The 72,089-nt window shown below is 34.7% G+C and overlaps 3 protein-coding genes and 1 long non-coding RNA gene across 6 annotated transcripts in view; all 4 read right to left on the bottom strand.

The window, feature by feature from the left end:
- Positions 1 to 15,039: 15,039 nt before the first annotated feature.
- On the bottom strand, positions 15,040 to 16,872 carry LOC127874118 (uncharacterized). The gene is made up of 3 exons (XR_008046634.1): positions 16,331 to 16,872; positions 16,107 to 16,187; positions 15,040 to 15,917 (listed from the first exon to the last, which is right to left on the bottom strand). It is a non-coding gene; the product is annotated as an uncharacterized LOC127874118 (long non-coding RNA).
- Positions 16,873 to 18,141: 1,269 nt separating this feature from the next.
- Positions 18,142 to 20,978, bottom strand: LOC127875144 (uncharacterized). Of its 2 annotated transcripts, XR_008047307.1 has the most exons (5): positions 20,552 to 20,978; positions 20,322 to 20,408; positions 19,679 to 20,134; positions 18,521 to 18,732; positions 18,142 to 18,235 (listed from the first exon to the last, which is right to left on the bottom strand). XR_008047307.1 is itself a non-coding variant. In XM_052419982.1 (3 exons), the coding sequence occupies exons 1-3, from the start codon at positions 20,738 to 20,740 to the stop codon at positions 19,964 to 19,966; spliced, it is 447 nt and encodes a 148-aa protein (XP_052275942.1). In that variant the 5' UTR covers positions 20,741 to 20,978; the 3' UTR covers positions 19,581 to 19,963. The 2 variants fall into 2 exon arrangements, 1 of the variants encoding a protein (XP_052275942.1); XM_052419982.1 differs by lacking the exons at positions 18,142 to 18,235; positions 18,521 to 18,732 and having other exon boundaries at positions 19,581 to 20,134.
- Positions 20,979 to 34,759: 13,781 nt separating this feature from the next.
- LOC127870749 (uncharacterized) lies at positions 34,760 to 40,686 on the bottom strand. 2 transcript variants are annotated; one of them, XR_008044900.1, is made up of 4 exons: positions 39,038 to 40,686; positions 38,188 to 38,426; positions 36,934 to 37,056; positions 34,760 to 36,410 (listed from the first exon to the last, which is right to left on the bottom strand). XR_008044900.1 is itself a non-coding variant. In XM_052413198.1 (4 exons), exons 1-4 carry the CDS (start codon positions 39,185 to 39,187, stop codon positions 36,313 to 36,315), a joined length of 606 nt encoding a protein of 201 aa, XP_052269158.1. In that variant the 5' UTR covers positions 39,188 to 40,685; the 3' UTR covers positions 34,760 to 36,312. The 2 variants fall into 2 exon arrangements, 1 of the variants encoding a protein (XP_052269158.1); XM_052413198.1 differs by having other exon boundaries at positions 38,192 to 38,426; positions 39,038 to 40,685.
- Positions 40,687 to 64,799: 24,113 nt separating this feature from the next.
- Positions 64,800 to 72,089, bottom strand: part of LOC127872140 (troponin I-like) — a 13,327-nt gene continuing 6,037 nt past the window's right edge. The window contains exon 4 of the mRNA XM_052415466.1: positions 64,800 to 65,048. Within this exon, the coding sequence (XP_052271426.1) occupies positions 64,800 to 65,048 (249 nt within the window). The remainder of the gene's footprint in view (positions 65,049 to 72,089) is intronic.

Genomic DNA, 72,089 nt, shown 5'->3' with positions numbered 1-72,089 from the left:
GGCGTTATGTAAAAGTCACTAAGATGAAAACTGAAACAGCTACGCCTAAAAGCGCATGAGTGCTCTATACCTATGTTTATGTTAGCGTTGTTGACACCGTGTGAACTGCTCGGGTAATAGTAAAGCATAAACAGCAATGTTTATATACTTTTATTCCTCCATATACAAGATACGAAGATTGTTGTATATTTTGAATTTGTATATGGTGTCAAAAATCAAAAGTTTTGAACACGGAATTTTCATTATGAATTTATATTCTTGGTGAGATAGTCATTTGATATTAGAAAAAAAATATTCCTTTAATATGATGGTGACTGCAAATTTTCTTTATATTAAGTTATCATTACCATTTTCATCATACTTTCTATGCTTTCAGAACTTCCAAAAAGCATGTTGTTTTTATTTTGTCTTAGTTATTTCTATTAAATAATAAGGATGATAAAAAATGCACACAAAACTCGACCCGTGCGCTATGACACACACTTTATAAAGTTGAATGGCGTGTGTTCATTTCAAACTTGCGATTGATTTTCAAAAATGAATTGCGTGTTAAATTATGCAATAGCGAACATCTTCAGTGCCTTCAGCGCTTTGATTTATATCGGAAAAGACTCGGATAGCGCGACGTAAACTGACACCGCCATCTTTTCTACAGATTACCTCTATCAAAGATGAAGGCTAGAATCTTTAGCAAATTGTTTAATGGAATATGACGCAAAAATACAGAATAGTGAGAACATTGAGAGGCAGAAGATAACTAATAAGGATACATATGACTTTGGTGCATATGACTTTGGTGCAAGCAGAAACAAAGAGAACACTAGAAGAAAAACGCAATTTGATGTACGACAATTCCGCGAATGACTAATAGTCAAAGGCGAACCTACATATTTCGAACAAATGGAGCCGGCAGCCTTGGATATGTGCATGGCAAGATACTTCTTGAGTCTAAAAAATGCCAAAATGAACACAGACCTTGAGCCACGCACTGCAAAGTTGTTGTTTTTGTGTAATAATGAAACAAACGAAAAAAGACCCTGAGCCAGGGTATTCCACTTGAGCCACTTCAAAGGGTATTCAAGGAAATATAAAAAGACACCTAAGTGACATAGACTATGCTGTTGGTATTGTGTCTTAGCGATTCTGCGGGCTAAGGCTTAAGACTCGAAAGAAAAGGCACTGGGCATCAAAGCCATACGATCTAATCCAGAAGAGATCGATATTTTATACAAGAAAAGGCTCTTTGGTATGTACACTTGTTTGTGTAAACAGCTGATTTCTGTCAGCTGTGTTCACTGTTACCTAACAAAAAGGGAAGTCACTCTGATTTATGTATATTTCGTAGCCTCCACATGTCTTACCCGTATAAAATGTATCGTAATTGCGACGGTGTTGTGTGATTTCTACGCATTTAATGAAACATGATATATCATTTAAAATTTTGATAAAGACATACAAGAATTCAGTTTCAGTAGATTTCCGAAGCATTCGTCTTTTAATTAGCATCGAAGTTACTGTTCGTGTGTCGTATGAATAGACATCGTTGCAGGATATTATCAAAAGCGCTGAATGTGTTCCCTGTTGTATAATCTTAGACGAAACTCAGTTTTTAAAATTATGTCACAGCTTTTTATATCGCAAGTTTGAAATGAACACACCCCATTCAAATTTATAAAGAGTGTGTCTTAAAGCGCAGGTTGAGATGTGTTGTTTTTTTCAAATCATAAATTAATAGTTTTATATTTCCACAAGGACCAGCTGTTCAGGAAATGTCAGCTGCCGAATGGAGATGGAGCAGTTGACGGGACCTTTGTTCCCATGTTCAAACCTGCTGAGTCTGAAAAGGCCTATGTGTGCAGGAAAGTATTCCATGCCTGTAATGTGCAGGCTGTCGTTGACAACAAAATGAGGTAAATTTAAATATAGTTTTTTGATTCAATATCATAAAATAAGATATTAAAGAAGAGACATACCATAAATGGTTGAATTAAGGCGATATTATAGGCATCTAACAGTATATGCTATGTGTATAGGTGTCTATCGCAACCCTTGTTTATTTTTTGGTGTTTTCACTTCATATACACTAATATTTGTTAATGCAACAACAACATACTAAAACAATATCCCGGAAATAAAAGATAATGCATTTGAATATTAACCGTACTTTCGTTTTGACAACTGACGACAGAAATGATTCGATGTATGATGTCAGTCTAAAAGTGCTCCCACGGGTCAAAAAATGTCTTCGGGTCAGCGGGTCAAAATTTCAAAGTGCGGGTAATTTCGGTCGGGTATTAAACAGTTTTATAAAAAAAATGTAAACTACAATAAAACATGTATTTTCTTTAAAGTTGAACATGTCAGATACATTAAAACATAACCGGTGTAACAAACGACTAAATTACTGCACACAAAAAGTATTATTTTTGTAGAATTACCACATTCTTGACAGTAATAAATGAATGTATTATACATTGTGCTTGATAAAACCTCAAATACTATTAGCAAAAAAAATGAATAGAGCAGATAGAGAATATCAGATTCACGTGAATTGAGGTCTATCTTATTTCGGTAGGTAATAACCGAAGTTAGCATATTATGTTCTTTACATTAGGCACCCACATCAAGTCTAAAATGCAAAATTGTCTGCTTTAGAACAAATTTTTCATAAGTTTGATTACAATTATTTTGAAAAAAATGTTAACAACATGTATCAAACTGTAAACAACATCTAATATCACCATACCAAGACCGAATTAAGACGTCTTGATAGCATGGAACATGACTAGAGTCAAGAAAACTGGGGAAAGTAAACACTTTCTCAAACAGTTATAACTAAACTTCAACGTAAACAATTCTATACAATATAAAGAAGTGAAACTCCAGCTGCTGGAGCAGTATTGAATTTTTATTAAAAACAATTAGTTGGTCCTTTATTTAAGGCAAGTGACCGATTGCCCAAACAGTACAAAGCAGCACAATACAGCACAATACAAACCAACATAAACACAAAATATGAATAAAGCTGGGGTCACCACCTTGGAACGGTCAATGCAAAGCATTGGGGGTTTAAACCTGGTTATAGAGCGCTCAACCTCACACTTGGCCCAGCAATATTCATAATACATTTAAGTGTAAATAAAATTTAACGTCATAGCATTGTAACTCAAATTAAACAATAATAAAAGGGAATTAAAACGCATTCAATTTAATTACTATTTAATTACTCAATTGCATTGAAGATACAAGAGTAACAGAATTACAACTTTTTGACGAACGATCAAATAAAACTATTAACAATTTTCAACTACATTCCTTCTTTATAGAAAAGATTTGAGAATGTAGAATCATAGAGTTAATATCTCAGATAATCATCGCGCAAATACAGGAAGAAGCAGCAATAATGGGTGTAAAAATTCCATATTACATAGCTTGGTTGTTTTATTTGAATCAGATACACTCGAACAACGCTCAGAAAAGATGTCACCAAACAGTTTTGTCAGTGCAGATTTTTTTCCGAGGCTTGTTTGTTTCTCCACACCAGAGAGCTTCTGAGTGTTGTTGTTATCATCAGCATCTGCCTCATGATTTACTGGAAGAACGACTGCATCCTGGACAGATAGCTACACCACCTCGACACCTGACTCTGTGGACATGTATGCTCCTCACCCTGAAGAATCATAAAGATAATTATTTACAAAATTATGTTACTTAATTCAGTAAAATAAGCCGTTTAACATACAACCTAAATATGACTGTTTGGGTTTCAATCGTATCATGGCGGTCAGTTAACCTACTAACACTTTTTCTGTGTTAACTGCATAACTGGTTTACTAAGTAGTACTAATTGCATGTTTATACGTATGCGAGTTACTGACAGCTGCAATATTTTACTCCGAGTAAGAGATGTAAATGGCAGAATAAATAATTATATGAACCATCACCACGCAAGCTGAGTGGCCAGGCCGGTTAGCAAACCTGGGATTCTCATTGGAGGAAAAACCGAAACCAGGAGTTCTGTGCTTTGAACCACTTAAAACAAATTAATCTATATCTGATAATACTATTTTCCGTAATCATCAAAAGGAAATGATATTTATCAGACACGGTTTTTAAACGGAATGAACCGACATCACAATGGATAATAAATCTTGCATATGTTCAATTTAGACCATATTGGGAAGTTGTTCGTTAGTTTAAACATATTTTATTTCAAGAACAATCATATAATATACAAAGTATGCATACATAGTTACAATTGATTTACATGTTCTGAAAATGGATAAGAACGAAAGACCAAGTCTTGTATAGTTCTTCTCCGTACATATTGTTTGCAGGATTGTAACTTTACGATTCAGTGGGTGGTTATAATGTTTAGTAAACATACAATAAGACCTTTTAAACAAAAGAAGGAAACTTGTAATATAGAAGGAAAAATAAAAATAAAGGAAACATTTTGTAATACATTTATAAGAAGCGAAACAAGACATTAGGACCGGGATCGGACGAAGGAAGCTAATCAAACGTACCGATATAGTGTGGAACACAGATGTTTGAACAAATGCTTTTTGTTAGTTTTGATTGTATTTTAATTTGATGTTTTTGATGTGACAGATAACTAGGTATCAAAGCGTTTACTTTGCTTAATATACTCATGAACTGCATCAAAAATACGAGTGTTTTTCTCAAAGTCAATAATTTCATCTCCATACAATAATGTGTTAAGAGATGTAGGTGACAAAGGGGCAATTGTATTGATAAGAACTTCACGTTGTTGCCTGAAACGGTCGCATTCTAGAAAATAATGATATACGGTTTCGATAGATCCACAACTGCATAGGGGTGACTGAACAATATTGCACATATAAAGGTCTTGATTTAATGAACTACAACGAGTTCTGAGTCTAGTATGGAGCATTTGTTGGCGTCTTTCACCATAGTAGTACAGTGAATTAGATTTAACAGTATCGCTAGAAAGGAGCATTTTAAACGAGTGAAGAGAATCAGCATTACGTGTTTCTAGTGGGAGATTGTTCCATTCTGTTATTGCAGAGGGTACGAACGAGTTTGAGGTAGTGCGAGCTGTCACATTTCTAATGTTTGCTCCATTACGTAATGGATACGAGCTATTGCTTTGGACTGTGGCAGGAACTAAAGATATAAGGTACGCTGGTGAAAGGTTTTTAGTAATTTTGTACATGAGTATAAGTTTATGATTTCGGCGCCTTTCATTTAGTTTCTCCCACCCTACTTCTTTATATAGCTCGTTTATGGACACAAGTTTGGTACAGCCGGATACAATTCGCGCAGCTTCAGTTTGAATTTTTTCTAAATCGTCTTTTTCAAATTGGCAGCAATTATCAAATACAACATCTGAATATTCAAGTATGGGTCTTATAAATGAGCAGTATATGACTTCTAACGCTTTCCTGTCAATAGTATGTTTAAGTCGACGCATAATATTTATACGAGTCCATGCTTTGTCCTTTATATGTGCAATATGTTCGTGCCATGAGCAGTCATTAGTCAAGTGGAGTCCTAAGTGTTTATGAACACAAACTTCAGGGATAGTTACGTTTTGCATTGTAAGAGGTGGGTGAATTGGCTTGTTTAGTTTTCGAGATATGATGAGGGATTCTGATTTGGACGGATTAAATGTTACTAGCCATTGTTGTGCCCACGTATTTATTCGGTCAATATCAGCTTGCATTAAGGTTGCTGTTTGATCAGGAGAATTGACAATCATATACAGGCTTGTGTCGTCTGCAAAGAGATTAACACATGAGTGGATATTCGACACAATGTCATTTATGTATATTAAAAACATAAGCGGCCCAAGAATAGATCCTTGTGGGACATCGGCAGATATATATATGCGAATCTTGATTCAACCCCTGGAAGAACCACTTTCTGTTTTCTGTCAGACAGATAGTTTGATATCCATTTTAACAAGTATCCTCGTATGCCAGCGCAGTGAAGTTTGTGTAGAAGTCCCTTGTGCCAAACCTTGTCGAAAGCCTTACTTATATCAAAGAAGACAACTCTAACTTCGAGGCCATTGTCCAGGGCTTTACAAAATTTGTCATAGATGTAAGTTAATTGATTTACGGCAGAGTCCCCTGGGATGAAACCAGACTGGGATTGGTTGAGAAAGATTTTCCATGTAAAAAGTTAAAAATGTGCTTGTAGAGTATCCTCTCAAAAACCTTTTCAAGAGTATTTAACAGAGATATAGGTCGATAGTTAGATAGCAAAGATGGATCACCTTTTTTAAATACTGCACATACATTTGCTTTTTTCCAAATTTCTGGCATTTCACATTTGGTCAGACTAGCATTGAGAAGATCACAAATCGGGGTTTTCAATTGTTCCATACATGCGCGTAAAATTCGATTGTCAATTCCATCATGACCTGAGGCTTTCCCCAATTTCGAATTCTTAAAGGCGTCTAATACTTCATTTGGCGTTATAGTAATATAGTTTAATGTATGTACACACGGGTTATTACTTGATGGAAGTTCATGATTATTATCGTTAATATGTGATTGAGATGCAAAGTATTCATTAAGCATATTGGCCTTATCTGTTTCATCACTGATAAGATCGTTTGTTCTATCGTCACGTAGTGATAATATTGTTTTATGTTCTTGGGGAGAAATAAAATTTCGCAATAGTTTCCACCAATCTTTTGACTTGACATTAGATGATTTTAATTTGTTGCTAAGGTTTTCAAAATATTGTGTGTTGGCATCTCGGACGAGATAAACAACTTGATTACGAACAGTTCGAAAGTGTTCCCAATGAGTACAGGAGTTAGAAATTTTGGCTTTGTGATACAACCGTTTTCGTTTACGTATTGTTGACTTAATCACATGATTCATCCACGGGGCATCACCTGTTCTAATACAAACAATTTTATTCGGAATAGACTTTATAGCAGCATCATATATAGCGTGCGTGACATTTTGTGTATATATATTAATATCCTCATCTACTAGCTGTTCCCATTGTATGCCTGCGATTAATGTTCGCAATTTATCATAGTTACCTTGGTCATAACGCCATATATGTCTATTAAATGTTTTGCGCACTGGTTTATTGTGTTTAACTATACCAAAAACTGGACAGTGAAAACGTATGTTTTGGTTAAGAAACGGTTCGCCAGTACCAGATAAAATGATTGAAACGGGATTACTAACGAATATGAGGTCGATGACAGATGCTGAATGTTCTGTGAAATGCGTTGTGTCATTAATGATCTGTTTTAGATTGTTTTGGGAACATAGTCCGTCAATTTTTCGCCTTGAAAGTAACGCGTTTGCATTTAAATTAAAATCACCAGTAATAATGATATCCTGTATGCCAGTGTCAGCCGCTAATCCAAAAGAAGTTTCTATTAAGTTCATGTATGACGTATCGGAGTTTGGTGGGCGGTAGACTACTCCAAATAATATTTGTTTTTTATTGCATAATTTTATTTCAATCCATATACATTCAAGTCCGTTTGGTTCAAGATCATGTCTACGTGTGTATGAAAGTGTTTCATGTGAATATATTGCTACCCCACCGTGCGGATCAAGCGGTCTATCCTTTCGGATCGGTGAGTGATAACCATGGAAACATATATCACTCGAAGGCGTCGCACTACTGAGCCATGTTTCGGAAAACGCTATGACATCAAATGAATTCAAACTTGAGTAAAGAAGATCAGTTTTGTTTGCAATACTTTGTACGTTATAGTGGACAAATGAAAACATGTTTCGCGCGGAATTAACAAGACTACTCTCAGAAGAGCTCGAACTTGAGTAAGAAGTATTGCGTGTTTCTGACAATGTTGGGCCAGGGTTAGGATGTATGTCTCCGGCTCGTGATAAGATTATTTGTTAAAAGAGACCACATGACATCACGAAAAATATGCGAATCAATTTAGATGACAGCCTCTTATTGGTTTCCGAGTTAGTGCTTTTCACATACGAAAATGAATGATGTTCGATTAATGTAGCTTGGTTATTAGTCGATGTAATATTGTACTTCACCGATATTAACGATAAGATATCTACAAAAATACAAAGGACGAAACACACGTGTAACAACAAAGGGAATGCAGTTCGTATTCTATAGCATGACATGACAACGTTTATTGGATAAGGGTTATGTTTTTTCATTATGTAATTGAGCTAATGAGGATAAGAAAGGACTGAAACGTTGTCAAATTTACGGTTATAGTGCATGAGTATATTTTTACATGATAGCTGAGGTCACCTACTCTGTCACATATGAAATTTTGGGTAGGGTTTAGGATAAAGCAAAAAATGAGAGAGAGAGTTAATAAGATACACATTATAGTGTGTATATGGAAGCTAGGCATCGCCGAGCCAGGGATATGGTTTTAGAAAGAATTCGTGCAAGAATATAAATCTAAAGAATGTACAACTGTATATGTTAGGAAATAGATCTTAACAGAAATGCAGTTGTTCGTTAGCCAGCGGGGTAACAAGGCGTTTATTAATATTAAGTTAAGTTTTGGTCGAGATATTTTGTATTTATTTGGTGTGTGGTGGTAATTTAATAAGGTGTCTTACTGACAATATACATAATATTATTGAAGATGGCCAATTGTCGAGATAGCGGTTTACGACGTCTTTCGTTACGGTTATTTTCTACATTCCACAACACCTGTGAATAGTAGAATTACCTGAACAATACTGTGTATAACTTTGTGTATGAAAACAATGAAATGTTCCTAAAATAAAACAAGATAAACATCATGACAAAGTGGCCTCATGTCTTTTAATTTGTTAAAAACTTTTGCTGTTATTACTGATTTTGGGTCGTCTGTCGGCAACATTTACAATTTATTTGCGATGTTCCTAGGCAACATGTGTCAACCGTTCTGTACGAAACTTGGTCAGAATATTTGTTGCAATATTTTAATCCATTTACGTGGAATCTCAAACTAAAAACTTTATCATTATTAAAGAAAACTCTGAAAGTTAAATGTGTTGATACAGTCCTCATTATATATACACTATTTTAGACCCGAACTGCACCTGCATTAGGGAAAACTGATAATAGTTTGTGTTCCTTAATGTTAATTAAAACTCAATTTGCGTGATTGCGTCAAAATAGTATGACACACAACACATGTAAAAGACATTATCGGATGATAAAAAATAGACAACAAACTCAAATATAAATAAGTATCGGACCACATACAAAGAGGTCTATGCAAATCATTCGATGTTTAAAGCGGTTTTTTAGGAGCCACAAATGTTATAGTTGACTCTGAATTATTCACATACCATTTCAATCGAAATATCAACTAACAAAATAGCTACACGATTCAAATCCAATAAGCAATGAACGAGAATATGTTTCAATTGAATTGCCATAAAACCACTTCATGCAAACATTAAAAGCAGAAATAAAAAGTGAATGGCAACTTTCTGAGGCTAGATGAAATGTATCAACCATATCCCATTTTGATAAAAGAGTAGAGAACAGCAAATCTTATAGTTGACCCTGAATTATTCACATACCATTTCGATCTAAATATCAACTAACAAAATAGCTTGACAATTCAAATCCTATAGCAATGAAAGAGAATATATTTAAATGTAATTGGCATAAAACTATTTCATGTTAATATGAAGTACAGAAAGAAAAAGTGAATGGCAACTTTCTATGGCTAGTTTTAGTAGTAAATAGTATTGAACTATTAAGATCATCGTCATGGTTTGCTGACATAAGCAGCAATAATGGTTATAACAAGTTAAAACATAACTTGGTTGTGTGACTTTATTTTCACCTATATAAATAGAACATCCTAAATTGTTTCAAATGAAATAATCTCAAAGAATAACGAATAACGAGATTAACGGCGGGAGCAGCATTTAAAGCGGGTATATACGATCTTGTCAAATATTTATTAATTAATATAAAATGTGTAAAAAACTTATTATACATATATTTCAATATAAACTAAAATAAAAGTTGAGAAGAACATGTGTCGAACAATGCTGAATAAGCCAGATATTTAATTCTGAAATCGAAAAAGGCTGTACAGCCGAATTCGCCAGCATGTATATCATGCATGTACGATGTGAATCTAAATTTAGTTTAACGGTTCATTTGAAATTCCTGCAGCGATATCGATTCATACGACACACGAACACTTACTAAAAAGACGAATGCATCGGTTATTGTAGGAAAATACTTACGAATTATCTTCGTCACAATCGGCTCGGGGCGCTAATTTGTATTTGCTGTATTTTATGAAATTCGTCTTAAATGTATCATTTTTCTTGCATATTGTGTGTTATTATAACATATTTGTATCAATATTGTACAATTCAGCACATATAAAAATCGTATATACCCGCTTTAAAACAGGCTATTTTGCAATCTTGATGATCGATTGCATGATAAATCCGACCATGACATTATACAAAAATTAATCGTGTAATGACGTAATACAAAAATCAATCCGGTCATGACGTAATACAGTCCCGCGCTTTGCCATTGTATACACAACGGCCTTACTGACAATAAAGTAGTGACGTCACCATCTATGTATAGAATGGCGCTTTGCTTGACATCCGATGACGTCATACTTTTAAACGCAAATCTGTTTAAATAACATGCTTATGATTCACGCTAGGCGTGTCTTCAATTTATGTTAAGTATACACAGGGCCAAACAACCTTCTTCGCAAGGGGCCTCTTTTTCTTCACCTTAACCAAAAAGGCCCTTTCCCATACAAAAATTTCTTATAAATCATGCATTTTTCTCTAAATTTTCAATCTACCTCAGTAATTTTTATTCCCCAAAGTCAGAAAATTGTCTTTTTTCCCCGAAAAAAAGGCTGTGGCGCTTTCCCCAAAGTTGGTGTTTTGGCCCTGATACACCAGGTCCTCTAACAATCCAATTTTGCAGGCTAGTGTTAAGGGTGAAAACATACTTTCACATTTCGCGCGGGATTTGTTTCAACTAAGCAACGATTTAACCGGCACGTTGTATTTAAAAAATATCGTATGTGTTTTGCAAATAAAACTAATTAGCTTAATAATTTAGACATAAAGTACCTCGTTTTAAAGTAAATGATATTAGGTTAGATGTATAGCGAGCATGCTGTAGTATGTTACACAAACATACACATATGATATGCATGATTTGACACTCTGTGAACGTATCTTAGATTTTCCTTTTTAAATAATAATGAAATTGATATCGAAAATGCTTCTAGTCCGTTCAAAGACATGGTCGCCTGGGTAAGAATATTGTTCCTTGATTGCTGTTAGTGAGATTTGAGAAATAAATTTAAGTAACATTGTTCTTTTTTTTTATTAGTCTTTGTCGTAAAGTTTTATCTCATATCTTTGCTATGATCGAAAAGTATTCGGGTTGATTCATACAAATACCCGGAAAAAAGGTTTCTTATATGTATGTCCATTTCGGATAAACCGTCTAAAGGATCTCCAATGTATATTTACAACATTTTTATGCAAGATATCATTATAACGCACTGCTCGAACCGTTGAATCTGTAAGAAATAATCCGTAGCATTCCAAGAAATTCTTGTTTTTAAGAACTTTTTTGAGCAATATGTTTTAGTGAATTAGACTTTAAGTGAAATTATGGGCATTGTTCACTGTTGAATTAAGATGAAAAGAATTAACAGGTCAAAAGAGTTAGTTAAAATGTGGTTACTGACCAATTATCTGCAACTCATCTTGCTACCAGTTGTTTATAAAAGATAAATTTTATATTCAATATTCTTACGTGACTCACCCAGTCCTCTAAGCCGAAATGATCCGTAAAACAAAAGTGTGTCTTTGTGTCGTATGAACGAATCTGCACTAAAACTAAATTTAGGATCACATCGTACATGCATGATCAGTTGTCAAACGAAAGTACGGTTGCTATTCAAATGCATTATTTTTCTCTTTCCAGGATATTGTTTTAGTATGGTGATGCTGCATTAACAATTATAAGTGTATTTGAAGTGAAAACACCAAAAATAAAAAACGGTTGCGATAGACACCACAAACTGTTTAAGATGCCCATACTATCACTTTAATTGAGCTTTAAACAATTAACAGGTCAAAAGAGTTAATAACAGTTCTTTGTAAAAAATATATATGTTTTTTCGATATTTAACATGACTCCCAAGTCCTCTAAGCCGAGCGGAACTGTCTTTTAATTAGGATCGGAGTTAGTGTTCGTGTGTCGTATGAATAGATTAACAAAGCTGCATTAACAAAAATCAGTGTATATGAAGTGAAAACACCAAAAATAAACAACGGTTGAGATAGACACATATAAACATAGCATATAATGTTAGATGCGTCTAATGTAACTATAAGAATGTTTAAAGGTGTCTATCGCACCATTGTTTATTTTTGGTGTTTTCACTTCATATACACTTATCTTTGTTAATGAGGCATCATCAATATACTAAACAATATCGGAGCGGGGGTGAATTTTACGTCTATATCGTTATGTTCTTGTTGCGATGACTTGTATTGCGATTAATTCTTTTCCTATTAAAATTAAAATTTGCTTATTTGTCTGTTTTATTGACCTTGCTAATATGTGAGTTTCATTGACCTTGCGAATTCGTTTTTACTATTAAATTGACCTTCTTAGTTCGTCTGTTACGGGTCTCGGGTTTCACTGTGAATGTCGTACACTAACTTAACGCTCCGTCGCCGTGAAAGGCCAATACTTATTTGTCCAGTTCAGTTAAAGAAGAGAATCTGAAAGTAGTGGCAATTTCATCGAAGATATTAATATATTGAAAAAGTAAACAGACGTCGCATGGGTAAGAAAAAAATTGTATCAAAATATGCCGACCGGTTTCGCACTGCTCATCAGGGCATATACAATATACACAATAACGTCAAATTGTCAAAGTAATAACGTCAAATAACGTACTTATGTTCTTCCCAGGACGCGGACATGAGAGACTAGTGGGTAAAAAAACTAAAAACATCAATGTAAGCATTAAACACAATGAAATGATATGTATCCACAAAAATAATATTTATATTATATTTATGAGGAACTTTTATTTGTAAAAGTTTCAGAGTTCTTGCTAGTGATATATTGCAGGTGCAATACAATTTTTAGAGAAACTGTGTTTGTGAACTAAACACACTAAATCCATTTCCCAATCCAATCTCTGTGTCCAAGACGTCTTAAGCTGTTTACTTCATCAGCTTTTGAATTTGCTTTTTGTTGATCTCACTGTCAACGAAAGCTGGCGCATTTATCCAGATTTTTTGGCAGGCCTCAAGCTCTGCAAAGTCATACAAATACTTTCTGCTTGTTTTCTTGTAGACGATACATTCCAGCTTGCCAATGTCGTCATCTCTGACATCCTGCCTATATGCCTGAGGCGATGTATGCCAGAGTGAATCTCCTAAATAAAAGCGCCCTCTAGCTCCTCAGAAATCCTATGAACTGTTTCCCGCAGACTGATGTCTGCCAGAAAAAAGTCATGGAACCTGCCACAGGCTTCCAGGTGCAGCTTCTCCTTCTTCGCAAAGACTTTCTGCATTTCCTTCCGGGCCTCAATAAGTCTCTTGACAGCGTCCTCGTGCCTGGAGAGCAGCTGCTGCTTCTTTCGGCGCCACTCCTAGACAGACGCGTCGGGAAACGTTTTTGGACAAAGCTTGGCAGCTTTCCAGCCACACGATGTACAGTCATGTTTGTGTTTAGTGTTGTGTAGCCTGTCAGTTCACAGAACATCTGCATATCTGTAAATATCGCCATGTTTACAGTTTTATCTGACGGTCTTGGAATGAAAACCGCCTCCCGTGAGGAGGGTGCGAGCATGATGTCATAGAAATCAGGGTTGAGAAAGGAAAGAGATTGCCTGATGTGGGCTCAGCAATGCTTGCCAGGCAGTCAGGGGCAATAACTGTGTAAGCTTTCTTTGTAGCCATCTTAAATATCAAGTAAATTCTTGAAATTGAGCCTAAATAAAAAAACGAGAACGCTTAAAACATATCTTTCGCCTGTATTTACTTTTCAGTAAATCTCTAGTAGCTAGGTTAGCAAAAGAACACTTGTGTATTGATTTATTTAAGCCTCTGTTAAATTCATTGTAGGCACTGACCACGGTAACTGAAACCAATGTTATTAAATGATATTCAATGCTACAGCTTGAGATTGCCTACAAACGTAGTTACAAGTCATGAATATAATAAGTATGAATTACAAATATATACTCTAAGTATATTTATAAGAAATCGTTTATGGTCTTTACTTACATAATGCACTTCTTGCACAGCCCACATTTTTGTAGTGTCGTTCCCCTTTGCTGCTCCTTCCTTCCAAGACCCTCTGCTCGGACATCATGGTCCGAGCATCCTCCGAGACACCATGTTGTTTCTTCACATGGTCACCGGGCCGCGCAAATGTCGTTGTGATACCCTTCAACAGGCAGATGGGGCACTGCCTGGGAGTATGCACGGGCTTTCTCTAAAACAAAATGCGCTGATCGTAATGCTATTACTTAATAATGAAAGATATTGTTTAAATTATCAAAGTGTTTCGCTTAGCTCAAGGCACTTTTGTGTTTGAACATTGTTTTCGCTTAGCTCAAGGCACGTTTGTGTTTCAAAAGTGTTTTCGCTTAGCTCAAGGCAATATACAACAACAAGTGACTGTCTGTTATATTATAACAATTATTAATTATCTAAATGTTCGCACGTATGTGTTTTAAAAGTGTTTTGGCTTAGCTCAAGTCCATTTTTTTAATTCCAAAGTGTTTCGCTCAGCTCAAGGCACGTTTGTGTTTGAAAAGTGTTTTCGCTTAGCTCAAGGCAATATACAACAACAAGTGACTGTCTGTTATATTATTACAATCTGTGTAATAATGTTTTATTTTCAGACAAAAATCCTGGGTAGTAAATATTACCAGTACTAATCAATGATAATGTAAAGAAAGAAAACAAAAAATCAAGCATTTTCCTGGGTTGAACCAGTACTTACAATGTATACTAATTACTGTCTGTTATATTATTAAAAACTATTTAATAGTATTTTATTCTCAGACAAAAACAAAACAAAAATCATATAAATCAAAGACATAAAAGCATATAATAAAAACATTCACAAATAATCAAGTATTTTCCTGGGTAGAACCAGTACTTACAATGTATACTAATACATATTTATTTAAACAAACTTGAAACAAATGTATACATGTAAATACAAAGAACAGAAAATAAAAAGCAAACTAATAAACTATGTAGATTGAAAAAAAATTTACAAAATCATAATATCATGGTATACTTATACATAATCAAACAAGAAAAATGAAACATAAAAAAACACAAAACAAAAATTACAATAATAAACTATGGAGCGGCCGCCAGGCGAGCTGCTCTCGCCCGGGCAATGTTACGGACTTTTGCCCTAACCTGTTCAACACTCAACCGCCCCATTGAAGCAAAGCAGTACTCTTCCCGGACGACCTCGATAGCAATTGTTTTCCCCGAAAGGGCGGACGCGACAATTTCGTCAGCAAATGTCATGTTGATGGCGAGCTCCTCCGCCTTCGTGACTCTTTCCCTCCTCCGTCTTGGTGGTGGGACAGCCACCAAAGGGACCGGCTGCTCCACTTCAGAGTCCTCCGACGATGACTGAGGGACAGCCACCACAGGGACCGGCTGTGGCACATCAGAGTCCGACGATTCAAAGGGATAATAGTCCCCCGATGAGCCCGACGTGGAAGAGCTACCCGAAGAGGACGCGGGTGAAGACGACCTGGACGAAGAGGACGCGGGTGAAGACGACCTGGACGAAGAGGACACGTGTGTTACCCTGGACGATCTGGATGACTCGGAGGTCGACAACCTTAATGCAGGTTCGTCCTCAAACACGTCGTCCTCTTCGGTCTCGCTCCACTGTTGAAGAAGAATAAATTACGTGTATATTCAATATCATTTAATGACTTTTTTTTATCTATATATGAATATTTACCTTTGTATATATTGTTATTAAAATCGATATGCCGTCTGAGCAACAATTCTTTGTCAATATTGAAACCATTTAAGAAGTATCATACAAGTATTTAAATCAGACAATTGACTTACGATGTACACTCCCTGAGGGTTCGGACGAATCCCCTCTGCCTTCGCCCACTCCGTCCACTGCGCCCCCGTCGGCAATCACGACTGTAAAACAAATGAAACACGTGTATTATAAAAAATGTATATTTGTTTTATTTGTGTGTATATATACATAAACAATTCCGTTTTAATGTACATACAGAGTTAATAAATGTTATACAAATAATACAATGAGGAGCTTAACTTACTCCTGTGTCTGATATACATTCCCGTGATGTCGTCCCGGGTTGTGGCTCGGGTCCTTCCGCGACCGGCGGCTCTGGTACCGTCAGCATGTTAGGGCGTACGACATTAATGTCGTCAAGAGTACTGAATGACAGTACCAGAGGTCGATGGCATGTCGAGGTACTGTCGCACTGCAAGATTGAATACCTCATATGACTGGGTACTCACTGGGTTAGCCTTAGGCTGTCGGGTCTCCGGGTTCTGGTGCTCGGGTGACGCCGGCTGCTTTCTCTTTCTAGGCGACCGGTTCTGAAATAAAAGTATGCTCATTGTTATGCTGTTATGTAATAACAAAACATAATATAACAAGTGTTATAGGATTAGGTGGACGGACAGACCGATCGACGGACCGACATGTGCCAAACAATATACACCCTCTTTAATGTTATGTTTAACAAGGTATAATTGTAATAATTTGACGTTTGACGTCATAATATATGTAACGTTATTTTTATATATTGTTAGGTACATTAAAGGGAAGATTCAGTTGCTGAAAATGTGCTCATTTATTATGCGCTCGAATGAAGATCCGTGTCTTAATCTTGTTAAGACATTGTGATTCTTCGTAAATAAAAACAGTCAATTCGATTATTCTCAAGTGTATGCTGATTCAAGCAACAAGCTCTAAGGATGACGGAGACCGTTAAAAGTTTTAAATATTGCCTCTTTATTCTTAAAAGCATAAACTATTCTATAATACAATAATAGCTCTAGATCTATTCTGCTCAGATATTGACTAATAAATGAAGGACGTTTGGCGAACAGTTGCCCTGCTTTAAATTGCCGATATCATAAAATAGTGCTTATATTCTATGTAATACTCCAACAGTCGTTTTACTTACAATACCAGTAACGTTCATGTAACAAAAATGCTGTTCAATACTTTTAATTTGTGAAAAAAGTTATTTCTTTTAAGTAATCGTGTTTGTTTCTTACTGTTTGAAGGCTTTTTTAATTGACGAAAAGAGTTATTTGTTGTTAGCAACTGTTGCAAAAACTGAGCGGAGAACCTCCTTATATACCCTTGGGATGCTACAGATTTGGCTGAAGCCAATCATAATCGTGCAGCATCCTGCAGTATAGATGGAAGTAATGCGGCTGCATGTAAACAAGAATACAATTTTAATTATAACAAATCAATGTTTCATCATAAATATATCACTTCTTAAACACAGAAGGCAATAAGTTTGATGAATTGAAACATTACATAGCTTTAAATATGCATTTAAAACAATACAATATTAAATGCTGCCGCATGAAAACTTTAGTAATTCTTACGCAGTCAGCGTCTCAAATAGTTCCCTGCTAACTATTGTGTTTTAACAATAAATATGAATGAACAGTTGGCAAGTTATAATAACAATAATCTTTTTATACAAATAGAGGAGTGAATATTAGAATTTTACAGCCTATTCGAAAGTCAGATGCATGCAATAACACTCCACCATATTTCCTACGTATGACGACATCAATATACATTGCTGCAACGATTTTGACAGTGCAGGAATTTCAGTTATGTAGGATTATTCTCACAACAAACAACATATAATTGACTTAGTACAAGGTAAATACAAATGCAGTGCACTGTATAGACAAAATGCGAACAACACAACTAATGTGCACCCATTTTCGGATGAGGAATGCTACGTTAATGGAATGGAACATAGATATACGCCGGACAGTGATGAGGATAAGGATGTGTTTTTCTATCTTAATCATGTGATTTAATCAGATAAGAATCTTATGGTAATTATTTATTTTGACCTTCGTGAGCTTCCTTTTCACTGGTTCGGTTCTCACTGTTAATGTTGGCTCCGTCACCGTGAATGGCGAATACAAACTTGTTAAGTTCATCGAAAGACGAGAATCTGAAAGTAGTGACAATGTCATTTAAGTCGGTTTTAAGAAAACAATATAAAGAAGTGCAACACCATTTGCTCCAGCAGTATTGCAATCCTATTATACTTAGTCAATCTGTCCATATTTTAAATATTGGCGAAACTACCCATCATGAAGCAGGTTTTGTTGGGGTTGTGGGGGATGGGACCTTCCCATCCTACAAACGTAGTTACAAGTCATGAATATAATAAGTATGAATTACAAATATAAACTCTAAGTATATTTATAAGAAATCGTTTATGGTCTTTACTTACATAATGCACTTCTTGCACAGCCCACATCTATAGTAGTGTCGTTCCCCTTTGCTGTTCCTTCCTTCCAAGGCCCTCTGCTCGGACATCATGGTCCGAGCATCCTCCTTCGAGACACCATGTTGTCTCTTCACATGGTCACCGGGCCGCGCAAATGTCGTGATACCCTTCAACAGGCAGATGGGGCACTGCCTGGGAGTGTGCAAGGGCTTTCTCTGAAACAAAATGCGCTCATCGTCATGCTGTTACTTAATAATGAAAGATATTGTTTAAATTGTCAAAGTGTTTCGCTTAGCTCAAGTCACTTTTGTGTTTGAACATTGTTTTCGCTTAGCTCAAGGCACGTTTGTGTTTCAAAAGTGTTTTCGCTTAGCTCAAGGCAATATACAACAAGTGACTGTCTGTTATATTAAAACAATTATTAATTATCTAAATGTTCGCACGTATGTGTTTTAAAAGTGTTTTGGCTTAGCTCAAGTCCATTTTTTTATTCCAAAGTGTTTCGCTTAGCTCAAGGCACGTTTGTGTTTGAAAAGTGTTTTCGCTTAGCTCAAGGCAATATACAACAACAAGTGACTGTCTGTTATATTATAACAATCTTTGTAATAATGGTTTTTTTTCAGACAAAAATCCTGGGTAGTAAATATTACCAGTACTAATCAATGATAATGTAAAAAAAGAAAACAAAAAATCAAGCATTTTCCTGGGTTGAACCAGTACTTACAATGTATACTAATTACTGTCTGTTATATTATTAAAAACTATTTAATAATATTTTATTCTCAGACAAAAACAAAACAAAAATCATATAAATCAAAGACATAAAAGCATATAATAAAAACATTCACAAATAATCAAGTACTTTCCTGGGTAGAACCAGTACTTACAATGTATACTAATACATATTTATTTAAACAAACTTGAAACAAATGTATACATGTAAATACAACGAACAGAAAATAAAAAGCAAACTAATAAACAATGTAGATTGAAAAAAAAAATTACAAAATCATAATATCATGGTATACTTATACATAATCAATCAAACAAGAAAAATGAAACATAAAAAAAACACAAAACAAAAATTACAATAATAAACTATGGAGCGGCCGCCAGGCGAGCTGCTCTCGCCCGGGCAATGTTACGGACTTTTGCCCTAACCTGTTCAACACTCAACCGCCCCATTGAAGCAAAGCAGTACTCTTCCCGGACGACCTCGATAGCAATTGTTTTCCCCGAAAGGGCGGACGCGACAATTTCGTCAGCAAATGTCATGTTGATGGCGAGCTCCTCCGCCTTCGTGACTCTTTCCCTCCTCCGTCTTGGTGGTTGGACAGCCACCAAAGGGACCGGCTGCTCCACTTCAGAGTCCTCCGACGATGACTGAGGGACAGCCACCACAGGGACCGGCTGTGGCACATCAGAGTCCGACGATTCAAAGGGATATTAGTCCCCCGATGAGCCCGACGTGGCAGAGCTACCCGAAGAGGACGCGGGTGAAGACGACCTGGACGAAGAGGACACGTGTGTTACCCTGGACGATCTGGATGACTCGGAGGTCGACAACCTTAATGCAGGTTCGTCCTCAAACACGTCGTCCTCTTCGGTCTCGCTCCACTGTTGAAGAAGAATAAATTACGTGTATATTCAATATCATTTAATGATTTTTTTATCTATATATCAATATTTACCTTTGTATATATTGTTATTAAAATCGATATGCCGTCTGAGCAACAATTCTTTGTCAATATTGAAACCATTTAAGAAGTATCATACAAGTATTTAAATCAGACAATTGACTTACGATGTACACTCCCTTAGGGTTCGGACGAATCCCCTCTGCCTTCGCCCACTCCGTCCACTGCGCCCCCGTCGGCAAAGCATACCACGACTGTAAAACAAATGAAACACGTGTATTAAAAAAAATGTATATTTGTTTTATTTGTGTGTATATATACATGAACAATTCCGTTTTAATGTACATACAGAGTTAATAAATGTTATACAAATAATACAATGAGGAGCTTAACTTACTCCTGTGTCTGATATACATTCCCGTGATGTCGTCCCGGGTTGTGGCTCGGGTCCTTCCGCGACCGGCGGCTCTGGTACCGTCAGCATGTTAGGGCGTACGACATTAATGTCGTCAAGAGTACTGGATGACAGTACGAGAGGTCGATGGCATGTCGAGGTACTGTCGCACTGCAATATTGAATACCTCATATGACTGGGTACTCACTGGGTTAGCCTTAGGCTGTCGGGTCTCCGGGTTCTGGTGCTCGGGTGACGCCGGCTGCTTTCTCTTTCTAGGCGACCGGTTCTGAAATAAAAGTATGCTCATTGTTATGCTGTTATGTAATAACAAAACATAATATAACAGGTGTTATAGGATAAGGTGGACGGACAGACCGATCGACGGACCGACATGTGCAAAACAATATACACCCTCTTTAATGTTATGTTTAACAAGTTTTTATTGTAATAATTTGACGTTTGACGTCATAATATACGTAACGTTATTTTTATATATTGTTAGGTATCTTACAGGGAAGATTCAGTTGCTGAAAATGTGCTCATCTTTATGCGCTCGAATGTAGATCCGTGTCTTAATCTTGTTAAGACATTGTGATTCTTCGTAAATAAAAACAGTCAATTCGATTATTCTCAGTGTGTATGCTCATTCAAGCAACAAGCTCTAAGGATGACGGAGTCCGTTAAAAGTTTTAAATATTGCCTCTTTATTCTTAAAAGCATAAAATATTCTATAATACAATAATAGCTCTAGATCTATTCTGCTCAGATATTGACTAATAAATGAAGGACGTTTGGCGAACAGTTGCCCTGCTTTAAATTGTCGATATCATAAAATAGTGCTTATATTCTATGTAATACTCCAACAGTCGTTTTACTTACAATACCAGTAAAGTTCATGAAACAAAAATGCTGTTCAATACTCTTAATTTGTAAAAAAAAGTTATTTCTTTTAAGTAATCGTGTTTGTTTCTTACTGTTTGAAGGCTTTTTGAATTGACGAAAAGAGTTATTTGTTGTTAGCAACTGTTGCAAAAACTGATCGGAGAACCTCCTTATATACCCTTGGGATGCTACAGATTTGGCTGAAGCCAATCATAATCGTGCAGCATCCTGCAGTATAGATGGAAGTAATGCGGCTGCATGTAAACAAGAATACAATTTTAATTATAACAAATCAATGTTTCATCATAAATATATCACTTCTTAAACACAGAAGGCAATAAGTTTGATGAATTGAAACATTACATAGCTTTAAATATGCATTTAAAACAATACAATATTAAATGCTGCCGCATGAAAACTTTAGTAATTTTTACGCAGTCAGCGTCTCAAACAACAGAACGTTTTTTTAAGATAAGTGGTACAGAAAATACACGTCGAATATCTTTTTAAAGGTATTTCTTGTTATATTTGATCGCGAATGTAACCCGCCTTCCAGTTTCGCCGAATGGGTCAAGTTCCCCACGGGTAATACTTCCCCGTACCCCCAACCTTTTTTTTCTTACCCAACATTTTTCGTACCCAATTTTTTTTTGTACCGAAATTATTTTTTTTACCCATTTTTTGGGGCGTAATTTTTGTGACCACAATTTTCGTACCCATTTTTGTTTCGTACCCAAAATTTTCGTACCCACATACACAAGTTTGGTGATGTAGATAAACAGTCATTCGAAAAACGTGCTTTCCGGAGATTTCCTGAAAATCGCGCAAAAATATAAGTGAATTTTTGTAGACAAATACCCTACGTTTGGATGGAACCAATCGTTATGATTGCTAATTTCTCTTTACCTGTTACGTTTTCAATTGCTACAAGTAACACTGATTTGAAATATGTATCGTAAAACTTGTCAAAGCTGTCAATAATTAAAATGTCGATAGCCCATAAAAGAAGCACAAGCTATTTTTACATCTGTATTGTAGTTAAACGCAAAAAACTATAAATTTGTAATCAATGCGGAGAATGTAGATACGTTAGGTGTTGATCACACATAATTATCTTTTAATTTCGTTTATTGTCTTTCATCCGGATCCGCTGCGTGGAGGCTGTATCATTTGCAACAACACTGACAAACAAAATGGGTAATACAATTGTTAACAATTAGCGCTAATAATAACTATTTTACCTAAACGAAGTCAACGCAGTCGATACAGCTGTACTTCACTCGCGTTTTAGAGCAATGTCACGTGTCAGTTAAATACACTGCGTAATCTACATACTTTTGTGTCAAAACCGGACTTATCTTGATTACGAAACAGACGGAGTATGTATGCGTTTATAACGTTTGATTTTAGGGTCTCATGCCTTTGGTAATTCAGTCTTTATAATTTGTTCAAATATGGGACATAATTGTTCGTTTAGCATCTTAAATTCGTCAATCGGCCGACTGACGGAATACACGAAAATTAATGCCTGACGATTAATAATGGTTTCACTGTATTTGAATCTCAACTTAGCCCATTTGACAATGTAAAATAAACCTATGGAAGCACAAATTAATCATGACATTTCACAGTAGCCACCCGAACGCAATGATTTCTTTGAGACTTTAACACTTGATGATGTTAAAAACACATTGAAATGTCCGAAAACAAAAATACTTTAACAAATACCCTAAATGATGTACTTAAATTTAGAAGATTTCTATCAACGAAGCAAGAAATAAAAAATATTCATGAAATTGCCCCAGACTTAATGGATGAATATGTTGCAAATTACATTCTGTCAGTCAAAAAGGGCGATGAAACGGAATATGAACCAACTACAATACGGAATATGATATCAAGCATTGAAAGACACTTAAACAGACATCCTACGGGTGAAACAAAGAAGCTTACAGAAAATGGGAAAAGGGAATAAACACAATTCTGCAAGTCCGGTTTTTGATAACGAAATAAGAATTTTGTTCGAAAAGGAGATATTAGTAGGGAAAACACCCAAATCACTGTTGAACACACTGTGGTTCAATAACTGCAACTTTCCTCGGACTGATAGGCACAAGAGGAAATTACAATTTAATGTATATATTATTAAATGAATATATATTTAAAAAGACTATTAACACTTAATTAAAAACATGCATTATCTATATAAAAAGATAATTTAATATGCAAGTTATCAAATGCAATATTTCTGCCGAGACTTGAACTTGGATCTCCATATCATGAAAAGAATGGTGTTCTTAATTGAACTACAGAAATTACTTTACAATATCATAACAATGCACATGTTAATCAACAATGCATATGATTATATATATGTTATACATGTTATTTAATTGTATTTTGTAATTGTATTTTGTAATTGAAATTGCTTACTATCTTTGTTATCACTTAAAACAAGCATTCAGTTTCACATATTGACATGTGTACATACCAGCACATTCTTGAAATCAATTAAAAAGTGAAACATGCACATTTATAAAAAATGGCTTGGTTTATTCAAATGTAAAATAAAAAGAAATTAACACAAATAATTATTCAAATTAATTAAAAAATGACAGGAACAATTTTGTAAACGATAATCATTTTGAATTATAATTAGCATGAAAAAACACAGAAGGGCAGGAATACTGAACCCTGTGTACATTATCGACTCAGGTCGGCGTTGCCATTTTATAGAGGCCCGTGAAGGGGTTTATCGTATCCACACTGAAATCAATTAAAATCTTAATACCACGGGGAATTGTTTTAACGTTGTATGCCAAGAAATACCATGGCAAGTATAGAATCCTGATATTCTGCTAAAAGCAGTAGAGGAGCTAAAGACGGAAAAACTGTTCGTCGAGTGGCGCTACAATATCGCATCCCCTATCAAACCTTAAGAGATAGAATCAGTGGACGTGTTGATCCTAACATTTCGTAAAAGAGACCATTTCACAAATGACGAGAAGTTAGGGTATGTGGAACATGAGGAAAACCACGCAAGGCTTGGCTATGGTTTAAGAAATACAGCCATGCCTAAGTTGGGTGGTGAATTGACGCACCACAAAGGAAAGCGCGATTCTGAGACCCCCCCCCCCCCCACAGCAACAGCTGGCTGTAAGGATTCCTTAAACGGCGGGAATCGAGGATCTCTACCCCAAAACCATCAGCGCTGGAGTCCAACAGGGCCAAATACTCAACTCCAGAGGCTGTTGAGCAGTTTTTCAACAGCCTAGAGGCAGCTATGGCGGAACACGGATTGCAAGAGAGGCCGATTTGCATATTTTACCTCGATAAAACCGGAATCTCTCCAGATCAATATCCATCGAATATCATCGCTCTCTCGCACGAAAAGACACATGCAGTCACACGCTCAGCAACAACAACGCTGATCGCGTGCGCCAGTGCGTCTGGAAATCATCTTCCGCCGTATTTAATATTTAAAGGTTGATAATAATACGTTTTACAAACGAATATGAAAATATTTTACAAACAATATCATCAACGCAAGTTCAATTTAAACTTCATAAAATCGTAATATAACAGTACCCAGTCAGTAGTTAGCCTAAGTAGTAAAGACATAAAAACACATGGGGATGCTTTCATTACTTCAGTGTTACAATCAATAAATATTATCAGCATTAACCAATTCAATAAGAACCGATAATTATGATAAATATCTTTATATGTTGGTATCTTTCATAACTGCAGGGAAGAGAACCAATAAAAATCTTGCAAAAGACCGGACGCAAGGTGCACAATTAAGAATGTCTTAAACAGAGTGGTTAACGACCTCGACATTAAAGGATTATCTGGAAAACCATTTCTTAGAGAACGTTTACAGGGGTGATGGCAATCAACCCGATATCGTATTACTTGACGGACACACGACGCACACGTCAACCGAAATGATGAAATGGGCCCGCGAGGGAAAATTGTATCTGATCTGCTTGCCAGTGTATACTTCTCATGTCCTTCAACCACTTGACGTAGGTGTGGTTGGCCCATTAAAACGATTCTACGACAGCAAATATGCTTCTACGGTGCCTCCAGAAAAGCCCATGCCATGCGGGTCATTCCGAGACTCGACATATCTTCAGAAGATACAAGCAGTACGAGCTGGCAGGCAGGCAGTTGAAGAATCTCCGGGCAAAAACAGAGGCGCAAACCCTATCACGGCGTGCAGATGCCAAAGGAAGATATCAGAAAAAACAAACCAAAACCTGGCTAAAAATTAATAACAAGCGCTGCATACATAGAAGAGGTTGAGATGTATGACGCGCGGAAAAAAAGCCAATGCTGTCAAATTTTAAAGCCACATGCGATGTAAAAGCCCGAGACTTTCCGCAAGTGGCATCCAAGAATCGCACTCCCAAATTATTAGTGAAGACGCCTCTGAGACCGAATGCGAAGCGGACGATTTCGAGAAATGTTGTGTGTGTGGAAAATATAGCCCAACAAATCTTGAAATGAGACCGCACATTATTATCGATAATTCGGGGCAGTGGGACGAGTGTGGGCATTGCATTATTCCATAAAACATTGGTGCTGAGAAGAGGAGACAGCTTCCTTTTCTCACACCGTTGTTAAACGTAAAATGTTTTGCATCGTTTATAAGTTATGAATTCGTTAATTAATTGTTTAATCGTTATTGCATTACGGAGCAGTAGTTGCTGGCAGTAGTGTATTTTGTGCAGTTATATCGTCAATATTATCGTCAATACCTCCTAGGTCATCATTTTTTGCTGCTTCCCGACCTTCAAGCGCTCGTCTGTTTATTCAGCATGAAAGAGCCCAGTGGAGTTCCCGGTTGTTAGAGATCCTGGCACCGTACGATTGCGACATCGAGTACCGGTCAGGGAATACACACACCCATTGCGATTCTCTTTCAAGACGTCCGAAACCAAAAGACTGCGAGTGTGAGGATGTCGATATGACTGAATCACTTAAGTGCGGGCCATGTCGAACATGCCGACGTAGGGCTGAGTTGATGGTGCCGGCTCAGAGCTGAACGTCATGGATGGCCCACAAAAGCAACGCTTTTACGCGAAGAGAAGGCAATTAACGGGTTGTTAAAGCTGTATCGAGAGACATGGCATCTGGAACTAAACGTTATCATTCTATTTTCAGAGCAGGAAATATTCGAAAGGGACCAAGCTTTACCGATGCTCTCATTGTCCGAATATGGGTAGGAAGGGTAGACTCTTAGGACACAAGCAACACATTCCGTAAGAAAGTCAACCGTATCACTGTACTTTGTGTGCATTCAGGTGCCAAGATAGGGCGACTCTCGACAAGCAAGTGACGAGATATGAGAGGCACGTTGCGGAGGAGAGACAGTTGGGCCCTGTCAACTACGGAGCGATTCTCCGGAAGTCGGAAAACCCGATTTTTATTACAGAGGTTAACCTTATACTTGCACAAACGACTCCGATACGGAGGACCCGTTTGAAGATCAGAGGGCAACAATCCAGAGGCTAAAGGGCTTCCGAGTTGACCACTTGTGGGAAACAGACAGTGGGCAATAAAGTGATTCAACTACTTTCCCATTAGTGACGGCTCTTCAAGGTCACCAGCTGTCGTATCCGGTACTGACGAGTCCGGCTAATGCGCCCTTTAAGTCTGTCTTTCAGCCGGTGCAAGTGCTTTCGCAAAATGCTCCGATACAAACGAGCCACGGCTCGTCAGCGAGTACGCCCATTTTTGACGAGACGCCGTTCATAGGGCTGACAGACGAATTTGAGAGGTTCTTGGAAGATCCGTTCCGAGGAACGAAGCGTAGGACTCCGTCAAGCGAGTTCACAGGGCCGCCTCCGCCAAACAATTGTAAAATTACATGCTTCAAATTAACCCAAACGGAGCAAAAGGAAGAGTTATGAAGTAGCTTGAATGAGGGTTTTAGGAAGCTGAGACAGGCGGTAAACGAGAACAAACAGGTTCTCATTGGCGCGCACCGTCTAATGAGGACACTGTTAGGTGAGCTGACGGCAATACAGAGGTTAGAACCGATCAACACAGACGATTGGCCTTACCGCACCTTGCACCGAGATAGCTGCCTAGTCGGTCCCACTGATGAACCTTGTTCGGGAACGCTTTTAAAAGAGTTATATTTGCGGTTCGATGTTAAAAGTTTTGACGCAGAGGCCCCTGCATTTCACCATGATGTAGGTCCATACGCGGCTACGCGCTCCACAAGTCCTGTTCGGATAAAACGCGAGTCACGTTGGATGATTGAAACGTGATGAGTCCATATGGTGTCCGGCCATAGAGTGGGCACCTTATGGATAGACGTGATGACCAGTGATGAGGGATGTCTAGCGGTTTTTTTATTTCAAGTTTGAAATTTGATTTGTTGCTGTTGACTGTTAATAAACCGTTTAAGATTATTATTGGTAAATGTGTGCCATAATACCTGGCAAACGGAGTTGCAATCAATTGACGAGGGGGTGTTGAAGTACATTACTGCCGTATTTTGACAGACTTGATTCCAATTGTAACTAAATAACAATCGTTAATGCTAAAATAATGGATGTGTCTTACCTTATTTTTGATAATGGTACTTCAAATCAGCATCAATTATAAGCAAGGTGCGTGTCGGGATTTGAGTGGATTAAACGTTTACAAACAACTTACCAACTTGTATTAAATGATAATATATTATATGTTGGAACTATTTCTAAAAATAAATTGATTGTTTCTCTTTGTAGTAAACGTCAAAAATGTAAACGTTCACACGGCATAAGGAAAATGGTAACATAAGGCGTAAATTTAAACGACTGCTTTCTTTAAATGACTGCTACAAATTATTACAAAATGAGGGTAAACATACATTACTAAGTGCACTTTGTTCTCTTTCTGTGTCTTCTTTTGCGCATATTGATAAGGAATGTAAACTTATTTTACTTCAATCCGACCCACTGTATGAATGGTCTTGTAATGTATTATTGAATCTTTCACTGACTACTATCTTAAACCTTTCATTGAAAGTGCACATAACAAAACAAGAACTCGTATAAAAATTGTAACAAAGGTCTTGATTTATTTCACCTTCCTTAAATATTCAATGATAAAATTGTGCGTCGGTCGATACCCCCTTATATCCGCAATACTGAATCATTACTTATTTGCTACAAATATAGTAAACCTGTTCGAAGTATCGTGTTTAATAATAATTCTATTTCCACAGATATTAATGTAATAAAAATACGTCGTACATCATGTGACTTTTCTAGTTCGAAATATGTATATAATCCCGTTGGACATCTGGGAATCTTAATTTCAGTCAAAATAAAAACCTAAGAAATTTACTACGCAGAGGCCCCTAGTATAGACTGCCTTTTCTTGTGAATTTTTATGACTGCATTAAGAAAATCCGAACATCCTTAAAGGGATTTTGTACTTAATAGTGCAGGAAGGAAAATGCTGAAATTACTGCACTCAATGAATGGAAAACCAAAGTATTATGTATGGCCATGAATAAGATACATTTTTATAATAAGTTGTTTCTAAAAGAAACAAAACACTTTGGCGACAAGTGTGATAAATGATTGAATGAAACAAAACGCAAAATCTTTTTAAATTCCTTATTTTCGTCTAGTTTTTTTTAACGTATACATAGATTAACATCTCACCTAGCATAACAATCTTACTTCATCAATCTGGATGAGAAATGAAAATGTTTTTCAAAAAAGCGTTTAAGGGCATTTAATTTTTTTTTCAAAACTTACCCAAAATAACCAAATACAGTTTCACTTTCAATTTCCAATAAATTTCATCTTGTCAAAAGGAACCTCCAAACCTGAAACAGTATCAACCAGGAAAATAAAAACTACTTTTTATTTACACAAAAAATATTCAATATGTCTTTTTGCGGCGATCCACTTCGTGACGTTGCGCCGTCGTTTACTTCAGACATATATTGCTCTGAAAACCACCAATCGAGCGCTAAAAACATGACTTAACACATTAAGGCGAATTTTTCGATTTTTATATGTGTAAAATTGAAATATATTGATAACATATGTTACAACAGCACAAAATAGGCAAGAATAATTATACATAATTAATTTGACGGTTTCTTACATCGATGTCCCATGCATATCAATTAAGATTATATCATCAGCTTCTGTTATGTATATCCAATATTAATTTCATTCTTCCCTATTTACTGAGCTTGAATGTACATCCATTGATAAAATTCAACAATAAATTCAGCGGTCAAAAGTTAAAGAGATATTATAGGTATCTAATAATTTATAGGTGTCTATCGCAACCGTTGTTTATTTTTGGTATTTTCACTTCATATACACTTATATTTGTTAGTCACTATAACGCTCAAAATCAACGAAAATTTCGTTAAATATTTCGTAAAATAAAGTTAAGCAATAGCCAAACTTTCAACGCTAGATGTGGTATGATTACATAGATTTTTGTAGATACAAAATGCTCTTTTTTTTAATTTCCCGCGAATATATCTATTCATACGACACACGAACACCATGTTAGTGTTCATGTGTCGTATGAATAGATATCGTTGCGCGAAATAAAAATGGAAAAACGACGAGCATTTTGTATCTATAAACTTCTAATTTACCAGACCACATCTGGCTGAAATTTCGGCAATTGCCACGGAACACTGATTTTTAATTGGTTTAGTTTATTTTACGAAATATTGTACAAAGTTTTCGTTGATTTTGAGTAGTAATGTTACTTTAATGCAGCATCAACATACTAAAACAATATCCCGGAAAGAGAAAAATAATGCATTTGAATATCAACCGTACATTCGTTTGACAACTGATCATGCATGTACGATGTGAACCTAAATTTAGTTTTAGTGCAGCTTCGCTCATACGACACAAAGACACAATTTTATTTTACGGATCATTTCGGCTTATAGGACTCACCAGTCAAGTAAAATTTCGAAAATAATATACATTTTTTATAAACAACTGGAAGCAAGATGTGTTGCAGATAATTGGTAAGTAACCATATTTTAACAAAGTTTTAACCCTTTTGACCTGTTAATTCTTTTCAGCTCAATTCAACAGTAAAAAATGCCCATTGTATCACTTCAAGTGGTTTTTATGTGCCATTGTTTTTCTGCAGGATTAATGCTGTAGATCCAGAGCGAACTCTCATCGAAACAAAAAGAAAGTGCATCGAAGTAAAAGTGCATATTTTTGGTTAAGTTAATATTATTGAATCATGTTTTGCTTTAATTGTTAACTTATTTACACACCAGCCATATTTTTATGCAATCAACTTGCAAAATTTGTCCATACAGTAAAGACAAATAACTAAATTATAGATGCGTAGTCATTCCTTTTAATTTCAACTTTCATCATTTTAAACTTTGGCTCAATATCTGCCTTGCATCATTTTGCTGTCAAACAAAAAAAATGCAATTTTCTTTTAAAATATAACTGAATTAAACTTTCCTTATCATCATTGAATATGAGTGATAATTAAGGGCACTAAGTCATTTAAACGTGAATTAAGAAGCAAACATTAGTTAATTTACCTACACATGTATTTTGACTCCTAATATTTCAAGCAAGCGATTTTCTTCCCAAATTGGGAAAAGTACCTGAACCATACCAATTGGGAAAAAATAGCGCGAAAAAAAACTGAAATTGGGAAAATTCGCTTCGTGAAATCACTCTATTGGGAATTATGGTTCTTTGTAATTGCTTGGTATCAATAGCACAAATCAACTCAAATATTGATTTTCATTCATTTTGGCTTGAAATGTTCAGTATCAGTGCTCATTTTAATTGTGAAATTGCAGATAATGCACTTTTGAACAAAACTTTCCTTTCTTTTGGGAAATTGTTAGAGTGTAATTGGGAATTTTATAGTTTTCTTTAAAGCCTCTATAACGCTCAAAATCGACGCAAATTTCGTAAAGTATTTCGCAAAATAAAGTTAACACCTAAACAATCAGTGTTCTTTATAGCAATAGCCACAATTTCAACGCTAGATATGGTATGATTACATGATTTCCTGCGAATACTAATATATCTATTGATACGACACACTAACACTAAAATGGTACCATGTTAAAACCATAATAAAAACGAGCATTTTGTATCCACAAACATCTATTTTACCAGACCACATCTGGCGTTGAAATTTCGACAATGGCCATAAGGAACAATGATTTTTATTAGCTTTATTTTACGACATATTATACGAAATTTTCGTTGATTTTGAGTAGTAATGTTACTTTAATTGGGTTAAGTACTTTTACGGGTACATTTGTACTTTTATATAAATAAGGGAAAAAAACGCATAGGGGAAACAGAACAACGGAAATCGCTAAATTATATTTTGAAAGCAAAATATACCCCTTTCTTAGTACATTTTGTGAAGCTTATTAAATAAGTTGAATAGGGTTTGTGATGTTTGGTTTTCGCCTCTCCACTTTCCTTTAGTTACTTGCCGCTACACTGCTTTGCGCGGTTGAGCCTCGTTCTCGTTTCGTTACATAGCATGGCGATTAGTCGACAATTTTCACTGTTGTATTTCGTTTATCGTGTTGTCTTGGCCTATTATGGTGTAAGTTTTGGTCGTTATCACTATTTTGTATAATTCCCTACATGTTTATAATAGTATATGTTGCTGTAATCACTCCTACTTAGTACAATCCCGTCATTTAGTTTGGGCGAATCATTCGCACCCTGTCATTGCTCGTTCCTAGCTTTATTAGAATTTCTTGTTTATTAAGATTGCTGTAGTTCAGATTTAATATAGAATGTTGTATACTTTTTCTATGTAACAGTATCTATTAATTATCTATTACTGTCTTCGTGAGCCTGTATATTTAATATTTTTCCGACACGATAAGCATTTATATGTTAATATGTCTAGTCATGAAGTGTTCACTAAGAGTTCAATTTTGATGTATTTCTCGGTCATAATAAGTATTCTGTCTAGTCACGTACAGTATTGTACATTTATTGTTTGATTTATTTCCAACATTTACCATCAAGTTGGAGCGTAAACAGAAGAAAATCTTTAATTAGAAATCGTCTTGTTCTTTTATCGCCCCAGCCCTGGTTAGCTATCTGGAGGCTTTCGTTTGCATAATCCAGAATAGGGTTGTAGAGTTTGACAAAGAAAAAAACACAAGACATGGCAAAAGAAAGACGTGCCATTGGTGGGGGACCAGCACCATCCAAACTAAATTCTTGGGAAGAAAAGGTACAATCAAAAGTAAATTTACAGTCATATGCATATTTGGTTGCATGAGTATTAAACTGTTTTCATGAGAGGTTTTATGTACAAATTATTAAAAAAATACTATGCTATATGCGTGTATTTGTTTTATAAATTGATCAATATATACACTATATATACACTTTAGTCAGAAGATACACCATAGCATAGCAAATTGCATTTAAATAGAAAAACACGCCATTGTTTTTCTAAATGAGATATGTAGTGAACAAGAAAAGTATTGGCAGAGTAAGAACATTGTTTCAGCATGAATAATATGATTATATCATGTACATTCATAGACTTCCTTTTGTTAAGTTCAAATTCAGACACTGACAGTTATCCCAAGCTGTTCGATGTTTGGTGTGAATGACCACGGAGACGTATTTCTTATGAACTTTTCTGTCATAAGCAATTTATTTATTATTCACATAACAGGAACCTACTCAATATTTACAAGATCATGTTATGTACAAGCTAAAACAATAAGTAACTCAAATTGCAGTACTTGGACATAATAGATATATAGCGCAGTTTATACTCATGGTTTACATTTTTGTATGGTATTAATTTGCAAGTACACATGTTTTGAACAAACTAACATGATAACATAGCATGCGTTCACTTAAAAAAAAACTTTAATGTGCAACCTTTTTTACTTTTTATGCGAGATTAACATACATTTACTTTTCCAGCTTTGCCATTTGAAGAGTCAAATTCAAACGATGCACCAGAGGATGCTGAACAATGTTTGAATGTTTTTATAAGCAATCAATTATTTAAATCGTAAAATATAATATAAAATGTACTTTGCAATATGTATAAAAAAAAATAAAGGACATCAACAAAGACATACCTTCATATTAAACAATTGCGGTTTTCTTATCAATTAAACTAGTAAAACATATACTGTATTGATATTTTTTACAAGGCACCTAAGAGAAAAATGAAGCGGTAGAAGTCTCGACTGGATATAGTCCTGTTGCAGTAGGTCCTGTTAACTGGGAAAAATAAAGGACCTCCTCTTTTTTTACAGGACCTACCAACTACATACTTATGAGTAGCGTTGTCATTTTTAAGAGAATCGCCGCTCGTGTAGAATTCTAGGCGCAAAGTGCACTTCATCGCCTTAGCTTCACTGTCATACGTCAGCCAATCCCTGCCCAACTTCCAACTTTCGCAAAATTTTCGTTCGGGCCTTTTTTCTTCATATTTTTTCCACTTCTCTTTCTGTTTTTCCGAAGAATCAGGTGTTGCCGATCGTTTTCCACCGGGCGTCTCTCCCTCGTAATATCATAGAAACATTTTTCAAACAGTTTTCAAACTCGGCGGTAGCGTTAATTGATTCTTGTTGCTAAGTCTCCGTGCGCATGTCAGAGAGGAATCTGGTCAAAACGGCCTAAACCGACCACGGCCTAGATAATTGATCACCAGCCTTTTTCACGCAGGGACATTGACAGTCAAGATCATGACATTGCGAATGAAGATGATCACAATTATTAATAACTATCTCGATTACGTCCATACACATTAATATTTGTATCATTTAATAATCAGATTTATAATTATCTTAATCAGCGACTAGGCCGTCGTGGATTTAGACCGTCCTGACGAGCATTCGTCATATGGTAACGGGCAAAAAAATGGACCAATCAGGTGCATCGCAAAATTCCGTAGAGTAGAGCGTTGGAACGGAAAGACGCGATCGCTATTTTTATACCGCGGAAAACTTTCAGAGCCGTAAATACATAAATAATCAACAATTTCGTTCTTTTTTTACCGGACAATCGGTCCTGTAAATTAGCCGACAGGCCGGACCGTACAAAATTTTACAGGAATAAAATATATATGTACCTTTTTGTTTGTGGCATTGAAACATCTCTTTATGTGTGGAATGTTTGTATCCCGGAAAAGTAACCTTTTGAAAAAAAAACACTTATGTTTTGGCACAAATAAATCTGACCCATTTATAGTACTTTCAAAATCACACATGGTATCAACAGTTATAGGTTAAATCAAGATATCATGAGTTGATATAATGGACCTGCGTTGTTTTTACCGGTATGATAAGTGTGTTTTTTAACAATGATCATAACATTCATATTACATTTATTTTAAGTGGGGAATTTAACACTTTTTAGTAGATCCAGCAATAATTGTTAATAAGTACATGTAATTCATTGTATGACGTATTTCAAATTTATTTTTTATACTGCTAGAATAAATGATATTTTAGAATAAATGATAGATATTTATATAACATGTATATGCTTTGCTGTACTGATATAATGCCATTTTAATTGTATTTATAGTCAGTATATATACCATATTATTATTATTCAAGAAATATAACATATATATAATAATCGATAATTATGCCAGTAAAAGTAGTACCATATTACTTCCACTCGGACTTGACCAAGAGTGAAAGAAGAGTTATTATTTACATCATATAACCTGTAAGTTAGCAACTATGGACATATTTATTTACAGCTGATGGAGAAAGATATGATCCAGAATATTGCAGAAGGGGAATTCGCAATTGTGTTTGCTCATCCTGAAACACTTCTTAACACAGTCAGTGGAAAAGACTTGCTGAGCAAAAGACAATTCATTGTTTATGTAAAATGGGTAGTGATAGATGAATGTCACATTGTAAAAGAATGGTAAGTAACTAAGTAAGATTCAAGATTTTATTAACAGCATTTTTAGAAGGCCAATTGCCCATAGTAACAGATTTTAATACATGCAATATGATAATAACATTAATAGACATATATACATTATTTTAACGAGCACTTGAAATTTTGATTAAGCAAGGTTACAAAAGTTTAAAATAATAATAACATAAGTAGTACAAGCGGTGTGCGAAATTCAAATTTTAAAGTAATATCCCAAATTCTTTTACACATGTATAGAAAAGTTGAATTTCTTACTAGCCCAACTATATACATTTTTAAATTCCCACTACCTCGAAAGGATTTTCACTAGCCAAAACCCTTCAAGCTAGTGCGAATTTCGCACACTGAGTACGTCATGTATCAATAAATAATTTACATCAGGAAATACATATTGACTGTAATTATATTTAAGAGGAGTACTCATACTTATCAGTATATAAATTAATGCATTAATTTTAACATACATTTACTCTTTAAACTAAATCTTATGAGGCGTAAACAAGAACTCACACAAAAATACTGTTTATACAGGATTTCACATGTATTCACATACAAAATCAAAAACAGCAGTAAGTGAAGTAGGGAATATGGGCCCCATAGAACAGTCAAGACATATATCCTCTTGATTTCATAAACAATTTATTAGCCTTTGTAGTTCAATGTAAGAACACTTCCCCCTGCTCTGTGGGAAGAAATCTGGGTTCAACTCCCAGCAAAAAGGATAAAATGCTTTTGCAGGACATTTGTTTAACATAAGTATATTTTGATCATTAATGTATTGATCATTTGTTCCAAGAATGGTTCTTATTGGTATTTTTTTCCCTTTCATTATTTATGCACACAAAAAAATAATTCAATAGCTAAATATTAACCGTTGTGATGTAGGTATACATGTTTAATTATATATATGTACACCATTTTATATGGATTCAGTCAACTTCATTTTTGCCTCAAATCAGCTTGGTAAGGATGATAGATGTGGGCTGGGAGCACTTTTTGAAGCCAGGAGAAGTCTTTAAGCTCGGCCAGTATTCTTCCTGGAGTAAAACAACATAATAAACAATAAATACAGTAGTCACAACTATTTTCTATACATAACAATTCTTGATATTTTGTATTACTTGTTTATCTAGCATTCTTCAGTGTACTACTTTAATGATTATACAGTAATAACAACAGATTTAAGGAAAAACATGCTTAAGCAGCTTAACAGAAGAAAATTGTACATGTTATGATATCCGGTGTTTCCGTTAACTTTGAAATCTGGAAGTCTCTGTACTTTTCACGTGGAAGTGTTGGATTTGGGAAGTTTTGAGACTTCCTGGGATGCAATTTTGAAAGTTTTTATGAACAAAACTGGGAGTAAATTACTCCCAAACTTCCTTTAACAAAAGCCCAGTCTACTCAATATAAAGACTATATGTTTTAAGAGTATTTTATTGAATTATAGTACCTGTACAAGAATTTTTTAGCTGATAGATAGATTCATGCTCAACCATAGACAATAAATAAAAAAACACTTCACACGTCATACCAGCACTCAAATAATTTGAATTTTACCTAACAATACACAGTGTTTGTCAAAGTGTCTCTGTGGTGACCATTGGGAAAGAACTTCTCTTGAAAAAGTTTTCCAAGTGATGGCATGGTGAAACAAGTGCTGAACGATCCTAGTTGTGCAATCTGAAATACAAATAGACATACACATGTTTTTGATTTACAACATTTTTGAACACCTTTAAATTGAGTGTTTTTTCCGTATAAATTTAATTTTCTGTGTTTGGCACTTCGTATTAAGTGAATCAGAATCATGATATTTTTTTAAAAAGAATAACTGTTGTATACATTCATTCATTTTACCTAATGAACAATGTTCTCCTGTACACATGTTTAATAGAGTGGAAAGCTTCTGATACCATCAATGTGAACAAAAAAGGCATTACTACTATTTACTCAGTATATTGTTAACATATCATAATATCAACAGTTTAGTGATTCTATTGTTAACCTCACTAATCAAACCAGACAAGAAGGGGTGTAACTTTAACCATTAGCTCAAACCTTACCAGAGGACAAAAATACCACAAAAATTTCCCTAAAGCTCTCGTCCTACAGGACGAGTGAAAAAAGCTGATGTTAAAATATGTATTTTCTGACGAGGAAGACTTGTTTTCATTAAATAAAATCATTTTCTTAAATCATATCTATTCCGAAAGTAGATCGCGAATGAACCGGAAATTGTTATTGTAAATTTCATACAGCAGGTGCACGTTGTTATGCGAGACTGTGGCCCCAGTAAATATTGGCTTTTTGATGTAAACTTTGCGCGTCCATGGTGACAGGGAACCAACCTATGCATTCACTGTAAGTATTGATTTTTAAAGAATTATTTAAACGCGAAGTAGAATCTACGGTTTCAAACCAGTCTGAATTTCGTCAGAAAAATGTCTGACATACGAGCGTTCTTTAAAGTTGGCGGTAGCGATGTTCAAACGTCCGAAACGGAAAGCACGCGAGTATTAGAAAAACGGCAAACACAAAATTGTCTTCAATTATTTATTGTGTGTTCCTCATAAATAAAGTAATTTATTTCACTGCTTAACATTTATTTTGTGATCAGCTGGCATGAACAACTGAGTAAGCAGCAATTTAGCAGTGATACAAGAAACTTCATTAGTCATATCAGCCCTTTGCAATCTTCATTTCACCCATATTTTAAGGACAAGTGCATGTGCTTGCAGGACGAGTGAAAATTTTAATGCACTTGTCCTGCAGGACGAGTGCAGTTTAGAAATATGTTTGTCCCCTGCTTACCTACCCTGCTGAAGATGATATTTGAGGCAAAACATGTGGAGGTCCTTTTTGTGTCTGTCCAGTGAATGATGTCCTGTTCTGACATAGATGTCCACATTGTCACCCGTGATTTTGACAAGTGGGTTTTTTCTTAGACTTCTGGCGATGTTGTCTTCCAGCATTTCACCAGCTTCATCCAGTAGGCGCAGTTTGGATGATGTCGACATTGTCAGCCCCATGCGGTTGAAAAGTGTTAGTGCCTACCAGAGGTCAATTGTAGAAATGATCCATATATTAACAGTAAGAGAAACTAATTAGAAGAAGCCACTTTATGACTTAAAGTGTTCATTATATCATTTTATTTTCATCTTAAAACCTAAGAATGCTAATAGATTTATGCAGCAGATATTAATGATTTTGAATAGTATACAAAATCAAATGCTTTCAATAACAGATAATAACAATAATGGATAAATCGTCATTTTTGGGTCTGGTTCCAAATGGCAAAACAAATGTTTATCCATAGGCATATTATGTTATTAAATTTTCAGATTGTTGTTAAAAGATATAAAATAAGTCCTGTTAATTTTTTTGTGGTCAGAATTTGCATAAATACATAATTTGAACCATGCTGTTAAAATACTTAAACGACAAATTTAGTTTAATTCCCAACCTCAATGATCATATGCCTACAGTTGTAAAAACCAAACTAGGGCCATCTTTTCCTTTATTGTTTAGCTATGATGAGGCCCCATATATAAATATCCCCCATTTTTTATTCCTTTAAATTAATTTTCTGTCTACAGCTCGTTTAACCCCAACATAAATCCTTGTCTTTAAAAAATGTGCTTGTGCCAACTCTAGAGCTTACCGAGTCATCCAAGTGCCCTTTGATGGATACAACTGTTGTGAGTCTGTGCCCCGCTGACAACTTCTCATTCCTGGCATTAATGAGGTTCGCATAGGCAGCAACAATCGAGGCAATCTTATTGGCCGATGGGTTTTTCCCAGCTATTGCCATTGTGCAGAACAGGTCAAGGACGAACGGAAGGCTAAAAACAACAACAAGGCATGATGCATGTCACTTTTTTATTGTGATTTATTGTGAATAAGACCTGTCAACAGAGAGGAATACTGACAATTCCTTTTACTCTTATTTAAACAAAACGTGTAAAACGAAAAAAGAAACAGAACGCAATTCTAAATACATCCACTTCTGATAGATAAATATAATAAAAAAGTTTGTTATATTCTGTATTCATCACACAAAAGTGAAAATGATGATCCAATAAGATAAAGTGGAAGCTTTCGTTCTAATCATAAACTCACTCACAAAACAAACATGTATATAGTAAAGTATACAACATATTAGAGGGAATTGTTGATTTGTTCCAAGAATCTTGCTTGAACTCGATCGGATAATATCTACAATAGACCGAAAGGTTACTGGTATATTAAATATTCTAACACGGCACGTGACTTGTTTCCTATAGACAAAGAAGGAAATCAAGTGTGGGTTATTCTGCAATAACTTATGGGCGGAGCTTAATGTTTCGAAAATAGTTCCGAATAAATAAAGAAAATATTGCAGTAAAATGCACGTGCTAAAACCCGCTCTAAAAGAAATGTAATAAATGTAGCATGTATATAAGTGTAATGAAACAACTAATTGTATATTTGGTGATTATTGGCATAACTACGCCTACAAAGAATGTTATTTGTTAGGAAACGTAATTAAAAAAACATTTATAGCATGTCAGCTTTTCAGTAGCATCAATAAACGTGATGTCATTAAGTTTCTACGATTGTTGTTTTCAATGAAAGTGACGTCATTTGCAAAATATTTGTAAATGAAAACGACGTCATATGTTTGTACAATTCAATGACGTCACTAAATAATGAACTTTGTACTAAGAAGGGCGGAGTGTTGTCAAATATAGTTCACGTCCTAAAACTTGAACCAAATCAATTAGAATCGTGTTTGAATCGAAATAATATTTTTCTATGATGGTTAGTTGCTTCGCACTCGTGATTTAATTCCTACGCATCTATACTCCTTACTGTGGGTTATTCGACAACAAAACATGATAGAAAAATATTATTTCTTAAACATAGTTGCTGTCTATTTACAGAAAAACGTTTATTGTGGAAAAGGGAAATTATCTGTTTAATTTCATAGCTGGTACTTAGAAGAACATGTACAATTTATTAGGGATTATTCTACATTTCCTTTGAGGAATCAACACCAGTTCAAATAATTTGTAAACAATAATATAATTATCCCGCTTCTATTTTAAGCCCATGGCCATGTTTTCATTCTACCATTTCTACGCCGTCTGCCTGGATTTCGATGAGACATAACATATTTTAACATATTTCTAAACTTACTTTATTAGCTGGCGCACTCGACTTTATTCTGTCCACTTTCCTAGTTATCAGTTAATAGTTTACACTTATAACTAACTTAGTTACAGGCAATTTCTAATGCTTAAGGAACAGAAATAAAGAAACACTTTATATTGTAAGGCGCCATTGTTTTTTATCGTATCACGTGGCTCGACTAGCATCACGTGGTTGCTTATGATGGCAGGGATTTGATCCAGCTATGCTAGTTCCCGTCAAATCACTGCGCGGAGGTTGAATATGTCAAGGGACGTAGACAATATTTGAGGTGGTACGCAAACTTTTCTATAGATTTATCAATAATATGCATATTCTAAGTGGAAAAGGGCCATAATTATTACAAAATGCTTGTTACAGTTTTATGCTTTTGTGTATAGATTTTGGGTCATGTTGGTAAAGAATTATGCAAAATATAAAAGCAACATGTTAGGGACATCGACAATATTTGAGGTGGAACGCAAACTTTTAGATTGCAACGCTCACGCCCACAATGACGCCGGGGTGAGTAGGATAGCTCCACTATATAATTCATATATAATAGTCGAGCTAAAAATGGATGACATAATAGTCGAGCTAAAAATGAATGACATGGAAAATTGATTACATGTAATTGAATTTTATGTTGTCAGATATATTTGCATTTGACGATTATTTTAATGAAAATTTAGAAAATCCTAATGAAAGCACAGTGGCAACATCAGCATTAGCAGCAGCAACAACAGTTATATAGTTGTGTGGCTAATATCGATAATCTCAATATGAAGAAGTTATAATTTTTAATTTTACCCACATTTGGAATCAATAAATAAGCAGAACAGTCATTATATTTCATAATATAAGTATAGCTTAACATAGTTATGTAGTTGCTGTTTACAGGGGATAAAAGAAGACAAAACGTTTTTTATTTAAAAATACCTAAATCGAGACTTGAGAACACCAAATGTTCTCTCTACCACCATACGGCCTGATACTAATGCTGCATTGAAGCGTTCCACTGCAGGTGTTGTTGGATTGGACAGTGTAGTCACCGAGTATGGTCTCAGTGGGTAACCGCTGTCACCCAGAAGATGTCTTATGTCATTCGCAGCCAAATAGTCCTGTGCTAACAATTGTTTATTTTGTTTAATGATAAAATGCTTGAAATGTCATTAATGGTTTAAAATTCATTACTAACACATACATTTATAGAAAATAACTAAGAAATAAATGTAAAATCAATGTTTTGGTAACGCAATCATTCTCTGGAAAACCAATCCATTATCAAAGTGAACACAAAGATTCTGACACAGTAAGGTGTTATTTTAAGTGATATTATGGGCATTTTCACTGTTGAATTGAGCTGAAAAAATTAACAGGCCAAAAGAGTAAGTTAAAATGTGGTTACTGACCAATTATCTGCAACTCATCTTGCTACCAGTTGTTTATAAAAATATATTTTATACTATATATTTTAGGTGACCCACCCAGTCCTGTAAGCCGAAATGATCCGTAAAACAAAATGGTGTCTTTGTGTCGTATAAACGAATCTTCACTAAAACTAAATTTAGGTTCACATTGTACATACGTGATCAGTTGTCAAACGAAAGAACGGTTGATATTCAAATGCATTATTTTTCTGTTTCCGGGATATTGTTTTAGTACGTTGATGGTGCATTTACAAATATAAGTGTATATGAAGTGAAAGTACCAAAAATAAACAACGGTTGCGATAGACACCTATAAACTGTTAGATGCCCATAATATATCAATTTAAAGATAAACACACCAAAATTTCACACAATTGATTTTTTATTTTCAAACAGATATCTAATTTCCATAATGTGTTAGTCATGTGTTGACATTTCTAGACAAATGCAATAATGTCAGTAAATGTGAAAAAAAAATCAATAACTTAATTGACCTGGTGTTACTTTATCTGTTGTTTACTGCTGCGATGAAGTTGTGTTCTCTGCAAAAACTTGACCTGCTAATGCCATGCAAATCACAACTTTGTAATACAAATCACCCTTTTCCAAGTAACGAAGTGAAGCAAGAATCTGAACAAAACATACCTTTGTGTACTATTTCAAACAAATATTTTATAAAGAAATGGAAAAGTTTTACATCAATCAGTGAATGTTTATGTTGCTTATGATGTTTTGGGGGTTAGAAAACTAACAAAGTCTTATGAAGCAATTATAAACAAGCAGATATTGCCTATTACTTGATATCCGTATAGGGCCAAACTACTACCTTCTTGTACATCAGTACATGTATTTGTGCAACAAACAACATAGCAATTAAAGGGATCTTTTCACGGTTTGGTAAATTGACAAAATTGAAAAAAGTTGTTTCAGATTCGCAAATTTTCGTTTTAGTTATGATATTTGTGAGGAAACAGTATTACTGAACATTTACCATAGTCCAATATAGCCATTATATGTATCTTTTGACGATTTGAAAACCTAAAAATTATAAAGCGTTGCAACGCGAAACGATTGAATAATTTTGAGAGTTCTGTTGTTGTCGTTTAAATTTACGAAACTACGAAGATTGCTTATATAGGGTATAAAATACTTCTTCAGTGTATACTCGGCGGAATAGCCGAGAGGGTTAATGCGTTTTTACGTCAGACTAACTCCAGGACTCCGGGGGTCACTGGTTCGAGCCCTGGTACCGGCTACTTTTTTTCATTGTTTTAATTTTATTCTTGATTTTTTACTGGAGCTGTTAAGTTCCAATGTTTACATTTATCAATATAAAGCATTTAATGGCAAACTTCAAAATATGCCAAAATCTGTGAAAAGGCCCCTTTAAAGGGGAATATTGACAGCTAAAACAGTATTTTATTATCTGAAGTATACTCAAACATTTAATGAATTTAAGCGGTACTTCAATGTAGACTTTGATATTCTTTGAAGTTTGCAAGCTATGACGGGCGCTAGATCAAACCTTATAGGGACCGTGTTGAGAAATTATTTTGTTTTAAACTAGCCAGGTGATACCGCGTATCAGTGTATTAAGCCTTTGTCGTCAAATATTGTTTTCAATAGTAATAAATAAAAAAATCGTTGTACCATGACCATATATGTAAAAATATAGCACTGTCTTACGCGCACACCGCCATGTGAAGTTATTTTTCTATGACATGCTGTAAAATAGCTTTTGAAAATCGGGAAAACTCTAAATCCTCAACAAAACTTATGATAGGTCTGATAAATGTGGTAGCACGTCACACATCATGTTAAGCGTAAAGACAAAACTCGTAGTTCTGGGAGAACTTGGAGAGGCCAGCTGCCATTGCATCGTTTCTTTCTTCTGCTTCACGTTCCAAGCTTTTGTAGACAGAGGGAAGGCACCTCCTTAGTGTGACGTCCTGGACACTATCACTTATTGCAATTTCTGAGGATGAATTATTATTAGTCCTGACAAAGAAATTAGTAATTGAAGAATTTCCTAACACCGGGACTTGGAGTTTCTTTGATCTTTTATTCTATCATGCACACGAACTAAGACAAATAATATGTGCAGGAATAAAGCGTATTCCGGATATATGAAAGTAACTATTGGATGTGAAAACGTTAAATGTTTGTACTCTTAATTTATAGAAGCTGTTGAGAAAACAGTGTGAAAACATGTTAAGTGTGCGGGAGCTATCAAATGGAACGTTTGATTCCAAAATATAGTAATTATAACTTAAATTACGCACAGCCGCAACAAATGCTTATTACTGTTTATTTTTAAAACACCGCTGAAATAGTCGTTAACACATAAAATAGAAAAAACTAACAAATTGAGCATACCTTTAATTGCCGGTAATAATCGATCATTATTAGGGACAAACACCCTGATTGACAACCATAAAATACCCGTTAATCGTTCGCACGTCTTATATAGGTCCTTAATGCACACACAGGTGATAAGCGCATTTTGACCAGAGCTTGCAAGTGCCTGTGAAATTTCAAGCGCCGCGGCGACATGATCGGAAAAACATGCGCCGCGGTAAAATGTATTTTGACGTCCAAGCACCGCGGGCCCGCTGTGCCTAAACCGCCTGGGGAAATGCCTGGTATGTACAAGTTCACATTTACTTGAGGACTTGATCCACTCTTATCCTTTCGATTGAGTTGTCATCTTTTTAAGCGATGGGTGTACGTTATTGATTTCCAATTTTAGTGAGAGTTCTCGCAAAAGAATAGTTGTATGCTTATTCACACATATGATGTTGGCCTATTGCTTCGGACATATTACATACAGCTCATGGAAAGGTCGTTTATTTTTTACATATTTTGCCGATTTCTCTCAGAATCTGTATTATTCGATTGTTCATTTCTTGAAATTTAGAACACACAATTATCACGTTCAACACGTGCATGTTTTCATCTGTTCTGTTGACTATAAACATTCATCATCAACTGGTTAACTTTTAGTTTGTTTGGAAACATTTTTTTATAACGTAGTAAAAAAATCTGTCACAATAAAACGTGGTGATAGTTTGCTTCATTTTTTTTCAAGTAACACTATTGAGTCTTTTCAACGCTCATACGCTTGATGGAAAGTTTCCTTTACCATTAAAGTGCATGATATCGTTACTATAAATACTAACAAATTGACGTCGCGAGCGGGTCGTTGTTCGTATCTAGTGGACCAATATAAATTATATCGACCCGTTGAGCCGGGCCGATTTTTCATATCTGAAAAGAATCTGATCACGCGGGTTAAATTGAACAAAATGGCGTACGCATTCAGTCTTATGTGTTAAATTGTAAAATATTAATATTGATATATTGTAACATATTGAATGAAAATAAAAGTACATAAAGCTTGTTCTGTAATAAATGTTAGGGAAGGAAGAAAATAGTATATGTAATATAAACGATAACAAATGGCAGAGTTGGGCCGGACTTCTATAATCGGTCTTAGCCACTTAATGACCCTCGGGCCGTTATGTCGGACGCGAGCCGATTGTAGACGTCCGTCCCAGCTATGCCATGTGCTATTGTCTAAATATTACATATCGTTACTATAAATAGTAACAAAATGGCGTCGCGAGTGGGCCGTTATTCATATCTGGCGGGCCAATATAAATTATATCGGCCGCTTGGGCGGTCCGATTTTTTATATCGGAAAAGAATCGTATAGCGCGACATCAACGACGATGACTGACGAAATCTCTAGAAACGATGGCGGCGTCAGAAAAAACGCAAACATCTTTAGCAAATCGTTTAATAGATCTTGACGCAGAAATACAGAATAGTGATACCATAGAAAGACAGAAGATATCTTATAGAGATACATATGACTTTGTTGAAGGCAGAAAAAAAGAGGACACTAGAAGAAAAACGCAATCTGATGTACGACAATTCCGCGAATGACTAACGGTCGAATGCGAACCTACATATTTCGAACAAATGGAGTCGGTAGCCTTGGATATGTGCATGGCAGATACTTTTTGAGTCTAAAAAATGCCGAAATGAACAAAGACCTTTAGCCAGGCAATTAAAAGGTGTTTTTTTTGTGTGTGTAAAAAATAAAATAAAAACACGTATAAATCCCTTGAGCCAGGTACTTTAAAGGGTATTCAAGGAGACATACAGATACCTTAGTGACATAAACAATGCTGTGGACATTATGTCTGATCAGCGATTCAAGCATTCCAGGAATGTTCTGCGGGGCAAGTCCAAAGACTCGAAAGAATAGGGACTGGGAAACAAAGCCATAAGATCTAATCCATTAACTCCAGAAGAGATCGATATTTTATACAACAAAAGGCTCTTTGGTAAAGGTATGTACTTATTTTCGTGTAAACAGCTGATTTCTGTCAGCTTTGTTCACTGTTGAATAACAAAAGGGGAAGTTATTCTGATTTATGTATATTTCGCAACCTCCACAGTTCATACCCGTATAAAATATATCGTAATAGCGACGGTGTTTTGTGCTTTCTGTGCAGTTAAAGTGATAGTATGGGCATCTAACAGTTTATAGGTGTCTATCGCAACCGTTGTTGTTTTCTTTGGTGTTTTCACTTCATATACACTTATATTTGTTAATAGCAGCATCAACATACTAAAACAATATCCCAGAAAGAGAAAAATAATGCAGTTTAATATCAACCGTACTTTCGTTTGACAACTGATCATGCATGTATGATGTGAACCTAACTTTAGTTTTAGTGCAGATTCGTTCATACGACACAAAGACACAAGTTTGTTTTACGGATCATTTCGTCCTAGAGGACTGGGTGACTGGGTAAACACATTTTAACAAACTCTTTTGACCTGTTAATTCTTTTCAGCTCAATTCAACAATGAAAAATGCCCAAAATATCACTTTAATGAAACATGAGAAATCATTTAATATTTTGATTTTGACAAAGACATAAAAGTATTCATCGTTTTTTGTCTGGATACAGATTGAAAAAATAAAGCATAGTTTATCTAGAAGGGACGATAGGGGCAAGGTTAAGTCCCCGTACCGCGAGACAAAAAAGCCGGTCTGCTAGTGAAAAAATCCTGATAACGTTATGTTTTCTTGCCTCCGGAGAATTGCAAATCAATTACGGAAACCTCCATCAGGTCAGTCAGCCGATGGTTTCCAAAGTAGTTACAGAGGTCCTTCAAGAGCTTACATCACCAGACATGGTTCGGGAGCATGTACGTTTCCCAACATCGGTCCATGACCTGGATTCACAAGTCGCTCAATTTGCTGGTATTGCAAATTTTCTGAAAGTTGTGGGTGTAATTGACGGCACCCAGGTCAGAATCCTGGCTCCATCTTTGTAAGAAGAAATTTATGTTAATAGAAAAGGTTTCCAAAGTATCAATGCGCAGCTTGTCTTTGATGATTTTGACAATGTCTTAGATGTTGTTGCGAGGTGACCAGGATTCTCACATGATAGTCGCAGTTTACAAAATAGTGGAGTAAGACAGATTTTTGAGCAGGGAATCATCCTCGTCGGGTATAACCTACTTGGAGATCATGGTTATCCCTCTCGAAGATGACTACTTACCCCAGACCCAAACCCTCAAGCAGGACAACGAACCCGGTACAATAGGTAATAAATTATTTATATTGCCTTGTATAGGATATCACATTTAGTATGCCCATAAAGAGAATGCCACACACATTTTAAGTGTAAAACTTTTAATAACATTATGAAAATAAATCTTGAGCCTATAATTCGAAAGTTTTACAACAGTTTAAACAAGAGTGCCAAACTGTCACAAGATACGCCAGTTTGAAGGTTTTGGACAACTTGATAACTTTACCATGACCCATATTTGAACTTAACCAAAAAATCATCTAGACACAACTTCCAACAAAATTTGGTGAAGATCGGATGAAAACTACTTCAATTAGAGAACGGACATCATGCTAAATCCTTGAAATGCACTTAGTGACCTCGTGACTTAGGTTTTGACCCGGCATGACCCATATTGAACAACTTCTCTTTATTTCACACTGATTTCTAGAGTAGTTTGCAAAAGTCATACAATCTCATTTTGTTACTTACCTTATTTTAATAGCAAAAAATGTGTCATCTGGAGCAAACACAAACTTGACAAACAGACATACAATAGGGCATATTGGCTGACATACTATGGCAACTTCAGTATCACAAAAGCAATACAGTCGGTCTTATTTTAAACAACCCCTCTTAACCATGGCATGAATACCTTTAAAACCAGGTGACATCTTAATACAAGATGCTAAACATGCAGCAAGCTCTTATCGGAGCTTTCTACATGACTAGCATCCTTAATTTATCATCTGTCTTATAGAACACCTTTTGGAGGTCTTGAATATGGTCGTTTAATACAAGATTGACTGTATGCTCCATGCGAGCTGAAAGCATATTTAAATGACAGATAACATTCATATCACAAGTCAGTAGCGTAATATTCTCTATAAATCGTATGGCAAACAGACACATAATCTCTATTTACTCTTCAATAAACTTCCTTTTGTAGTATATAATTTGAAGTTTGAGTTTTTCTTCTTTGAATACTTCACTTATCTTGTGGCATTTGCATGTAACATCTATTGTTCTGAATAAAGGAAGAAGAGAGTAATGATTTCTACTGTTAGAAAATGTGTTAACCCTTTCTCTATTACAAGTATAAACGCCGTCTAACAATTTTGCAGCCCATGGGCTTTGGGGAAGTAATGAAAAAATACTAGACTTTGCTTATCATGAGCAAATTGTCTTTGTGTCACTAAGTTTTCAACTTTGATTTAATATCATTTCAATTAATCAAAAATAGTTTCTTTCTTTTGTCTAAATGCTCCCTAAGGGATCTGCTGCAAATTTCATTAAACAGGGATATTAAAAAAACAAGGAATATCATCAATGTTAATCAACATCATAATTATACCAAATAATGATGAAGTAAAGTGAGTGGTTTTGAAGAAAATTATTTTTTTACGATTCTAAGTTATACCATATATACCACATATCATATAAAGAGAAAATAAGTGAACATTTGTTTAAACTAACTCTTGCTTTTAAATGTTGTTTTTAATGATAATATGTTTACATGTATGGCATGTTTAATGTATGAGAGAAAGTTCATGATTCATGTGTATTGCTCTTTTTTTTCAACCATTTTCTCCTTTTTCAACAATTATTTCTAGAGTTTTGCAAGAACTTTTAAAATCTTGATATTGTTAGGTAATGGCTTAATGCATAATTCTAGAAAATGAATTGAATTTACACATCATTTTAGGATGGCAATACCTTTCACTCCCTCCTGGTGTATTTCCCAGACTCTCTTTTCCCGGTCGCTGAGGACTGAACAAACTGTATAGAATGAAAGAAAATGACATTATTCATTATTTGATCAAAGTTTCATTTAAACACTTTTCCTCTAATGGTAATCAGTCACTTATGTCAATGCATCGTTCTCCTGGTCTTCCTTTATTTATACTTCATCTTTGTATGGAAATGAGGTGGTTTTATTATTATATGAACATAAAAAACTTATTGTTTATTTGAGGAATACTTGTTGTGTTCAAAAGTTATCATTTGTGAGCTGCTTCCTTTAATTTGCATCTAATGTAGATCTCTATTGCTATCATTATGAGAAAAGTATACAATTCTCAGTAATAATGAGTTAATTTTTTACCGAACAACAAAACTGTGCCGAAATGAACAATGTGACAGATGACAATTTAAATTGTATAACAATATATAGAAAGTATGTTGGTAGGGTAGACATTTTTGTTGGATAAGAAGAAATGGCTCACTTTGAGTATTTCTCCTTCCCCAAAATATTTAATATAGTTATCTGCAATAAACTCGTACACTTTTGTTATTATTTATTGGTAAGAGGTTAATGCATTTCTGATTTTTTGAGACTGGTCTAATGTTTTTATATAGGTCATCATCTTCAAAAAGTGACATTTAAATTTCGATCTAGACAATATTCATTTTTCTACCCTTTATCTAGGCCCTTAGAGATATAATTATTGTATTTTTATTCTAACCCTTTTATCATTAATATGTTTAAAGAATAATTACCTTTGTTGTTTTATCAAAAGCATGGACGAATCCATGTCTTAAGACAGGGCGATTCCTGTCACTGTTTGGGATTTTCTCCCCACAAAATCAAAAACTGCTTCTGTCAAAATTGATAATTGTTCAGGTTTTGGTCCACCTCCTAAAAGGAAATACAAACGTATGAGTATATGTAGGCAAAGTGATAGTAAAATTGTTTGGTCCAAAATAGCTCTTAACTCATTACCAAACAATAACAAGAGTTTTCGAGTTGTTTTCAAACAGCCCTAACAATAATTGTGAAGAAATGAGAAATTGCTCAAGATAATGATACATTTTGAACTTTAATTTAATAAATAGATTAAGCATAGAAAAACACAAAAGTAATTAGGTAAGACACAATAAAATAGATATTGTGCATAATAAGATTTTAAAGTTATGAAATGTTTTCATAATTCATCAGATGCAATTCCTTGTCATGTGAAATCTTCTGTTCAAACAGAACAATTTCCAACAAAAAAAATCTTCAAGATTTTGAAAGATTTATTTAGATTAAAACATTATTAACATGTCGGCTATTTTTTTTTATTAAATAAATTATGTTCATATTTATGGCAATATTTGGAAAATTGCCTCTATATTATCAAAACGCGTAGCGCGTCTTATGATACTGGATTAATGGCGAGAATAAAACTTGAGTACAGTCTTAATTTGCCGGGTATGTTTTAGTATATTTTCAGCACCTTGGTTGCATTTAAGTATACTTACCGAGTACCCTAGTTTCATTTAAGTAGTTCCCAAGACGACAATGGCCAATCAAGCATTATTAAGATTTGCTAATTTCGTGTATATTTAAAAAAAAAAGACATTTGATTGATTATTTTAATTGTTAATGTAAGAGGTAACACCAATATCCATTCTAAATATATGATTTTGATTTCAATTTGGATTGCTTGAATCATTTGTTTAAGTGTTTCCATGTTCATAGTTTTATGTATGACTGTATGAAGTGTATATGTTTTATTATGTAGTGTTATGTATAGCTGAAAGACTATCACATGTACACTGGTTGTACATCTATAGATAAGTTGTCCCTTGACATTTAATACATTACATAACTTTAAGAAATGTCTTTTTAATTTTAATGCCTTTAATCGTTATGATAAATAATTGTGATGAAATTTATAATTCATTATATTTGCTCAATTTTTTAAAGATGTCTTGTTTTTAAAATATGTTATAGTTTTAAGACAATTAATGGTGAATTTGGACGAAAAAAGTGCCATGTAGTTACTAAATAAACTCAATATAATCACTTAAGTTGTTGTTTTTCATTTTGTTATATAGGTATTTTCCTTTGTATAAATAATTGATCTTTTAACTGTTAAAAGAGATCAATATAATTTATGTAACAAAACACAAACAATAATCTTATAGTTACAAGAAAATGTAAATAGTAACAAGATGTGTTTGTGAAACACAATGTCCCCCTATATGACGTTTGACCTTGTAGGATGACCTTGACCCTTCACCACTCAAATTGTGCAGCTCCATGAGATACACATGCATTTCAAATATAAAATTGCTAGCTTCAATATTGCAGAAGTGACATTACATGAGCAATTTTGACCCATATATTTGACCTTGAAGGATGACCTTGACCTTTCCACCACTAAAAATGTGCAGCTCCATGAGATACACATGCATGCCAAATATCAAGTTGCTATCTTCAATATTGCAAAAGTATTCATAAAATTAGCGATTTGGGCCACATATATTTGACCTCTGACCTTGAAGGATGACCTTGACCTTTTACCACTCAAAATGTGCAACTCCATGAGATACACATGCATGCCAAATATCAAGTTGCTTTCTTCAATATTGCAAAAGTACTCATAAAATGAGCGATTTTGGCCACATATATTTGACATCTGACCTTGAAGGATGACCTTGACCTTTCACCACTCAAAATGTGCAGCTCCATGAGATACACATGCATGCCAAATATCAAGTTGCTATCTTTAATATTGAATACTGCAAAAGTGTACATTAAATGAGCGATTTTGACCCATATATTTGAGCTTTGACCTTGAAGGATGACCTTGACCTTTCACCACTCAAAATGTGCAGCTCCATGAGATACATACGCATGCCAAATATCAAGTTGCTATCTTCAATATTGCAAAAGTTATTGCAAATGTTAAAGTTGGCGCAAACCAACCAACCAACAGACAGGGCAAAAACAATATGTCCCCCCACTACTATAGTGGGGGACATAAAAAGTATCATTATACCTTTGACAACCATATTCTCGAAAGTAGGTCGCACATATAAAATCTCGGTAGTGTGCCCCGCTACTCCAACAATCTCTTGTGGTCGTCAGATGGCGGCGTCCCCCTCGCATACACATCCTGTCTTTGTATACCTTTCTTGTGTAAAACTACACACGCCATGGCGATGCGGCATGCCTTCGCCTCGTCCACCCTCAAACCATAGCGGTGACATGCAAATCTTCGCTTCAGAACGCCGAAGGTCTGTTCAATCAGCACTTTTGTTTTTGTCAGTGCTCTATTGTTCCTAAAAGGAATCATTGTTGTCATAATTGGTAAATAATAGCGAACTAAAACAATGTTATATTCGTTGAAGAAAACAAACATTATTTAACGTTTCAATAATTATACAATAATAATTACCTTTTCTGCGATGGCGTTTGTGCATTCAGGTAAGGAGTCAGAAGAAATGTCCGACAGGCATAGCCGGAATCTCCCAATAGTAACCCATCAAGTTGACCTTAATAAATTTAAGTGTGTGTAAGAATGTTTTTATAAAAATGTGTGTGCAATAATCAGCGTTTATTTAATAACAACCTATAATTACAATTCTCGAACTACTCTCTGTAAATATTCGGCTGTCGTGGACACTGCCTGCCCACTTCGCCACAACGTCAGTGGTGAGGAACTGCGGGTCACATATCGTCTGAAAAACGTATTGATAACAACATTGTTTGTATAAATATATGTGTTCACATTTGTTTGATATAAACAGTTGCCTTTAACTTATTATTATCTACCTGAATGTTTACGGATGATATCCCTTAATATATATTTATGTATTCCGTCAAATAGCTGATCACGGAATGCCATTGTCACCGTATGGGTTTTTACTATTTTCTCGGCGGTGGGTTGTAGCCAATTCCCAATACGTGATAACCAGGGTGGTTACATAAACAACCCTGTAACGAACCAAATAAATTTCAAATATATATTTATTTATGTGTTCCGTCAAATAGCTGATCAGAGAAGTCCATTTCGTTCCGTTTTGGCGCTTGTATCTTTACATGTGTACAGTCGACGCATCATAGAACGTTGGGGATTCCTCAACATTTGTATAAATAAATAAATGGTACATCGCAGGTAGTTTACAGTCATTGGCAATTGTAACAAGACTATTGCCAAGCAATAAAAGTCCCCTACCGGCTCCACCATTGTCAGAAATTCCACAATTGTCAGCATATTTTTGTTTTGCCATAGCCACCATAATTTTTTTTTTTACTTTTTTTTTTATTCAATATCATACATACAATGTAAACATGTATATGATCATACAACATAGTGATTTACAAAGCAATAAAGTTCAGACATGTTTTACAAGATATGCTAATATATATTTATTTTTTTTAGAGAGAAAAGAAAAGCACAACGGAGGAATAGTTATGAAAAATGATGAGTTGTATAAAGTCGGAAGAAAGCATACTGGACTTGTGTTTTTTGTTTTATATTCACAACGATCTTGTCAGATTGAAAAATAAAATCAAAAAAAAAATAAACAAAACTATTTTAGAGAGATAAACTCACATTAGAGTGAAATGTATATAAGTGGACAAAACATTATGAGAATTTAATCCGATTCCATTTTTGTTCAAAGATTTGTAATGTGTCATTACTGAGGGCTATTTCTTTCTCAATCTGGATTTTTAGTTTAAGACTAGCGACAAAGCAATTAAAATTTGGTACTTGTTTTTTGTACTTCATGTTTAAGATAAACTAGTTCATCAATATAACCATAAAATTCACAATATTATTACAGTCTATTGATTTCAATGAGTTAATTCCGAAACTTACATTTAAGAAAGAAAGTTTAACGTTTAGTTGATGTTGTTCAAGAAAAGATATTAATTGATTCCAAATAGGCTGTATGTGTTTGCACTCCCAAAAAAGATGTTTTATAGTTTCAATTTTTTCACTGCAGAAGTCACACAGATTTGAGTTAGATAATTTGCATTTAAAGAGATATTTTTTGTAGCTATAATTCTATGGATGCATTTATATTGAAAATGTATCAGTGTGCTTCCAATAGTTGCTTAATATGGCATGGTAAATATGTGTTTCCAATTAAGTTCATTTTCTCCAAAATGGACTTGCCATTTATTTTGGATTTTGGAGTTTTCTGTAGAATTTTTAATTTGTAGTGTGTAAAATATTTTATTTGTTTTGTTTTTTCTTCCAAGTATGTTTTCTACAAATGTTGTTTGAGTACATGGTGTATTATTTGTATTGATTTTAGATTTAATATGTATGGGTATGCTTTTGATAAGTGTGTAGTACTTCAGAAAATGATTTGAAGATGTTCCGTATATGTAGCATGTATTATCAAAAGAGTAGAAATCCTTAATTATGTAGTCATATAATTGGTCGACATACTTAATGCTTCGTTCAAACCAGTCTTTATAGAAAAACGTCTTATTGTTTAAAGTTATGTCTTAATTGTTCAATAAAAAAAATTACTGCTGGTTTGGGTTTCTAAGTTATGAGTGACATCACTCCACGCTGATAGAACATCAGACAGAAATATGTTTTCGTTTGCAATTTCATGTAAGATAGTATTGCTGATGTTACATTCAAAGATTAAGGAGTCACCATATTTTTTTTAGGATTTTCTGGTAGAATAATTTCCATTTACTCGTATTGGTATTATCTAGGTATCTTTTAACCCAGCTGCATTTGATTGCATTCAAGAATGAGTCAATGTTCGTTAATTGGATACCTCCATTTTCTACAGATTGAATTAACTGAGTTCTTGTAGCGTAGTTAAGTTTTCGTTGTTAAATGAATAGTTAAGTGAATTAATTAGATGTGTTTTTATATCATTCCAGAATATTTTATAAATTTCGATTGTGATGCCATCAGATCCTGGGCTTTTGTTATTTTGCATTTCTTTTAGAGCTAATCCACATTCATATTCATTAAGCAATCCGTCGCACAGTTGTTTTTACTCCTGGTTTAAAGCGTGATGTGTATTTTTAAAACGGGTGTTATTTTCAACATTTTTTCGTTTATAGAGGGTTTCGAAAAATAAACGTTGTTCTTCTAGTATTTGAGTTCTGTTTGTTATATCTTTGCCATTGACTACTAATTTGTGTACAGTTTTTTGTTCACTTCTACGTTTTTCAATGTTTGCGAAATATTTTGTATTTTTTTCATTGTGTTCAACATGCTGTGCACGCGCTCTTAGTATTATTCCATTGAGATGTGTATGATAAATTCCATCTAATATTTGTTTTTTTAATGTTATTTCATTTTCAATGTCGGTGGTATCATTTGTGTTTGTTTGATGCAATTGTTTTTCAAGTGTTTCAATGGTTTTGATGGTTTCATTTTCAAGTTTGTGTGTTTCTTTTTGTTTAAATGATGTGTATCTAATTGTTGTGTTACGTATATTTCCTTTAATTACTTCCCATAAGGTGTTAGGGTTTGCATCTTTATTATTTTGAACTGTATTTAATATTTCCTGTTTTATTTGTTTGATATTGTGTATCTAATAAGATGCTGTTGTTAATTTTAAAGTATCCTGGGCCTCTTTCAGGTTGTATATTGTGCAGTTTAAGTTCAACTAGAGAGTGGTCAGTCATAAATCCTGGTTTTATGTTACATGTATCAATTATGTTGCAAAGAGATTCAGATATTAAAAAATAGTCTAATCTACAAAATATTGTTGGTTTTGTGTTTGAGTGCCAGGTGAATTTGCTTTCGTTTGGGTATATTGTACGCCAGATATCTATCATATTGTAGTTTAAAATGTTTCTATTTTTAGTATGAGTATAAAGGTTTCCATTCTTTTTATCTAATAATGGGTTCAGGACAGTATTGAAATCACCACCGATTATAATATTTTTATCTTGGTTATTGATTATTAAGGATTGTAATGTTTCGTAAAATGTGGAATCGTCTATGTTAGGGCCGTAGACGTTGATTAATGTTATTTGTGTTTCGTGTATTTTGATATCTATACTTGCTTGTCTGCCAATTATTATTTCCTTAAAGTTATCGACTGTGACCCCTATATTATTTTTTATCAGAAAGGCAACGCCTTGTTTATTAGTATGTTCTCCACTGAGATAGATTTATCCGTCCCATTCATCTTTTAAGGTTTGTGCTAAAGTATGTGTCAAGTGACTTTCTTGTAAAAGGCATATATTATATTTTGTGTCGTCTAATCATTTGAAGATTGTAATGCGTTTGTCTTTGTTGTTTAGCCCTTTAACATTTAAAGTACATAATTTAATCATTTAAAAAGGTGGAGGGTGATGTTAATGATAGTTTGTGTGTGCTTGTCCAGTTAGTGTCTTTTTTTAAAACATATCCAGTTGGTTTCTATTATAAGACATAAGATGTTTACACATACGAACAAAAATAGAAAACAAAAATTAGGGATACAAACAGATGAATATTCCATAGAAAGAAGAAGTAAAAAGAAAATACGGATAATGTATATTGGATCTTGCCTATTAAGATGAGAGAGTTGTGTTAAAAACGAGTTTAAAGACATGAATAACATGTATAATAAAAAAATAGTGCGTGGTCGTTAGTTTCTGTATAAATGAAATATTTATAAAAAAAGGAATATAATAAGTTCATGAGTGTAAATATGTATATATATATATATATATATATATATATATATATATATATATATATATATATATATATATATATATATACTTCAATGTGAGTGTATTATTTCTTTTGCGTGGTTTTGTTACTTTTGTCATTTTTTCTTTTCTATTAGTCATTAAGCTCAACTTATATGGATGTCTATCTATGGATGCAAACGTGCGCGTGCGTGTGTGCGCGTGTGGGTTTGTATTTGCACTTGTGCGAGCCGATTTGTTTTTCTCTAAAGAAGACGAATTACATACATGTTCGTATACAGTACAATCACACCAAGAAAAACAACACTATGATCAAAATCATCATCACCACTGAAAAAAACGATAACATCGAGGATGATCTAGGATACCTTCTTTTTCAATTTTGAGGCTTCACAATTTGGTAAAAGTTCTCCACGTAAGAACCGTATGTATCAATTATTATGTTCCGCTGAACACTATAACTGTGTCTTCATGCAACTACATCCAAGATGATATCGTGTTGCCATATGTTAGTGGTTACTTTAAAAGATTAAGTTTATCAAAGATGTCAACAAATAGTAGTTAAATTCACTTAAATATATGTAACGACACTATAATTATTATCTATAATTGATTTATAGAAAGTTTGCAATAATATCCGATAATCGGTTAACCTAATGCAGCTAAAATGATTAAAAACAAAATGGACTAGTCTTATTTTGGGTAAAAACAGCATACAAACAGTTTTATCTATTGCCATCTTATCATTTACCTGTTTACATTTTTTAACAACTTGGTACAAATCTGCATTAGATCTATAGTAAATGCATGCTAATTGTGTGTGTGTGTGTGCGTGCGTGGGTGTGTGCGTTGCGTGTGCGTGTGTGTTAGTGCGCGCGTGTGTGTGTGTGTGTGTGTGCGTGCGTGCGTTTGCACTTGTGAGAGTCAATTTGTTTGTCTTACAAAAACTAATTACATACATATTCGTAAACAGTACAATAACTCCAAGAAAAACAACAACATTATGGTCAAAATCATTATCACCACTAAAAAAGACACACTAAAACTTCGAGGGTGATCTAGTAATTTTGCAATTTTGATGTTTGACAATTTGATAAAAGTTATCCACGCCTGGACTGTCTGTATCAATACATTATACATCGCTGAACAATATGATTGTGTCTTCATGCAACTACATCTAAGATGATAACGTTTTTCCACATGTTAGTGGTTACCTTGAGAAAAAAAAGAGTTAATCAAGGATACCAAATGTATATAGCATCACTACAATTATGTATCTATAATTGATTTTTAGGACGTTTACTTGTCACAATATTATCCAATAATCGGTTAATCTAATGAAGCTAAAAAGGCGAAAACACATTAGATTAGCCTTATTTTGGACACAATAATCATATCAAATGTTTGTATCGATTGCTATCCTAATTGACAAATTAAACACGTGTCCTGTAGCATAAATATCCGATTACCAGCTAATCTAATGGAGCGAAAAAGCTAATAAAATCGATTAGATTAGCATTGGGACCACTTGCTATATATTACAAAAAGGCATGCATATAGTTTATCATTCTAATTGTTATATGTACATGCATATAAAAAACCGGTCTACTTGAACATCTTATTACATATTTTACAAATAATACCTTTAAGCCGCTTTATAATTTTTGCATCAATAAAAAAAACTTATTTTTTGATATAGATTGAAAAAAAACTAGCGTTTTGCAGTATACAAATAATTCATTAGATTGTACATAGCTATCCAAAATCGTATTTAAAATTCACACAAATGCATATAATTACACCGTAATTATGTATTTATAATACAGTTAACGCACGCTTTTATGCATTGATAAACGAACTTTGTTTTTATAAGCTAAAAAACACCCAAAAAAAGCTACTGTTTGGCAATATACAAATACATAGTTAACTATTATTTTCTATTTTTAAGAGAGTTTGATGTCTTATAAATGTGATCAAATTATGATTCAACATATCCCTTTAACAAAAATCACCAGTGCATGGTTTCAAGCATCATTTCCTCGTGAAAAACGCTTATGCGTATACTGTTCGATGTAAGATAGAGTGCACACATATTATGAATTGTTAAACTGTTTGAGTATGGTGTTCCATTCTGGCCCTGTCCATTTGCTGTACTCGTCAAATCGTACTTGGGTAATTGTACCACTTGCTGTTTTCACGTACAATTTCCCTTCCCAGGACCAAGCTGTTTCATTTCGTTCTTGGTTCAGTTTACGTTTTATTGACATCAAAACAGCTTGGTTCAGCTTTGTAAGGTCGTCATTTAGAAAGATGCCGGAACCTTTCAGGCACCTTCTATTTTTCATCACTTGGTCTCTCTTGTACCTGGACACGAATTTCACAATTGCTGCTCTTGGTTTACTATTGGTATCTCTCTTGCCTAGTCGATGTGCTATGTCAATATCGTTTATGCAAAGATTTAGCCCCTCGATTTTCTCATTTAGAAATTGTATTATTGCCTTGCTAGTTTCTTCTGCCGTTTCACTTGTCATTTTATTGTTGTTTTTATTATTGCTCGCTTCGGCTAACCCTGCTATCCGGATATTATTCCAACTTCCATACTGCTCATGCTCGTTGAGTTTACCTGATTGTTTTTCCATGACCCTAAGTATGCATGTTTTGTCATGTTGTTCACTTTCCTTTGCTTTCTTCAGATCATTTTCAAGGCTTTCAATTTTCCTAATTAATTTGTCACTGTCCAGCTCTTTTTCGTACAACTTTGCTTCTAGAATTTCAATTCTCTTTTCAAATGGCTTAACTATTTCTGCTTTAACCTGTGTTGTTATTTTAGTTACCAGTTCCTTTGTAAATGAGTCGTTTTTATCTATAAACGATGTCAACTTATCGCTCATCAATTTCAGTTCGACTTTCAAATCTTGAATTTGGCTCTCCATACTTTCACCCTGTGTTTCAGGGATCGTTTTTCCTTTTGATGCGACTATTTTACCTTTTTTCTTCTTTTGTTTTTCTACCACTACTTCACTTATACTTGACTCTAACTCACTCCCGCTTGTACTAATGTGCTTTCGCTTATCCGCCATTTACTATTTTCTTTTGAAAATTACATATTTTGACCTTGTTGTGCAGGCGTGCGTATAATTGTCAGTTTACACATATGTCAAGATGTACACATTCAATATGGCGACATCCTCTTTTGTAGCATAGCGTGACCATGTGCACTATAATGAAAGTCGTATTACCTCGTTACAAGAAAACTTCCATTTTTCACAAATACCACTTTAATCCAGTGAAAATATTCCCTTTACTATGTTTTATTTATTTTTTCGCTCCGTCCAAAAAAAACACGTCCTCCCTCGAATGGAAACAACTCTCTCTCGAAGGGAAACAACCATAATTTTTGACGTAGGAACAAAATGAAATGAAGTGCATAATGTCCATATTGGCATCTATACATGTTTCAAGTTTCATGAAAAAATATTAAGAACTTTAAAAGTTATCACAGGATCCAGAAAAAAAACACCATTTTCAGCAGTATTTCTAGTCTATTTGTTGCCATAGCAACCAGAATTTAAGACGTAGGAACAAAATGAAATGACGTGCATTATGTCCATACTGCCATCTATCCATACTTCAAGTTTCATAATAAAAAATATTAAGAACTTTTAAAGTTATTGAAGGATCCAGAAAAAAACACTATTTCAGCAGTATTTTTAGTCTATTTGTTGCCATAGCCACCATAATTTTTGACGTGGGAACAAAATGAAATGACGTGCATATTGTCCATATTGCCATCTATATATATTTCAAGTTTCGTGAAAAAATATTAAGAACTTTTTAAGTTATAGCAGGATCCAGAAAAGTGTGACGGACGGATACAAAACCATAAGTTCCCTCCGGTGAAACCGGTAGGGAACAAAAAAGTACATTAACATTTCATATGAGGATATCTGAGTTATCTTTGAAGTATACTGTACTGTTAAATGGAATTTATCATACCCCCACATTGATATCTGCTTGATATAACACTGTCTGATATATTTTTTATATCATTGTCAACAGGAAGTTCAAATATCAGTCATGTGTGGAGGCTACTAAGACTTCATTACAATAAAAAAAATTCATTTAAAAACTGAATCACATGTATCAAAACAAACAATTTGATACCAAGATGTATCACATATAATCCACAAACAGAAACAAAAACAGAAAAAAACGTATTTTACAAATATTAAGAATGAATGAGTACATGCTTATGACGTCATGCATGATGTAACAAACAGACTACCTATTTTGATACGGCTTCATATGCAAATGTCAAAGGATATGTCAAAAGTTCAACACTTAATATAAACAGACCAAACAAATAAAATAAAAAAAATAAAAAATAGAATATGAATAGCAGATGAATATCTTATCACATGTCTGCTAGTCATTCGCAAGAATGATGGTGATGAATACGAGCCTGTAATATTGCGTAGCATAGTGGGAAGCATTGAGCGGAAACTTCAGAGAGCAAAGAAACCATACTCGATCTTTCGGGGCAGTGGTCCAGAATTTTCCCTCACACTTGAAAGCCTGAAAGCAAAGCAGAAAAATCTATAAAAAAAAAACAAGGATAAGGAAAATAAATTCATTGTTTTAACAATTAAAATGGCATAAAATTTGTGAAGAATACAGCATTATTGAAATAAAACATTATATGAAATTTATCTACTATTATTAATTTTTTTCTTGATTTCATTTCGATTTTAAATGTGTTTACTTACTTTTTTTAATGAAAGCAACCATTTAACGATGACTCATTGCGCATTCGTGATATCTTTACGATTCGTAACTTGTCAAGTTCGTACGATGTGTTTGATAATACAATCGTACGGGGAATCTTAAGGTGGTCGTACGCTCATTTTTTTCACTGCGATTTTAAAAATCGTACGATCGTTGATATGACGGCCTCCTGATCAACATGAGATAGACGGTGTGGGGTCTGATCTACATGAGATAGAGGGTGTGGGGTCTGATCTACATGAAATAGAGGGTGTGGGGTCTGATCTACATGAGATAGAGGGTGTGGGGTCTGATCTACATGAGTTAGAGGGTGTGGGGTCTGATCTACATGAGATAAAGGGTGTGGGGTCTGATCTACATGAGATAAGGGGTGTGGGGTCTGATCTACATGAGATAGAGGGTGTGGGGTCTGATCTACATGAGATATAGGGTATGGGGTCTGATCTACATGAGATAGAGGGTTTGGGGTCTGCTCTGCATGAGCTAAAGGGTTTGGGGTGTCTGATTTAATGATAGGACAGAATGACAGTATTTAAGTAGCTCATCTAATTTTAATAATACAATGACTGGTGGAAGAGGGAGAAAAAGGGAAATTAACATAGAATAGTGGAAAAGAAATGTAATGATGTCGCAACGAGGGAAAGAGTTACGAATCCCTAAAAGGTAAGTTTAAATCCCAACGATGTGTCAAGAAAGGTTGTGGTATGGGGTGTAGATACAAGTGGCACAATAACTTCACAGAAAATGAACGCCATTGTGCTACACAACATTGCAATAATTTACAATGAACTAAATGATATTCCAGAAGAAAATCATATCTTGCCTGTTTACAACAATCAAGGCAATGATGATGAAGATAATATAGTATTGGGCAAGGCAATGAGGTATTACATTACCAGGGTATATTTTGAAGGATAATTCAAAGTTATAGCACTTGGTCACATATTGACCCTAAACACATCCGCAAAGTTTCAATTGAATACCTTTAGTAGAAGCACAATAGTCATGTGGATTGGTTCTTAGTTTCCTCGGTATGCCAAACCTGTTAGGGTTAGTGGAATAGCTTGGACTATTGAAGATGCTGAATTTGTATCTTTTCTGAAATTTGCTATTGTTTCAAAAAAAAATTGGCCCTTGCTAACAATCCACAAAGTCAGCATCTTCTATGTTTAAATGCTGTTTAAAACTTTGCCATTGTAATATAATGTTTTGCCTGCAAATATTAAGAATATTGTTCTTCATTTTAAATTTTTAAGTTCAGTATTTTTTTCTCCAAATGTATTTTTTCGATTTGTACAGTCAACTTTTGTATTTCTAATTTTTCATTTTTTCCATGTTTGCCGACGTTAGTTTGGTTAAGGTATCGCCTTATAATCTCTTGTCGGTCTTCTTTGTGAACGCTGAAAAAATAGATAAACATTGTGATTTTTATAAATGAACTTGTTCTCATGTTATGATCTTCAAAGGTTAAAATCAATACATATCGCATTATCTATGCATTGAAACAGCGCCCTCACACTACTTTGGGGGAAGGGGTCCGCAGCCCTTAGGAGGGGGATTTTTTATATAAAAAAACAACGACTTTGTTGAACTGTTATAAACATATATTTCTATATATGTGACTGTCTACAGGACTGAATGGTGGACTTTAATCAATCTGTATAACAGTAGTCTTACTTAAAAGTTCTAAAGTTTGCTGTAGCCTTAGTGTGGTTTTCCGATGTGTTATGTTCTAACAATTTACGGCCAGGGTGTGTTGATAGTTTAATTCCACGTGTTACATACGCATGATATGAAGATACATTATTGAAGAAGAAGTCGCAATATTTACAAAAGTATCCGTTCCTAGCTGAGCTATAATACAGCCATGGATAACTTTTCTCATAGCGGGTGGTGTCAAATTGACGATGGTCCGGGACAAGGACATTAACATGTTCACTGGTTTCATCTTCCTGTATTGGAGAGCAAACACAGCGTTAACTTTTTGTAGAATGAACATCGATATACACTAACATCCAATGAAACGACGTTGTACTTTTATATGAAAAAAATGTGAAAAGGCGTGCTTATATACAAACGGTTTTCGGTCAATAGTGAAGCCGTTTTACAAAAACTGTCGAGTTTGTAATATCAAAAAAAGCGTAATGAAACGCTGTACAAGCCGATTATAAAATAATCCCACTATAAGTACGGACAAAAAAGTTGTCTTCTACCGACCCGTTTTTCAAATGCTAGGGAAACAATATCAGCGTATGAATTGTAAATTATATTGCACTTCACAAGTTGAAACTTGTACTTCTTTACCAACATGACCCTTTTCTATAAACAAGAGCAGACAACTGTATCATGTGTATCGCATGTCGTCCATCTCTTTCGTACCGGAGTGTGGTTGAGTAACGGTAGGTCCCACCATGCCTTGCTGACGACGTTCAGCCCTGTAGAACGACTCAAGTTCGACGGTATGTCGTACAGCATCATTGAGATCTACAGGTCTGGATTGCTTAATTTTCAGGGGCATTTCTGGGTTCACTAGTGCGTCTACAAACTGTTCCATTGCAAGCGTTTCCTTTACATCTTGAGGCGCTTTTGGATAGACCAGGTTGGTCAGTCTGCGAATGTTCTGGACAAGTTCCGCCATTGTTTCTGTCGCTCGCTGCTGCCGTTCTTTGAGCTGCACTCTATACAACTCAGTTTGATTAGGCGGAGCAAATCTCTTTCAAGCGCTCGCACCAGGTCTTCATACGTTGCATCCTTAGATGCTTAGTTTCCATACACTCCCTGTTCCTGTCCCTTGAGAGACACAGATACATTGCTTTCTGGTCACTGTCCCAACCGTTGAGCTTTGCACAGGCTTCTAAATGCGCCTTGTAGTCGGCCCATGCTCCGACCCCATCGTATGTGGCTGGCTTAACCTTCACCGCATACTTTGCAGTAGTTGAGGGCTCCTCTTTTGCTGTGGGACCGGCTGGTTCCCTGTCTGACATATGTGTTTCAGGTTTCCGCTTGGTGACAAATCTATCAAGTCTGTTGTCTTTTATATGTTCAGTTTGACAGGCCATGTCCATCCTGGATGCTCCAACGATTGGCGTCTTGGGCACTAGCCTCCTTGGATTTGGAGAAGAACCGAACATCGGAGTCGCTGATTATCTTCTCAGACTTAATACCATCCCTTAATGAGTAAACTTTCGGTCTGACACGTTCTTTATCTGTGAATGGCGTCGATGCCAACATTTCGAGTCTCATGCTGGTTTCATCAATCTCATGCTGCATCCTTTGTATCTTATGTTCTAGCTGCAAGTTATGCAGCTCTCGTCTTAGCATGCTTTTTTAAGCTCTAATTCTCGGTTCCGAGACGTCCAGTGACGTTCTAAAGTGTCCCACGTTGGGCGCAAAATTTTGTAACCTGCAAGGTAACTTTATCCAGACTAGTATTAACGCTGGCTAAGGATATATAATATTTTCGCCTGGCTGCTTTACCAGTTTGATTAGAAACAAAGGATTTGGAACAATGGTTGGTGCATATAATAAATCATAGTAGAAATCAACAAAACCGGGTCAATATAACAAACTAATTAATAAAAACAACGAACGAGCAAGGTCTGAGACTATGGATGGGCCTAGTCTGAAACTATGGATGCGCCTGGTTTGGGACTATGGATGAAACTGGTCTTAAACTATGAATAAACTATGGATGAAACTCATCTGAAACTATGGATTAAACTAGTCTGAAACTATGAGTGAGCTTGGTTTGAGATTACGGATGAGACTAGTCTTAAACTATGGATGAGTTTGGTTTGAAACTATGGATGGTCCTGGTCTGAAACTATGCATAAAACTAGTCTGGGACTATGGATGAAACTAGTCTAAAACTATGGATGAAACTAGTCTAAAACTATGGATGAAACTTGTCTAAAACTATGAATGAGCCTGGTCTGAGACTATGGATAGACAAACGTCAAAGCCTAAACTGTTAGCGTTAGATTTAGACTGTCGCTTTTCCACCTTGGTTTACTCAGCAGGCCAGCCCTTACTTACAACCAGTTCTGTCACTTCTCCAACCACAATGTGGAATTACTCAGTACACAGAAAGCTACAGTTATTTACCTAATAATACTAGTATTCGATCTGTACGCCTTGAGAAATAACTTCGAAATCATCCTAATGCAGAGAAGCTACTGCTTATATACAGACAAGTCACGTGATACCCTAGACGAAACTATTCTACAAAATGGGTAAAAACTAATTTACTTCAGCCTTATGAAACAGCAATGAGATACTATTTAACAATGACCCATTAAAGTCATGCAGTAAAAAAGTATATTTTAAGGCATTACTGCAATTTGTTTTATTAATTTCAGAATAAAAAATATATGTATTACCCAAATTGAAAATGCTAGCGTCCGATCTATTTTATCCGAATAACTGTAAGAGGACGATGCCGTATATAGCAATGGTTACACTATTCCATTATTAACAAACTGATCGAAGGCAGGCAAATTCGCTTCAAATATATTGTCCCACATATATGAGCTTTTTGTATCCTGTTAAATCTGTATCCAGATCAAACCAAGCGTTGACAACTTGGCTTTTGCTTTGATTTTATTGATTGTTGTATGTGTATATTTTATTTGTCGAAAAATTGTACGAAATATTTGTTGATTTTGAGTGTTTATGGTATTTTAAAGAACGGAATGAGTTACGTTCAAATCCGATATCAAATTGTTTTATTGATATGTTTAGACATACACTTAAGTGTATGAAAATGCGTAAAATTGAATTTCCTATTATTTAATACAAAAACAACAATGGTTGCTCTGTATACAAATGCTTTGTGAGAACAAAACTGGCGGAACAAATATTGAAGCTACCATCGAGTTAAATATTGTGTTGAAAATTTGATCTCGATATAATTAGACGTTCTCGAGAAAAAGTACTTAAAACAGTATATTTTAAAATTTCTCCTCTGTTGTTTGCATTGACAGAAATGACTGAGGCCATGATTGTTGCACTCTCAACAGGGCTTTTTGGCCAGATGTTATAGCCGAAATTCTGTTATATTCCCAATCGCAAAAAAGAATACTTTTTTCCCAAAATTTGCGAACAAATTCCCGATCGGCATTCGTGAAAACACGCTTATTACATCGGCTGTTTCGCTTTTTAACAAACCGTAGTCCGATCCGGTCTTGTACGGGTTTTAGACTTTACCTCGATTTGGACAACGTCGACATTATTGTGTACCCGATATTCTCCGTGTTCAGGCGCTTATTATATTTGCGATGAAATTCCTGCGTTTTGTGATTCGGCTGAATAGAAAAACATGTCGCAAAACTCCAAATACTACGTAAAAAAGATTCTTAAGAAACAAACTGGCGAAACGAAAACGGTAGATTTTTTTTCTTTAAGCAAGCTTCATTTAAGTGATAGGGGCATCTAACAGTTTATAGGTGTCTATCGCAACCGTTGTTTATTTTTGGTGTTTTCACTCCATATACACTTATATTTGTTATTGCATCATCAACCTACTAAAACAATATCCCGGAAAGAGAAAAATAATGCATTTGAATATCAACCGTACTTTCGTTTGAAAATTGATCACGCATGTACAATGTGAACCTAAATTTAGTTTTAGTGCAGATTCGTTTATACGACATAAAGACACCATTTTGTTTTACGGATCACTTCGGCTTACAGGACTGGGTGGGTCACGTAAAAAATATAATATAAAATATATTTTTATAAACAACCGGTAGCAAGATGAGTTGCAGATAATTGGTCAGTAACCACATTTTAACTTACTCTTTTGACCTGTTAATTCGTTTCAGCTCAATTCAACAGTTAAAAATGCCCATATCACTTTAACAAAACTTAATTGCATACGACATTCATTCATTAGGTTTACAGTTAAAGTTTTACAATGAAGTCTTATGAAGGTGAAAACATTTGTACTTTGTCTTTTTTTAAGAACAATGTGATTCTATGTATCGTTATCAATTATTTGAGCTTATTTTGTCCTATTAGATTTGAGCGCAACTGATATTTTGAACCCTGTACTGGCTTTATTTACTAAGATTTAGATTTATTGCATGTATATGTAATTTACAATATTAACTTTATAAAACAAATCAATTAAATTTTGGAAAACGTATCAATGAACATAACGTATGGTGCAGCGTGGAATCCCAAAGATGTGGGTATTTAAAAAATAATTATTTATTTTTAGGATTTATTGGCAGTGCGATGCATGTGAAGAATGGTTTCATCCTGGCTGTATCGGGGAGCACATTGACCAGGAGCCCAACAGCTATGTATGTCATGGATGCCAAAACAAGGTACAGGGAATATAATATGAATAAATATTTTTTTTTAATACTAAAGATATTTTGAAAAAAATAATTCCAAACATGCACTGGTATGACTTTCAATCAAACCTAAATTGATATAACGCTGAACTTCACATTTTAAGATCCTATGTTTTATCGCATCCTGACCACTTGTGTGGGTATTCTTCATAAAAACATAATATGATTATAGTTTTATACGCGGATAGCTCTATACGCGGTAAGTGTTTTGTTAATCCAACATTAAAACCTTTCACAGAATCGCACCTCAAGCATAAAGTCAATTTACATTAATTTCGTCAATCCTAAATGTCTTCTGAAATTGTACAAAACGTATTGACAGATAACTCAAATCGATGAAACAGCGCGGAAACGAGAGAAGGAATACAAAATCCCTGAAATTTACCAGGTAGGACAATTAAGTCTTGTGTAATTATAACGATCAAATATATTCATCATTGACACATTTTCAACAAGATTAAAATTTCACCTTACATGGGCATGTCAATAAAGGATAAACAATACAAATAGTATATTTCACCTATATATCTCAATCATATTCAAAGCAATATTATTATTTCAATCGAATGGTATATTAAAACTTCGTTTATATACAACAGTATTATAAACGTTATAAATTACAATACGTAATTATCGATAGTGTATTTATATGTAATTGTATTGCATGGAGAAAAATCTTAGTCTTTACCACTTTTTAACATCAATCAAAGAGCACATTTAAATGAAAAATTACGTTAATCCTAAGTGACGTAATGAGCTATTTCAAATATTTTCTTTAAGTCTATTATCATAAACCATTACTTATAGTTTACTGATGACGACAACGTGGAAGCAGAAGCAAAGTTCTTTATAACTGCACAAACTGCGTGTAATCATGTAAGTGGCTAGATTATTAATCCGCCAATTAAAATATTATCGAAAAAGTAAACACATTGAGAACATATGTTATTTCATCATTTTATTGTATAATGCACGTTTGCAACATATTTTTCATGACTGATATGTCGGTATAGACGGCTTGTCGCAATCAACATAAGTATTCCTCAATCAAAGTTCCATGCTCACGTGACGTCTTATGTCTAATATGGTGATGTATTCGTAGCTGTTGTATTAAATAAGAGCGATTTGAATACAAACACGCATTGACTATAAGAGATGTATATTCCAAGTGATGTGGACAAACGGTTAATTCCACTTGGCATCCTATAAAGTATCAGAGCAGTAAAATATATATTGCTCAGTAAAATCAATATATTATAAACACAACATGTATCATATCATAAACGACATCCATGTAAATAAAACAGCTTCCTGTCGGTTTGTTCTGTGGTGTCAGAAATGACGCTTTGATATCGATTAGCCATTATAACAGACTGCGACTTTAACGTCCCTCACACCCATGCGAAATGGGCCACAGTAAATTCTCATTCAGTCGATACATTTTTGTTTTACAGGTGGCTGCTGCACTAAAAAGGGCTGAGCGAATCGTGTCCAATCGTTTAGATAGGTAAACATGATGAACATTTCAATTTTGAATTATTGTACGCGAGAAAATTTAAAACTGGTAATGTTCGTGTGTTGTTGTCATCAATCAAAATGAAAAATAAATGCTATGAATATATCTGTATTCATTACATTTTAAATATCCTCATAAGCCCATGTGATATTGGTGCGATGGACCCCTTTTGGTACGATCGGTCTTTTTTGGTCTTTTTTTTTATAGTAAACACGTGTTTACTATAAATTGTTAATGTCCGAAATACATTTGATAAAAGCGATTTCTAATGTTTGCAGGGTAGAACATTCAATTTTCTTAAATAATTTGTAGAAGAGATATCCCATGGCTTCGATTCACTATATCTTTCTTCCCTTAAAATTTGGAATCATTAGTGATATAGGCATTTTTCACTGTTGATTAAAATTGTGTCATTGTGTCGTATGAACAAATCTGCATGAATACTACATTATAGGCATTTTTCACTGTTGAATAAAATTGTGTCGTATGAACAAATCTGCATGTAAACTACATTTGGACTCAAATCGTACATCAAATCATTTCTGTCTTCAGTTGTCAAAACACCTATATACTGTTTGATTCCAATAATGTCGCTTTAATAGAATTACCATTTTTATTCATTTGCTTCTTAATATTAAATCACCTAAACTTGTTTTATTAGTAGCATAGCCCCATTAATAGTTTTATTTAGTACTGCCCTTGGAATTTGTTCACGTCATTATGGATTTTTGTGACGTCATACGACCGACTTTCCCAGTTGTAATCTACATGCATAGGTCATTGGGTTTATAACGTTCCATTTTATTTATATTTTCTCTCTGATAGGCGTTTCTTGTTTGATTTAATTCTTTTTAATTTGTTTAGCAGTCACATAAACAACCAAGCTATGTAATATGGAATTTTTACACCCATTATTGCTGCTTCTTCCTGTATTTGCGCGATGATTATCTGAGATATTAACTATATGATTCTATATTCTCAAATCTTTTCTATAAAGAAGGAATGTAGTTGACAATTGTTAATAGTTTTATTTGATCGTTCGTCAAAAAGTTGTAATTCTGTTACTCTTGTATCTTCAATGCAATTGAGTAATTAAATAGTAATTAAATTGAATGCGTTTTTATTCCCTTTTATTATTGTTTAATTTGAGTTACAATGCTATGACGTTAAATTTTATTTACACTTACATGTATTATGAATATTGCTGGGCCAAGTGTGAGGTTGAGCGCTCTATAACCAGGTTTAAACCCCCAATGCTTTGCATTGACCGTTCCAAGGCGGTGACCCCAGCTTTATTCATATTTTGTGTTTATGTTGGTTTGTATTGTGCTGTTTTGTACTGTTTGGGCAATAGGTCACTTGCCTTAAATAAAGGACCAACTAATTGTTTTTAATGAAAATTCAATACTGCTCCAGCAGCTGGAGTTTCACTTCTTTATATTCATAGTACAAACAATTTCCTTTCTGGTGGGGTACCACAAACCCAAGGATACGGGTGGGCAGTTTTCAGCTGCGTGGTAAGACATGTTGCTCTTTTATCCCAAAATCTTTCCTTTAGAATCTATATTGACACATGTATTGCATTTTATGATAGTGTAAAGTATTTCAACAAACCAGTTTGATTATATTTATTCTTCATGATATGTTACTATGAGCAGCCGTTAAAAGAACAACAACATCCATTTGGTGTTAATGTACGGAAAAACGCATTAAAAAAATATGGTATAACAACATAATGGTATATGTATAATTTCATAATGTACATGTTCTTACTTTGTACAAACTATCGAATGCGTCCGCTTTTATATCAAGGGGGCATTTCTAGAGAAAATCGAAAGGTTATTATTTTCATATATATTGCTTAATTCCTATCGCATTTATTAGTTGAATAAATTCATTAATATTCCGAGTAAAATGAAGACTTTGATTGATGGGGCACAGTTGCTTTAATCTGAAAATGTGTTGATACTTAAGGACAGCATACAAGTGTAACAATACATATAATTATTGTTTTCTTAATTTTAAAGGACAGAGGATCAAATGCCGTTTACCTAAAAAAAATGCTGACTTTTTTATCAAATATGCTTTTCAACAAAATATTTAGCTTATTTTTTAGTTGATGTATAATAATGCAAACAGGTACATTTTTATATGAAACTGTATTAATACTGATACTTAGTGAGCCATACCTCTCCACAATGAGGCAAGTGAAAGGCCTCCAATACCAGAAACTTTTACAAATCCTCAGTGAAGATAAACAGTAAGTTTTGTGCGCATGTTTTTCGTATGTTTATTAGCAATAACGTTTATGATGCCTTTCGTATTTTCACATGTGTTTTGGTAAATGACATGTTCTTCATTGTGATTTATTTTTAAGAAGGCTTATATCAATCAATGTTTAACGAAGACACTCAGATTTGCATGCTAAGTCAAGGCCAGTATTCACATTACGTTTTG

This window comes from Dreissena polymorpha, chromosome 3 (assembly GCF_020536995.1).
Source record: "Dreissena polymorpha isolate Duluth1 chromosome 3, UMN_Dpol_1.0, whole genome shotgun sequence".
Classification (NCBI taxonomy): domain Eukaryota; kingdom Metazoa; phylum Mollusca; class Bivalvia; order Myida; family Dreissenidae; genus Dreissena; species Dreissena polymorpha.
Note: the sequence above shows the minus strand (reverse complement) of the source record. Positions and strands in the feature narration are given on the sequence as shown.

Bases quoted from the DNA above. Each gene is read 5' to 3' on its own strand.
- LOC127870749 (XM_052413198.1), bottom strand. From the start codon at position 39,187: ATGGCAATAGCTGGGAAAAACCCATCGGCCAATAAGATTGCCTCGATT. The intron at 38,427-39,037 runs GTAAGCTCTAGA...GACCTCTGGTAG, and splicing joins AAGGGCACTTGGATGACTCG to GCACTAACACTTTTCAACCG. The intron at 37,057-38,191 runs GTAGGTAAGCAG...TTTGTATTTCAG, and splicing joins CAAATATCATCTTCAGCAGG to ATTGCACAACTAGGATCGTT.
- LOC127875144 (XM_052419982.1), bottom strand. From the start codon at position 20,740: ATGAGGTATTCAATATTGCAGTGCGACAGTACCTCGACATGCCATCGA. The intron at 20,409-20,551 runs GTAAGTTAAGCT...TTTGTTTTACAG, and splicing joins AATGTATATCAGACACAGGA to TCGTGGTATGCTTTGCCGAC. The intron at 20,135-20,321 runs GTAAGTCAATTG...CTTCTTCAACAG, and splicing joins ACCCTAAGGGAGTGTACATC to TGGAGCGAGACCGAAGAGGA.